This window comes from Calypte anna, chromosome 1 (assembly GCF_003957555.1).
Source record: "Calypte anna isolate BGI_N300 chromosome 1, bCalAnn1_v1.p, whole genome shotgun sequence".
In the NCBI taxonomy this organism is placed as follows: domain Eukaryota; kingdom Metazoa; phylum Chordata; class Aves; order Apodiformes; family Trochilidae; genus Calypte; species Calypte anna.
Window position 1 is genome coordinate 26,492,501 of NC_044244.1, and position 71,555 is coordinate 26,564,055.

A 71,555-nucleotide genomic window follows, 5' to 3' on the forward strand; every position below is an offset into this window, starting at 1 on the left:
GTTCTAGGCAAAATATAAACACAAGATAGCAAGTAGCCCCTGCTTCAAAGAGCTTCCACTAAAAATAAGCACAGGAAGAGAGAAGGTGGGTACCACCTGGGAGTCAATTTCTTGAGCAAGATTGGCAGACACCTTACCACATCAGACAAGGAAGAATAGATCAAAACCAATTTTGTCAGACATCTGTTGTCATGTTTCTCTCTCATCAGAGCAGCAGCTCTGATGTTATAGTGCTGTAATGCTAGAGAAAACCCTAAGATTTCTAACAAACCATCTAATGCCATAATGCATTCAGTGATGAGACTATGATCCACAGTCTCCTGGGAACCTTCCATCCTGGTAAACTGACCTGGGGCCACCGGGGTTATTGGGCAGTGATGTTAGCCCTCATTGGTGATCAAATAATGACTACTTCACTCAAAACTTGTCTAGTTATAAATACAGGAATTAATTATTTCAACAAATGTGAACAAACTAGATCATAGGAATATCCAAACTTGGAGAGACCTCAGGAAGTCTATAGCCCAACCTTCTGCTCAAAGTAGGGTCATCTGTGGCTGTAGCAGGAGGAGCTTTTCTTGCTCCTGGGGCTCGACGAGCTGCTGGCTTCTCCATTGCCTCACACAACAGTGAGCTTCTCTCTATGGGTGTGTGTCCCACCTTTATTGGCCCCCTGGTAATAGGGGCCTGTCCTAACCAGGCACAGGTGGACTCACACCCACTCATTGGCAACTCGAGGCACCTGGTTGCCTTGCCTCTCTACATGTGGCCTCAGACCAGATTGCTCAAGTTTCTTGACAAATTCAAGTTGTTTCTTGACAGGCTCCATGACTGAGATAGCATGGCCTTTTTAAGCAGTCTCTTCCAGTGCCTGACTTCTTTTTATCCAGTCAGAACCTCTCTTGTTTCAGTTTATGTTCCTTGTCTTTCATCTTCCTGCCATGCACTGCTTTGAAGAGTCTGCCTCCATCTTCTTGATACCTCCCCCTCAGGTACTGGCAGGATTCTGTTAGGTGCTCCCAAAGCCATCTCTCCTCCAGACTGAGGAATCCCCTTCCCCTGGCTCCTCCTCACAGACCAGGTGCTCCTGCTACTGAGTGTCCTACTGGCCTCCTGCTGAATTCATGCTACTTGATCAGGGTTCTTATATTGGGGGCCCAACACTAGACATGGTATCTAAATGTGGTCCTACAAGTGCTGAGTAAGCCTACGTTAGACTTCATAGAGAATTTGTATCATAAAGGTTGTAAAATGTTTTCACATATGTTTACTGATTTACAAAATAAATCAGTGGGTCCAATGCCATGACTTGGAACTGAGTTTGTCCTGAACCCTGAGGTTATACTCACAATGTGGCAGTATATGTCATAGACTGTGAAGCTTCTCTCTTCTGCAAGGACAAATGCCTGATTTGTAGAGCTGTGTGTGAACCCTAGATTAAAATCATGTGGTGTGGGTCCTGAGAGGAAGGTTGCTGCTGCAGAACATCATCCAGCACAGGCTGCTCCTGTGCTGCTCACTGCCTTGGGTGAGCACTACAATCTGAGATAGATGCTGCAGCAAACCATCTGAGTCAAGACAGTTTAGTGCTGATATATTCCATTTTCATGATAGGAAGCATCTGCAATTGAAGCTGTACTTTACCAGGACTGTTAAAAGGCAAATAAAGTTGAAGAGAAGTATCATAACTTCTGCATTTTAATAATATTGTCCTGGCTGGAAGTTTGTGCAGAGAGAAGAAACGGTTTGGATTGCAACTGTGATTCTCTGTAATAGGAATCTCTAAAATAACCTTTATGTAAGTGATACTACATTTCTGAGGTTAAAGGATAACGCTGCAAAATGAGGGCCCTAAAATTAGGTGTAACATTTAATGAATAATGGATTTCTGGAAATTATTAAAGAGTATCTGTGGAATGCAGAGCTTCAACTCCTTATATTTAGGCAGGACAAGAAAAGAGGCTGCCTTTAGTTCTTCAAAAAGCTTATATTTTTGAGTGACACTCCAGAAATCAAATAAAAAGTGAGTAACCACATCCTTTATTAACATTTCCACCACAATATTATTTGCTGTGGTTATCAGTGGTCTATAAAAAGAACCCAGGAAAATGAACATATTCATAGTCCATTGCCTGGCCCTTTGCAAATATAATAATCCAGTTATGGCTTTATCTCTCTAAGTATTGCTGGCTAACTTGAGATTTTCTGTCACTTATGGCAACAGCTCTGCATTTCAGTTCTGATCTGGACTTCCTACTGTATTGTGCATGTAGCCAATATACGCATTTGGTTAAATTTCATCTGAGCAGCAACTAAATATCCATGTAAAAAAAAATCCAGAAAAAGTGAATGAACTTCAGTTGTAACCCAAGTACATGGATGGCTAATTCATGGAAGAGCATTTTAGGCTAATTTCAGAATAACCATTCTATGCTCCATTATTTTTTGGCAATCAGGCCAGAGGAAAGTGTAAGCAGGTTTCCTGCCACAATCGCTTTTTCCAGGAAAAGGAAAGCTGGTGAGAAGGGCTGTTAAGCAAGACTGAACAAGCTCTCTTCTGATTACCACTACTGGTGCTGGAGTTCATGGTCTAGAAAAGTGCTAATGTGTTTTGTTTTCCACTTGACTGTGAATTTAGTTTCCAAAATTCTCCTGACAGTACCTGGCCACATTAGCTACATAGTATAGCTTAATTTCATGGTCCACTAAGCATCATAAAGGCAAGAAAATGGCCTTCATAGAGAAAAAAATGTTTTTATACATATGTGTATGCATATATACATAAAGAAATCCTGGTATTTCTAGCATTTGTTATGCATATTTTTAATTATCTAGCCAGCTAGGAACTTCACAGCTCTCACTCCACTGCACAGCATGAGCATGTGTTTATGGGATGAAGGAGGATACAGATGGCTGGTGGCTGTTTTCTGTGCATATGTCTCTGAAGGCAGAGGTGCAGCGGAGATAAAATGACCCATTAGCATTGTAGGTCACACACAGCATCCCCACTCCATCCTACTGAGTACAGATGCAGAGGCAAGCTTGTCATTAGACTACTTTCAGTCACCATTCATCCTACCAACAGCAATGTTGAAAGTAAATTTTAACTGAATGTGATACATGCATAGAAGACTGCAAAAGGAGGAAGAGAAATGTTTTGATGTTTTTGAAATGACAAATGTAACAGATACTGTATTTTAGTCAAGATATTTACCTAAGATTGATCCAAACCCAATCCCTGACTGGACAAAGTAGAAGAGAAGCAGCAGAAAGAACACTGATACTGCCATAATTAAGACCAAGAACCGAGGCAATAATAGTGTTCAAATAAAAATTCCTTCTGGGCAGCAGGGCTGCCACTCTCTGGCATCAAGGTTACTGGGGATGGATGCAGCCTAGTTCTGCACAGCATCCGTGCTTCTGACATCACTGCATACTGGCAGTCAGAAACTGGTGTCTGATTTGGAGAGGAAAGGAGAGAAGCATATGAGAGGGAAAAGTGCAGACATATTTCTGAAGATGGAAGGGGAAACTTGATCCATCATACTTAGGAATGCAAGATTTGTTTGGCAGAAAGAGAAAGTATCACAGCAATTGTGCAGATCAGCAGGGTACCCTGCCTCGTGTAGGTTTCTCAGAGGTTAGACAGGCCAAGGAGAGCAATCAGATGGCAAGAACATATTCCCTGGCAACAACATGAAGAATGCAAGTAGAGTTTCAGTGACTCTCATTGACAAGACCAGAAGAGCACAGAATTGCTGCAACTCATTACCTGAAGACTCATTCCAGTCATCTGACAAATTCAGCCTTTTAACCCTACCACAAGACACCTTTTCAATAGATGAAAAGAAGAAATCAACAAATTCAACAGCAAGACTGAGATCTGTCTATGCACAAACGAAGAAAGATTTCTGTGTGATGGGGAGAACTCAAGATTCATGATTGAGCCAGGTGGAAGCACGTTAGGGCTGCATTCCCACCCAACACTCTTGCAGGACACAAGATTTAACATTGGCTATAATTCATGAAATCGGACATTTGCAATAAGGGTCTGATAAAATGGAACAGGAAGTGAACCCAGAATTTTCAGATTACATTAACAAGAACATTATTTATTGTATCCTGTTCAGTAAGTCAGGGACAAGCTCACAACTGAAATTAGAGGTTCTTCAAACCACCTTCTTCCTTCCTTCCTTCCTTCCTTCCTTCCTTCCTTCCTTCCTTCCTTCCTTCCTTCCTTCCCTTCCCTTCCCTTCCCTTCCCTTCCCTTCCCTCCCCTTCCCTTCCCTTCCCTTCCCTTCCCTTCCCTTCCCTTCCCTTCCCTTCCCTTCCCTTCCCTTCCCTTCCCTTCCCTTCCCTTCCCAAAATGATGGTGTGTTGGTGACTGTTCTATGGCACATGTGAATTGCCAGAGATTACAACCATGAATTTCAGTGAAAAGAGCAGGTCCTCAGTATCTCTGAAACATGTGTCCATGGTAGTTGCCTTTATCTTAAAACATGGATCCCACATCAGTGATGTCATGAGAGTGGCTTTGAAAGAAGAAAGGTGTAATACAGTCCGCAGCAGTTGTCTGATGCTGTATTAGAAGCAGAAAGTGACTTTGCAATTTTTTTGTTCCTTCTGTGATGTTAGCACCAGGGCATATTCTTTGTCTCTGCTCTTCCAGCCATGAATTATGACAAGAACAACAGAAAATTGTATCATTTCCAAATCTGTTGCTAAATAATTGATCGTTTTGCTGCCACCACGAGGAGACCTTTAGAAACAATGCTTGCATGGCAGTGAGTTTTGGGGCTGTGGGAGATCTAGGAAATGTGTTAATTAAAATTACTAATTTTAAAAATTCATTTTGGCAGTTGAAGATAAATAAATGCATGAGAGATTTGTTTCCTGAGTTCCCCTGGTCTGAAATTATAGATGACAGTCCTTCTGTAGAGGATGAGAGAATTCATTTAGATTAAATTATCCTTTCATTTCCTCTTCTAAAACATCAGAAAACCTCTCTAACTGACATTTTTGCCTTTGTGTCAGGGATAGCATTAAAAATAATTTTCTGTGATTGTCTCTTCGACAGGCAGAGAACTCATTTTAATCGATATATCGTAAGCTGCTATTACAGCTATTTGCTATCTTAATTCAGTCTGCCCTTCATAATTATGTGGGTTTTTTCCTGGTTTTGGTGGTGGTTTTTTTTTAAAAAAAAAAAAAAAAAAAAAGCTCTGGATGGTGGCAGATTTCTACCACCTAGTGGAAAAAGTCTGTATTGTCTCCTGAAAAGCTTCGTTCAGATTTCTCCCTGGAGTCTGTTTTAAACCTCCCCATTGTAAGCTCCCTTTTGCCAGCTCTCCTTACTGAAGATGCTGTCTTTTTTCCATGCTCTGGTAAATGCACCCAGGTGTACACAGCTCCCCTTGAAGGTTGCAGAAGGTTACAAATTCCACAAACCATATGTCTCAATGTACAGGAACTGTATGTCTGTGTGGGTTGGTTTTTTTTTTAATTCAGTGATTTATGATGTGAAAGGAAAATCAAAAAGCTTAAAAAATGGAGCAAGATCTGCCAATGAACATCTCTTGTTTACCTCCAGCCCATCTGCTTTGTGAGAAGCCTTGATCTCCATTCAAGTGTGTGTTCCAGTGCAAACTATGCCAAAGCCCACCGTATCTGTTCATCCTGTGTCAGGATGCTCTGCACTTTGGGTGCCAAGATTGAAAGAGACTGAAATGCCAAATAGAGTTAGGGAGAAACTTCCAGAAAGGAGAACTTCAAAGAAAGGCAAATGCAAGTGGTGCCATTGTTACTTCTTCATTGAGACTTTCCTGACACACCTGACATCCTCTCCTTTCCCACCTGTTCCAAAGGGAACAAGTGATGGCATGACAAGAAACGTCTTTGCAGATCCAACTCTGAATGTGACAGAGGCAAGACCAACATGGTAAGGAAGCACATCTTTGATACAGTCCATGTGGAATGCTGACACTGAGGAAAACCCTGTGCCTGTTGAACACAGTAAGAATTTTCTTGTGTTTTTCCCTGAAAAAAGCACCACTATCTAGTTATCATTAGATGCCTCAAAATGCTTCTCTGAATCAGGCAAGTGCTACTCTCTCCAGTTCACACCTGGAAATATATAGCCCAGGGAAATTAAGGTGTAGATTTACAAAAGGCTGTCATCATGACAGTCACTTTTAGAAGGTACTGGAATTAAGTGTAACAGATCCTGTTACAGATCCTGAATGGTCCTCCTCCTGTTTGGTTATCTTCCTAATCCTTTGGACTGAGTACCAGGAAACAGCTTTTTTCCAGCACCTTTTTTTCCAGCTGCCACTTTATTCATCTGTGCTCAAAACTGAGACCTTCAACACTCCATCCAATTTGCCATGTAACATTGGAAGCATGAAGACACATCCTTGCAGCAGAAAATTTCCCTGAACATCCAAATACCCTCTCCTGGCAACGCTGATCAGTTGGCATCTAGTTCACAGCTATGATCTGCCAGGATTCAGAAATGAGCTGTTTGCATGTCTCCCCTCCAGTGCCCAATCTGCTCTTTTTTTTTTTTTTTTTTTGAGCACATCTGATGAATCATGGCCTACACAGGATAAAAAAGGCAGTGGCAGTGTTAATGTCCCTTCTCCCTTCTAATGTTTTAGACAGTTTCTCAGTTACCATGGCAGGCTTCAGGAGATTTTAGTTATTGCTTGCTGTTTCCCAGGTGAGGGCTGTAGCTCTAAATTAACAGGGAATTTAAATGTAACTCTCAGTGCCACTTGTTAAAGTTGTACCATTTACATGGAATGGTAAAGGAAAGGTTTTGAGAAAGGAAAGTAAACCTATCAGTAATCAGGAATTTCATATAAAGTTTATGGTTTTGCAGAAAGAACAAGAAAATAGAGTGCATGAGTAGCTAGCAATAAATTAACAGCAGGTGAGACATATAGTCTGTGATATTTATAAAAGAATTCCCCAAAGAGGCAGATTAATTAGAAATGAGAAACCCTATAGCTTTTTCTGAAACCTTGCCAAAAACTAGAAGTTAGCTATACAACAATTTGTTGGCAAATACCCTAAGATGCTTCATTTTCTGCCAAGATGGATATCTAAGTTGAGTGTAAATACCATTTTAAAATCCTTATATAACCGAATAAGTGCTTTAAGGAGACAAGAGTTTGCCTTGAAACATCTTAAGCTGCAACATGGTACAATCACTCAGCACAGAGAAATTAGTCAGATAGCAGCTATCTTGTGAGGACCAACCTCAGACCAGAGGTCCCCTCAAAAGAAATCTGTATACAGAGCAGACTGCAGTGTCTCAGTGATGAGCAGACCCAGTATTTAAATGCAGTATTAAATGGAGTATTTAAATGGAGTATTTAAATGGAGTATTTAAATGGAGTATTTAAATGCTCTTAGCAAGGGCAGAAAGAGGAGTTTCCTGGTTACTTTGGCAGATACTGCATAATAACATCATACTGGGACAACTAGTGTAGCTCCTTGTGTAGGATTACAGAAGTTCAAACTACAAATCCCAGGTTCTTGTGGAACGGGAAATGTAGATAATGGAGGACTTCTTTTTTTTTTAAAGAAATGGCTTCATCTTTACCAGCCCTGCTGGTACCTTATTTGGGAAGGGTCTTTAAGAGGCAGAAGAAAATCTCCATCACAAAATGAGTGGATAGATTGTCCCTTGCATTTTAATAACTTCCAAGAAGACCTGCATCTCCCCTAAATCAATGTATACACCTAACCCTTCTCAAAGTAATGACTTCAGCGTGTGCCTCCATGTCCATGATTCTCTAATAGGCTTAGCAGTAAGTTCTCCATCAGTGTATGGATGGCCCTTCCAGTAACTGGCAAAATGTCATTTTATCACAGAGTTGAAGGAAGAAAAAATGATGCTGAACAGACTAGTGAAATCCATGTTAACCACCACTCAGAAGATGCTACTGCAGCTCCCAGGCTTGGCAAATAGGGCAACCAGGCTGGTGAAAGGACTCGAGCACAGATCCTATGAGGAGAGGCTGAGGGAGCTGGGGCTGTTCAGCCTGGAGAAGAGGAGGCTCAGGGGAGACCTCATCGCTCTCTACAACTCCCTGAAAGGAGGGTGTAGCCAGGTGGGGGTTGGGCTCTTTTCCCAGGCAACTCTCGGCAAGACAAGAGGGCACAGTCTTAAGTTGTGCTGGGGGAGGTTTAGGTTGGATTTTAGAAAGAATTTCTTTACGGAGAGGGTGATCAGGCATTGGAATGGGCTGCCCAGGGAAGTAGTGGATTCTCCATCCCTGGAGATATTTAAAAAGAGACTGAATGTGGCACTTAGTGTCATGGTCTAGCAACCACAACAGTGGATCAAGGGTTAGACTCAATGATCTCTGAGGTCCCTTCCAATCCAGCCAATTCTATGATTCTGTGATTGTGTAAAAGTTATGTGTAGACTACAATGGGTAGAGTGGCCTGGATGTACTGTTGTAGTGCAAGACAAAGTACCTTTCCAGATCGAGGATCGAGTCAGTAGTGACTGGACTGAAAATACTAATTTTTCACTGTTCCATTCACATTTCTCTCATTTTTTAAGTTAATGTTTTTGATCAGCTGCACTTCTGCCAAACTTCCTTGCTCTTTCTCCATATGTAAGCCTGGCAAGCAACCAACTCAACCATTTCCATCAAAATAGCAACTAGAAACTCATTAAAAAGGCATTACCGCTGCCCCTGAAGAAAAAAAAAAAAAAAAAAAAAAAAAAAAAAAAAAAAAGAGAATCACTGAAGAAAATCAGGCTTTTCTGACAGCCTGCGCAGCAGTGCCCTTCAGGATTCAGCACAGCGAGGCCCCTCACCTTCACCCCCGACAGCCCCCCCACCTGTGTCCATGCCTTCCCGCCAGCTCCACTCCGAACCCGAATCATTCTGCCGCAGACACGGCCGTATCCCCCGCACCTCCCCTCCCGCTGTTTCGAGTCGCACCGCGCCTGCCGGGGCGGTGCCGGGGACCCACTTCTTCCTCCTCATTCTCTTCCTCCTCCTCTGTTCCCCTTCCCGGGGGGGGGGGAGGAGGCCGGCTGCAGGGGTCCCGGCGGCCACCAGGGGTCACCCTCGGCCGCAGCGGAGCCGCGGGGCGGCCTCACCCCGGGGGTTCCCGTGCGGGGTGCGGGGTCAGCAGCGCCGTGTGAGAGGTGAGGAGGGGGTGCTGGGCAGCGCCTGGCACGCAGCCTCTGGAAACCAAACTGCGATTTACGGTGACATCCGCCTTCTGGTTGACTCCAGCCAGGTTGTCGCGGCCAGCGGGTTTTGACTACTGCAGACGGGTTCTGGTGTTGGCAACAAAAAATTCCTACCGTTCTCAGGGCCTGGTCGGGCACTGTGAACATAGAAATAGGAAGAGGACATGTTTACCTGACAGGAAAAGTCCAAACAGACCCGTGATTTCCCTGCCATCAGATGAGGTCCTCGAATACGGACCTGAAAGCACCGGCTAAGGCTGGAGATGGGATGCTTTTATGGGATGCTTTCTCTTTTAGGTCTTATCTTGATGTCTTATGACAACGGTTCCTCGAGGAGGTCCTCAGTGAGTCACACAGTATTTATTTATAGGTGCTGAATCAGCCCAGCAGGTTTCATTCACTCCCTCTGCATTTTGGCCACCTGACCCAACTTGAAGCCGATGGCTCAGGATCCTCCCGATGCTGTGGGGCTGTTTTGTGAAGCTGAACGCAGTGCAAGACTTCTAAATGCTAGGACTCGGGGAGCTCTTTTTTAGTCACTTGACTGCATCCACTTACAATATTTGTGTCAAACAAGAAGTGCAACACAAGAGCTGTTTCTGATCAAAGTAGCAGCTCAGGCAAACCAAGCTGAACAAAGTCTTACAGGTGAGCATGTACAAGAAGCACTTCTAAGGGAGCTTTCCTCAGCTCCACAATAGGGTGGCTGCCTTTTTAGTTGTTTTTAAAAAAAAAAAAAAAAAAAAACAACAACAACAACAACAACAAAAACCCCATACTTCAACAGAAATTCCATTAAATTTTTATCATTAAATTCTGTTTTTCTTATTACTGCTTTACAGGGAGCATACTCTTCCTCTATTATCTAGTTATTTAAGCTTGCTCCAGGATACAAAGTCAGTCAGTCACTAATACACAAAAGAGAAATAGAGTCCATGTCACACCATCTGTTGAAAAATTAATAAAAATATTGGTTTTACCACCTACATATCTACCCATATGATTTTGAGCATATGGGGAGAGGTCTTCTGAAGAAAATGCTTCAAACTGATCTCAGAAAAAAATTAAAGCACTAGTGGAAGTTGATGAGTTAACCACAAGCTTTTGCTGAGGAGCAAAAGGTGTCTGTGAATTTCAAAATTTATTGTCACCTTATAGACAAGCTGCATTTTCCAAAGTCAGTTATGTGATGAAGAAGATATTAAGATTAAATGAGCACTCCAGAACTTGAAAATCAAACCTGTAATTATTAATAGATTTTTTAATTGGCAGGCAATCAATTTTTAAGTTGTCCTTTCACCTTTGTGTGTAATGCAGTTTGCCTCACAGTGATAAATTAACAGCATCACTGTGCTGTGACTGTTTCTACTGGAAAGTTCTCATCCCCATTCAAGGGGTTTGCAGGTTGATAGGTGAATTATGGGCAGCATTTCAATTGCTGAAGTGTGGCTCAGAAACCAGAGAAAGGTTGGGAAGCAGAGTCTATAAAAACCTTTTCTTGAATTTTCAGATTAATCTGCTTCACAAATAAGACCAAATTCTTGGCCATAGGGTTACTATTTCTTACATATCCCAGAGGAAGTGACAGTACATTCATCCCATCTGTCCTTCGATCTAAATCTCAGTAGTGTTGTTAAGCTGTCAGGAAAAAAAAAGAAGAGTTACATGTAGTGGACCAAATGTGATTTTTCTTAATTGAAGAGAACAGTTCCCTTAATCCCAGTAGCTCTGGGCTGCGATCTAAGGTTTGGATCTGATTTTCATTAGTCATCAACATCTTCACAGACAAATTATAATAGCAGCATCTAAGAAGATCAAGTAAAGCATCTTTTCAGATGGATGATTTTACATTTCAAGTCAAAACATAAATCCAATTTTTAATTTTTATTTGCCATTTGTTTTATCTAGATGTTGCTTAATCAGAGTTCTAATTGGAACTGGTTGCATTTCTTTGTCAAAACTCTATCGAGACAGGTGATATTAATACAAGAACTTAGAATTTTGGATCTGAAAATGTGTATCTAGAGGCAATATAATGTGTCATTTTACAAGATTGTATTTTTATAGAATGAAAATAAATACTGAATCTTCAAAGACTTCAAAACCCCATGAAACGTGATTTTGTTTTTCAGATAATTCTGATTCTGGCAATACTCCTCCTGCTTTGCTCAACATTGTTCTACTCTGCTCATTTTGCAAATGCCTTGACACCACATTTAGGGTTCCTGAACAGTTTGGATTGTGTGAAACACACAGCACATCACCTTTGAGAGCACATGGTCTAACAGAACTTGTGACAATCCTTTTGCCACTTAGAATTTTCTCTTCTCTTTTTCCAAATCCACAGTGAATACGAAATCATTACTTTTTTTCACCTGTGATTTGCATTGTATTGTTACCAGTGAACTATGCACACGAACTGGATTAAGGATAAATGTATTAAAATTCCAAGTATCTCAGTGGGTAAAAAAACCTTTCCTAAGCATACAATTGCATTGCAGAGCTAATGTAAAATAAAATAACTGAAAAATTGGAAGGTAACAATAGGCTTAAATTTCAGAAGTGAAAAAATCATTTAGACTTCAAGAAAAATGGTTAGTTAAGCACTAGAAGTGGCCACTTGTGGAAGCTCCATCATTTAAATATTTTACTGTGTGAATGGACAAGCATTTGTCAGTTAAAGTAAAGCTGATGCTCTTGTCAGGCAAAGGGTTGGATTTGATTGCCTCTCAAAACCTCCCTTTACTCACTGTGCATCATTGGCAACTGAAGAAGCCCACTGTCTGGATTTACCTAACCTCTGCCTGCTTCAGAGACAGGGCTCTGTAAAGAATGTTTTGTTCTGAGTTCCTACATGCTGCTCATAGATATTGAGCTGTTTCCCTCTAGAGGAGCACAAGACTGAGTACAAACTGATATTCTTATGATAAAATGACCCCAAGGAAGGCAAGAAAATGCCAGCACTCTCTGACCTTCCATTATTTATTACTGTGTAGTCTCTCCACATGTAGTTTTACATGGTCAGATCCAGTCTGGTGGGTCTTGGGTTAACAAGAACATGGAGTCCTGTGAATATCTGGAACAAAGGAGTGAATTTCTCAGCAAGCTTACTAGGGAGAAAAAAGTGTTTTGTCTATTGGTATTACCTAATGAACTAAAGATTCAGTCAACACTTCTAGGGCTGGCAGACTGGCACCATGATGTCTTTGACTGAAGCTGAAGTTAGCTTCTCAGTTAAATCTTTTAAGTGTTTCTCTTTGCTTATTCGCACCTCTCTAATATTGTCCCAATTTATTCAGCAGAAGATTTTCTGAAGTCAGGTTGTTATTTCAGTAATGATAGGAGTTACAGCTGTTGAGAGAGTGTGAATGGCATGTTGTTACATCTGAACCATTTGCATATAGTTTTTTTTTACAGTGGTCTCAGAGAAATAGTGAAAAGCAATTGTCTGTTGATAGATACCTCTACAGCCTGCAAACCAGAGAAAAAGGAAAGAAGCAGTAGTACTGAGGACAATGACTGTGACTACTGTAAGAAATCAAGAAGACAACAGAAGACTGTCAGATAACCTTCCTTCTCTTCTTTCTTGTGATACAAGTCATTGCAAAGGGCCCTGATATGTGCAGTTATGCAAGATTAGAAATCTTAACAATTTCTAGAGGAGGCATTGCAATATCCACACACAGCACAGTAGTTACAGAGCTGGAGCTTGGAGTTTACTAGTCACTTAGCTGTTTATTCAAGATAAATATTATAGAGCTCTGGAATAAGCTGAAATTCACTTCAGGGTCAAGTATGTAGAAAATTTTAAGAGTCGGGTATTGGTTTGTTTGAGACTCTTTCACAGTAGATTATACAGAACTGTTCCACTGAGGTAAATGTGACTTGAATCTGTTTAGGGGGGGTACCCCAGAAAGGGTTTGTGGAGTGGTTGTGGCACTCTGCTGCCACGGCAGCCCTCCCAGCCTTTGCTCTGGTCTCAAGGAAAGCCATTCTAACTCTGAATGGATATTGGTATTTTGAGCTGAGAAGCCATAAGCAGCCCTGGGCAGTGCTGTCCTGTGTCCCCCTTGTACACAAGTGGCTCCAACACCAGATGTGTTTGAAGCAGTGCTAAGAGGATGTGCCTAAGGAGTTCCTCAGACCCTTGTACTTTCTGAGTCACTGATCTTAATCATTGATTTGGGCCAGTGAAGAAGCAATTAAATGTTAGAAGGCTGATTCAGGGCCTCAGCCCCATGTGATACTGAGCACACTTGCACTTTGCTATGCCCCAGGTGGTCATAAATCTGTGGCAGCCGAGGGCATTTAGCACCTTGCAGGATCAAAGCCTGGAGTAAAAACTCCCCACAAAGCTTCTAATCAAGAATAGGGACAGAAACAGTGGATTCATTATGAATACTGCTTGAATAATTAGATCAAGAGTAACAGAGGACAAGATCAGCTAGATGAGGAAGCTTTTGTTTATTTGGGGCCTGCTGCTGTAGCCCAGATTTTATTTACAGCCTCCTGTCAGAAAAAGTCTTTTGACTATTTGTTTTTAGGGGATCACAGACTGCTCTGATAGCTGCAATTGTAACACGGGATGTGACAAATCCATGTGTTTAAGATGCACAGAGTGGCAAATACTGGAGTTGTCTGTCCCTGGCTAAGAAGTAGGGATGAGTGTCAGTGCAAGACAGGAGCTTGAAAGCAGTTACAGTAGCTACAAGATGAGTGGGAGAGATGAGAATTCTGTCACTAAAAAGCAACTGATAGCTCAGAGAAGAACAGAGAAACTACATTGCAAATGTCATGGTTTTACGATACTTTTTTTCTTCATTATTTAACAGCATTTACAGAAAGATATTTGGATTGTGCTTTTAGGGTTCCTTTCCTATCCTGTGCTTAGTTTTATCATTCTCTGTTATATATTAAAGTCATATTTTACATAACTATTTGCGATGTCCAGATGAGATAATTACAAAAGCAGGTGGGAGATAGCAGCAGGAGTAATAAACTCTTAAGACAGTCTTCATGTGAATGACTTGTCAGTAGTATATCAGGAAAAGAAAAATCAAGTTGTAGAAAGAAGGTGATGTGAAACACAGACATAAGACGAAGCACTCCTAATAGCAGGAATAGAATTGGTGGGCAAAACCAAGTAGAGCGATACCAAGAAAGATTCCTGGATCTAGTTCTGCACTCTGCTGTAAAAAATGATGTAGTCATAACAGCAAGGACTATCATTCATTCTGGAAAAGGAGACTGCAATGCAAGTCTTCAGCTTTGATTTCTTTTCTGTAAAATTTTCCAGTGGAGATAAGAAAGCATTTGATGAGAAAGAGAGCTCGAAGTAAAAAAGAAAATGTTGGACATGCTCCATAGTGTCAGCTGCCATTGCACTGTTGTGATGAGAGCAGCCAGTTTGTTTCTTGATCATGAAGGTGGCCTCTTAATCTATGTACTAGTGGAAGGTTTTGAATTCAAAAATTATGAAGCTTCCCAGCAGTCCCTTATGTGATCACACTTTTGGGTGTCAGTGTTCACAAATGTGTGAGGTCAGAGTGAGGTGTCAGCTTCTGCTCCATTTTAAAAACATGAAAGGTTCAGCCCAGATTTCACCTGGTCCTTCTCTGATAGTGGCTGACAGCAACTATAGGGAAGAGTACAAGAACATATAGTATTTTCCCCACATCACTTTATGAAAACACTTGGTCTTCAGCCAAAAACCGCAAGCAAATACTGAGTAGAATGTACTAGAATTGCTATGAGATGGGTATTACCAGACTGAGTACTTTAAACCCATTTGCCACATAAGATAACAAGACACTCACTTCCAGCCAGTACAAATCTGGGCTGAATATAGCATGCAGTGAAAGGGTTTGCTTTCATTCAAGTTTGCTTTTTCACAAAAGGAGTGGTAAGTCAGTCTGCTCAGGTGCACAGAAAGGAAAACCAACAAACTCCATGGTAGAACTGGATTTATTTATAAGTTACGGAATCTGAAGTTATCTTAAAGTAAAAATAATACAGAAGCAAGCACAAAACTTGTTCCAAAGAAACAGGACAATGACTAAGTGAACAAGGTCATGCTGGAATCATGTGAATAGAAATCACTATTTTCTGTGATTATTCACTTACATTTAAAGTAAAAGTAAGCCCCTAGCCCTGCAACTTACAATGCACAGAAAATCTGAAACTCTTGCCCAAAATTGCTGACAATCCATTGTTTACTGTAAATCATATGGGCTTGATTTTCAAAATCTATATACACAAAACAGGATAAAATATAATTTTCTAATATCCTTTATTCAGCTGGATTTTCCAATGTTCCTGTGACCATATCAGAATGTTTACATAACCTGTGTACCATATGTGAAAACATAAGTGCATCAATAAGCTGAATTTCTTTCCAAAGAAGGTCTATTCTCCAGGGATTTTCAGCTCAGCACGGGTAAAGAGGTTCTCGTGAAGATCAGGAGGCTGTGTGAAGAGGTATTTCCCCTTTTCCTTAATTCCTGGTTGACGAAGATGCTTTAATATCATATTGTTCATTTTCTTAAGCTCTTCTATGTTCTTCTTTTCATACGTTAGTCTGCTTGATATTTGGTCCATCTTGTTTCTAGTTTGAACTTGAAAAGGAAATTGTACTGCATTAAGTTGGCAACATTTAAGTCAAGACCATCACTACCCTCTTCTGCATTCCTGTGAGAGTTTGTAGGGAATTATCATGAGTAAAAATATTAATCATGGAAACAACTGCAGAACCTAATGATACGAAGTGATGCATCTGGAGGAGTGACCTACTTACTACTTCCTTCAGTTGCTTATTTTCTGTTTTATTCAGTTCAGTGCAGTATGATAAAATCAAAGACGGCTGAGGCTAATTTTGCTGTTTCTAGGAGTGCATCCATGACACTAGTGTCCACAGGAAAATGTTTTATTTAGGGGTCCAAGACCCTATTTCTGGGCAGTAAAAACCTGTATTTTTTTAAAAGTGCACTTACTACAATACGCAGCAGACTACACCAACATCACTGGATTTCTTAAAGCATTTAGATTAATGGAAAATTTTTGCAAATATTGGCATTTGGAAGCTAGTTTCCTCTGGAAAACCAATATGCAGTATCTGTCATGTATATTTCTGGAGCTATTTTTGTTTTGTCCTTCTGCAGTTAACTAAATTTACCCATGGGTTTTGAAGGTTAAGTTTAACAGTGCCAATGCTAAACGAATCTAAATTTATGGATTGCAAACACAGCCTCAGATTATGTAATCTGAAACACTGCTGGAAATTGATTTTGAAAACCACAGGGCTCCACCAACCTGAGCTCAAGCAAACTCCTTTAATCCCTGTAAGCAGCTGTTTCACTATTACATTACCATTTTGCCCTGTAAGGGTATATTACTCATTTTAATATGCCAGGGTTGTACTTTTAGCATCTCCCCATTAAATAAATCCAGATTTCAAGTATGAGATATTTTTATTTGGGTATTACAATCATACCACTTAATATTTCCTTTGTGTTCTTCACTTGTCTGGTGCCTGTCCTTTAAGTGCATGTGGGCAAATTCAGTGCAGGGTTAGGACTTCCCGTTCAGAAAGGAAAACGAGGATTTTTTTATGCTCAAGCATCTTCCTTACTATAGGGTAAAAGAAATCTTGATTTCACATGAATTCCAATTCTTTCAAAATGGACTTGTAAGTTAAAACAATTCACCACCACTGTTCAGTACCATTAGTCCAGAAAAGCCCGAGATGGAAGAGCTCCATAAAGCAGGGTCACTGTAGCCACATGTTTAGCTAAGCCAGTCCAAGCAGCCCAGCTGAAGCAGAACAGTAATTACATCTAATGACTCAGTGCTATGTGCCAAATTTGATCTACCTTATCTGATTTTTTGTTTCTAAAATTTGTCATTTTCTTAGTTCAAAACCAATTTCTAGTCAGTACTTCGCTGGCAACTTTCACTTTTTTCTTCAGGTAGCTTGATTTAAGAGTTAGCCTGGGTGTAATTCCAGTTGCAATGGAATGTCACCAATACTGAGTGTTATCCAGAAGGGAATGGAAGGCATGTTGCCAAAGTATCTCACTGCCACACAGTCATCTTTCAAATTTAACTTAATTTTCAGTCACCATTTTTAGCAACACATATAACCCTGCTGAGCTATGTTCTTCACAGTTGTTGAAGCTTACAAAATGTTTGAACTAAGAACAAAATTGTGCCTTTTAGTGCAGAGTAGAAGCCTGTGGTTTTGCACCCAGGACCAAGACCCACTGCCCATAACCAAGCAAAGCCTTTGACCATGCAAACAGAGCAGGAGCATGTCCCAAGGTAGCACAAGGCATTTCAGCCAAGTTCTTATTCCAATTGTCCCTACATTTTTAAGAACCACTCTTTAGTTTACTTACTTATTAAGAATATTACGAATGAAACAAGTGCCAAACTGATGATCAAAGTAAGAATAAAAGTGGTGAAGAACAAACGCTGGTTTCTTCCATTGCTCCCTGTTGTGTCTTCTCCAGTACCACCAGTGTTCTCTTCCTCATCTATTATGAGATGACAAATCATTGAGTGATAAAGTTTGTTAAGGCTGGCTAGGATGAACATGACAAAACACTCCTGACTCCAAGAAATGATGTAAAATACATCATAATTTTGGCCAACAGATTTTATTTCCTTTGATATTGCATGAGAAGGGAAGAAACAAACTTTAAGAGCCCAGCTTGAATTTGGGAGTATAAAAACTAATACATCTGTTATAGCTGTTGGAACATATTCAACAAAAATGCTTCTGCCATTGGAATACACTGTTTTGTTGATGTTGACCTGCTTTACAGCTCAGTCTTACATATACAAAGGTTGCAATGGAATTTTCATCAGAAAGCTGTCTAAGCACCTGAATGGACTCAACCGTTTTAAGAAAGAAGAGAGAAAATTCACATTTAAAACCTAGGTGCAGATTCATCCTACACACTCATCCTCCAGATTTGCTGCTTTTTCAGTTTGATGATAGAATTATTTATTTCCCAAATTAAGCATCTGAGTTCAGATCCAATGCTGTATAGGATGAATGTAGATATTAATTTTTTATATTAAAACAAATGTTTTCAATCTTCCTCTTCTTTAGTTTTGTTCGTTTCATTCCAATAAAAAATGAGATGCATACCCTCCCAAATTCTCAAAAAAGGATTAGACTCTCACATGGGCTACATATGTCATTCTTCTGGCATATGAAGAATGAGGGGGAAAAGGACAAATAGTTGCTATGTTACCCTAAAATGAACACAACAAGCCAGTTCACTATTTTTTGAAGAATATGTTGCATTTAGGGGAAGTTAGTAGTTTCTCTTACATAAACAGTTGTCATCAAAAGAGAGGTGGCAATGAGCCCTAAAGGTAACTAGGAAAGTCAAGTGAGTACCATGAGGAAATGCATGTGAATAAAAAAAAAAAATCATATTTGAGCCAGACTTGGTTAGTCTCAAATTTGCACATTATTTTACCTACTTACTAAGGTTTGGGTTTTGTTTTATGTTTTTGAGGGAGCAGGGAACTACTGTAATTTCATTTCAGTGTCAGTCATACATATTAAATTACATACTAATTACTGTAGTTTGTCCTCCTATAGTTGCTGTCTTGCCATTCTGAAAGGGGGAGTAGGCTGTGAATCTGTGAAAAATATCTTTCTAGATCATGTTCTTGTTTTAGCTGGCAGAAATCTCTGAGGTCTTTGCAACTGAGCCTGCAGTGATAAAACTGCAGAAAGGCTGCATATACCATTCAGCACTTTAATAATGAACCAACTTGGGGCTGACCAATTCACTGAGCTAGCAGGAGATCTCTCAGAATATCTCTACTTTTCTTTATTGTATTTAACATGACCCTGCCCATGGGTAGGATGTAACATTTAATATTTGGGGTTGGGGGTTTATTTTTATTCCCCCTTAGCATTCTTGACAAACGCAGCATATATTAGATGCTGGCACCAATATTTCTTCCTAATCAGAATAATGATGGGGAGAGCCTGCTACTGCTATTTCTCAAGCATACTATGCTATCAATAGAGGTCTCAAAAGTGGTCTGTGCTTGCTCTGCCTAATGAATGCTTCTTACTATTTCAGCTGGCTCGACGTGTCAGCTGCAGTGCTGTGAGGAATCAGTGAACACAGATCCCTGCCAAGCTGCAAACAGTGGGGCCATTTGATCAGCAAAACCATAAAGAAATTGCTGCGTGGCTGCTACCAAAGCAATTTAAAGGTACACACATTTTAAATAGCTTAATGGTTGCCAATTGGTTTGATTATGAGAGGCCATATTAAGCTACTGAACAAAAAGATGGCTGTGTACTGCAACACTCTCAAAAAATAATTTTTAAACCAAATTGGGCATCTGCTATGCTACTGATAGGTAGCAAGGCTTTAATATTTATCAGAAGTTGAAAAATTTTCTGGCAGAAGAAGCAGAATTTTATACTGTTGACTAAGGCAGCTAAGGACTGTGAAAAAATAAGTTTTTTTAATTTATCTGATAGGACAAAACATCTACAGAATCTCCAAGAGAAAAAAAAAAAGAATAACCCTAGAATACACCAAAGCACTTCACAAATTCATGCATAAAATACACACTAGGATACTTTTATTTACTGCTGAAATGTAGGGAGGAGCATGCATGTGATTATCCCACAGAACCCTGTCTATTTACCTGGAAAGTAAACAATACTGTCCAATAAAAATTATGAAAGAAAGCAAGAGAGCCACACTGCAAAGTGTTTCTTTGGCACTAAAACTGATTTATCCCACTGGCTCGTTTTGTACTTGTAGAATTGACAATATCAAGACCGTCTCCATATGAAAATCAAGTAGCTTATGTCTAACACCTTTGTCTTAAATATAGAAACCACTACCACTCCAGTTAGTTGCACTAGGAAAAGCTACAAAACTCTGGAACAGAAGTAATGGAAAGATATTTAAGCCTTATAACTAGAAGCAGGATTAAGTTGTGGCTATTTGAAATTCATTTAAACATAGCTGTTCTTCTATAGCTTTTCTTGAGTCAAGTTTGCCATTCTAGTAAGGGAAATAAAAGCAGATTGAAATATTGTTGTGTGGAATGCTGCTGAAGAACTCCAGGCTTTAAGATGTTTTCAGGTCACAAAGAACTCAAACAGACTGCAGTTATAAATCAGTGAAAATATTTTTGTTGCCATAAGAAATCAAAGATAAAAGCTGTATAAAACCAACTCAAGTGTGAGAGTCTGTATCTGAAACTCTAAGTAAAGAGTCTGTAAATTTAAATGCATAAAAGTCTCACGGGATATTTCAGGCATCTGGTTTAAGTCCTGAGGAGATCTGTCTTACAAGAATGAACAGAAATTCTCCTGTGTTTCTATTGCCACATCTGAATTCTCATACTTGTGAAGAGTCACAATTCTATTCATGTAGTAGGAGTATATTGACCCTTACTAGAGACATTATCCTGCAAGGGATCACCTCATGGATCCCAGTGAAAATGAAAGATAAGTTCAGGCTTAACTGTGAATCCCTAATGCAAGGATTTTCAAGTGTCTGCTAACAGAAATACTCAGCAGGAGCAGCTAAACTATTAATTTGTATAAATTATGCCATTTTCAATCTTTTCCTTATGTTTTTCAGTATAGAGCCTGACATATACATATTGGCCTATTGGGCTGCTGAAGTCAGTGCAACACGATGTGGTCATGTGTTTTTTCAAATGTCACACACAACTCTTTTTTGATGGCCCATTTTGTGTAGGAAACCACAAAGCATCACCTATCGTACATACCTTGTGCATGTTGGGATTCATCTGGACAAACATTTAGTTTGTTTAGGTTGTTTAAGGAATCAACAACATAAAGCTTTCCTTCTTCGTGAGTATCAGGAAGGTTAATTTCCAAGGAAGGCCTCTCCATTGTATCTAAAAGAAATAATAATTAGAAAAGTAAATTAAAACACAGATATGGGAGATAACTGATAATAATGTCCGCTTCTGTGGAAATGCTGAGCAGCTTTAGCAGCCTTTAAAATAAAAGGGTTTGAAGGACCAGCACACTTAATATATCTTGAAGGTGAAAGTAAATTGCAGTTGTTTATTCTTGGGGATCTTTGGTGATTATAAGATTTCATTTCTACATTGTGTGTGTGCACATGTGTATACTTACACATAGGTGTGTGTGTGTGTGTGTGTGTGTGTGTGTGTGTGTGTGTGTGTGGAAAAAGAGGAAAACAAAAACCTATTTGACCAGCATGAGCATTGATTTGAACATTAGTTATTTAGCTGCATAACCCCTTTGATTTGTTGAGTACTTGATAAAATGATGAGTGATATCCTGGCCAAAATGAAAGATAGACCTTGATGATCACTACAAGGAAGGATGTCACTCAGGGCCTCTGCTTTCAGCATCAAATAATTCAGACATCACAGAATCACGGAATTGTCATGGTTAGAAAAGACTGTCCAACTGTCAACATGCCCCTCCCCATCACAAAAAAAACAAAAACCAAAAAACAACAAAACCCCAAAACAAACTAACAAAACAAACAAAAAAGAAACAAACAAACAAAAAATAAACCAAACATGCCCATTAGAGCATGTCCTGATGTCCTGAGGTGCCTCATCTACATAGTTTTTAAATATGTCCAAGGATGATGACTCCACCATCTCCCTGAGCAGCCCATTCCAGCTCCTGGCAGCTCTCTCAGATAAGGGAAAGAAACTAGGTACAGATATAGAAGATAAGCAGCTAGAATATGGGCCTGATTATACACCTTAGAATATCATTTTGAAGTTGTTATTTGTGAAACATGGATTAAAAATAATCTTCTAATGTGGTTCTACTCCACATAGATGCTAGTTTTGGACAAATTAAAGCCTGGTGGCAAATCCTATTCTTCAGACTGGTACTCCTTGATTTAAGAAAAGCACTGGATGAGACCCAGTCAACAAAAACAGCTTCTCTGAAGAGTCTGGGTGCATGAACTCATTGAATTATTGTTTGTATGAATAGAGTTATGAAGGAAGATTGTATATAGAACAGAAGTAATACCAAAGCAGGCTCCTCTATGAATTACACATTATTCCTTAACAGTCTTCTGGTTTTCTTTATGCTATCCTGACTACAAAAGTGTCTTCTAGAAGCAAACTACAATTCTGGCCATAAGGAAATTGAGGTGGTCTAAGCAGGCATCTTAGACTACACTGATCACTGCAAGTGTGCTCTGCAATCATTGAAGAAAAAACACTTCAGGTAACATCCCTCTTATTCTAAAATACATCTTTTTGCCAAATAAATATTCATTGAGTTTCACTAAGTCAGAAGACTAAGTGCTTAAATTCCTCCTGGCAATGGGGCTCATTTTCCTTATAGTGGGAATTGAGGGGCCTACCTGTGTACTTTTATATTTCTATTTAACAGAGTGCAAGTCAAGATTACAGATTTTTTTTCTCTCTCTGTTCAGAATTGTTGCTGCAGAATCAAAGATGAGGTTAAAAATCTGGCACAGAAGAGATTACCTTACGTGACGAGTGGTTTTGAGGCGTGCAGCAGTGATTTCAGGACAGGTGGCTGTGTCCACTCTCTTTCCCCTAGAATGTGGTGTGACCCCAGGGGACGTGGTCTGCAAGCCACGTCCCCCCCAACACTGGTGCTGCTGTCTCCCCACAAATACTCCCCCAGCAAACTGCAAGCATTACAAAGCCCTGCGATTCAACAGCGTGCTGAAAGTTACCACCTCGTGCAGAAGCTCTTGGTTATTTTTAGCTTCCCAAGTGCAGCTGCTCTCATGGGTATTTTGATTAGTACCTCCAGGAAACTTGAGGGAAGACTCTGCTTAACAACTTGAGCTGTAAAGTGAGTACCTTTGATTCATTAATATTATATTTCTGCTTTCATTATTACTTATTTAAAACCGATTTCTTCACTGTGCAGGCAACTTTAGTGGTGATAAAAATAATTATTACTAATTCCATGAAGTCTACACTACTTTTGCTTGTTTCCATTGACATGCCAAACAACCAAGAGAGAATACAGACACGGGTGTCACTGACCAGGAGTATTAATTTCCCAACAATCTAATCTAAACTTTATGAGTTTTGGAGTTACTGTCCTGTACTTTAACCTTTCAACTTCTAAATTTCTCCTTAAGTTGTTGTGGTCATTTATTATGAGAACACCCTTAAAATTCTTCACAGAAAAAGGAAAACAACCAAGTCTAAAAGGAAATTAAACTTGGAGAATGAAATTTTACTTACAACACAAATGCCAGCATGGAAGAAATCAGCCAGTGAAAATCACCCGAAGAAAACTCCTCTCTCTACTTTTAGACCTATAGGAAACTGTCAGCTCCTGCGGGACCCATGAAGACAGCTACGAAACAGACTGTCACTTCCAATCTATATTTAGAGTTCATCTTGGCTCAGTATTACTGACTTCCCAATATTGATCTGTTTAAAAAGAAAACAGCACATATATATTATATCGGAATCACTGTGATAATATCCTACCATGGAAAATGAGGTTTGTTACTGATGATGAATATTTCACAAAGCTTTTGGTTTATGCTGCCTCTTTAGCTCATTTCTATGCAGGAGAGTCATATCTACAGCACTGTAGCTATGAGTAACCAGCTTGCTATGCAGAAGAGTCATATCTATAGTATTGCAGTTATGAGTACTTTAAAGGCATAGACTAAAAAAACCCAGGGTTTTCTCTTTTCCTGCACATCCTACAAATTCAAGTGAGACAATATTATGGGATGGACTACTTGGTCTGCCATCCTCAGATGTTTAAATTAATTCTGATGAAGTGCTTGGGAGTCCTGGTAATTGCTCCTTTGCAGACAGTCCTCCTGATCACTACTTTTTTGCTGCTGACATTGCAGAATGCAGTGGCACAGCACACTGTAAAGACAGGCAGCTGACACTGACATGAAGGGACCATGGCTCCAAAAACCAAATCCTCTCTGAAGCCATTCTGTATGTCTAAAAATTTTGTAGCCGTTTAAACTGAAAATAAATGTATTTTTCTTTCAGGAGGCAAGAGAGGATACACCATCTGACACACAGTTTCCCACCACAAGCTGACAGGCTCTGCCACTGCTCAGTAGCTGAGCCAGAAATGCAGATGTAACAACTTTGTTCTCTCTCTGCAGGAGTCTCCAGAAGTCCTCCCTCCAAACACGGATACATGCACAAGCCACGAAAAAAAAAAAAAAAAAAAAAAAATTAAAATCTCATCTCTGTCCCTGAAAGATTTCTGACACCATCCTAACTGGAAGACAAAGATTCTCTGGCCTCTCCTGTCCTAAGATGAAAAAGGTTTACAAACCCATCAGATGTCTGTAGGGCAGGAAAAGAAGCACATCTTGCCTTCAAACAGCCTTGGGAGCCTTCCTGGTCTCTGTGTTTGGCAGCTACCACCGTGTAAAGGGGAAAAAGGCAACCACATGCTTGGCCCCCTGCCAGGAGGTACTGTAGAAAGGAATCTGGCAGAACACTGGCAAGACAGGAAGCTATGGAAAGTGCTATTTTACACCAGCAAAACATGCCAAAGGAGACTACCCAGAGCCATGAGAAAGACCAGCAGGCTTGTGGCAACAGTTTAGGTCGAAGGGGGGAAACATGTTGGGCTGAGCAAACGGGCAGACAGCATCACCAATTTCAAAGGTCAGAAGTTTCCGTGACAAACACTGATAACACACACCAGTAATAAATAGCACAGGTTGCCACAAAGAAGCCTGGTTGTAGGTTAAATAGTTTCAACAAGTTACTATGTAATACATCTGAGAATAAAAGAATAAAGCTAGCAGATATTCTAATTAGCAAGCCTGGTTGTAGCCAGGTGAGTTCAGTCTCTTCTCCCAGGTAACAAGAAATAGAACAAAAGGAAACACTCAGGCCATGCTAGGGGAAGTTTGGACTGGGTATTAAGAAAAATCTTTCCAGAAAGGGTTGTCAGGCACTGGAAGAGGCTGCCCAGAGAAGTGGCAGAATCACCAACCCTGAAAATATTTAAAAGACATGGTGCTTAGGGACACTGTTTAGTGGTGGAGTTACCAGTGTGCTATGTTATCGGTTGGACGCAATTTTAAAGCTTTTCCCCAACCAAAATGATTCTTGTAATTTTCTGGAGAAGGTTCTACTATAATCTGAAAACTTAAAAAACAACCTGAACCTCTGCCTTATCATAGCTTTTGCAGGGTAGGGGGTGGAGTTGTTTTGGGGGATGAAACGTGTACGGCCTCTGCTGATAAACATTCTTAAAGCTGTAGGTCAGGTTATTTTAACAAGTACTTTTACACAAACCATTTATGTTTTTGTGCCTTCATTCCATACACCCCATAATCCCTGAGACAGACAGGTCACAGGTACTGTCCTCTAGAGCCAGAAAACGAGGGGAGCAGCTTTCAGCATGAAAAAAACCAGAGTAGCTGGAAGCGCTCCAGTAAGATAAGGGACAAGTTGGCTTGCAGTGACAGAACTAGGACACATTTAGACCATTACAGAAGTGATGACAAACCAACAGGAGTTGGCTGCTGTGCAAAACAGGTAAATAAGAGGTACCTCCAAACCAAAGCAATGTACAGGCTCATCTGGCTTCTCCTACCCAACCACCTGTCTGAATGGGCAAATAAACAAATGTATGTTTCAACCTTTAGGGTTTGCTAGCATTTCAGATTTACATTCAGACAGGAATCACTTTCACACAGAAATCAAGTAGTGAGAAACATCTTTATTCCAAAAATTAAACATCCAATTTCAGAACATGAAGATGATTTTACACTGAGGCAAGTATTCCTGTCATTTCTTACTTCATTGTTAAGTGAAGGTAATTGAACTTCATAGTCTCCTTCAGGATTAAGTCATACTATGTAGAATTTTCTTTGTTCAATTGCCACAGAAGAGTTTAAAAAGTTGCTAAAATAATTTCACACTAACAAGTTCATCTTTTCAAAACATTTGGTCAATGAATTAATTTAATTTACCTTTATATAAAGAATCCAATCTGACACACTGCATTTGACTACAGTTACCCACCCCATTCAACAGTTCAGTTACTATATACTCAACTTTTGGAGCAAGGTGCATCTAACTTAAGTGTTACAATGTATAACTGCACCTGATCTTACAACAACTATATACAGTTTATATGCAACTAAACAACAACATGCATTATATTTACAGACTTTATACAACATCCCTGTGCACAAGTGCAAACTGTGGCTAAAGATATTAAAAATTTAAATATTACAAATCGATTTTATTTATGAAAATTGAACCCCTCCTGGAAAAGGAGGTCTAGAAAAATTCTCCCACATCTGCTCTTTTATCACGACATTTACTTCTAGCCTTTGTCCGGGCCTTGAATGCTGCAGAGTTGTACAAGTGCTAGAAAATAAAAGGAAAAATTAACCACTGATGTTAAACAGGCTTATGCCCTTAAGTGATTTTTTTCTTATGTTAAACAGCTAAAAATATCTTTATTAATCTCTGAAGTAAACCGGTAGGCCTTCTAAAATATATATACTAAATATAAAAAAATTATTCTATATCTTTGCACCGAAGGCTGATTAATTTTAATATTTAGACATTTAAAAAAGAGTTGGACTGTATAAGAAAGGCTGACCTAGGAACAGTGCTGGAAACTGGTCTTAACATCATACAGACAAAATGCAAATGAAGTTTGCCTCCTGCATTAAGCTTGGTAGTGGCATTCCACAAGTTGTTCATACATGTGATGAGTACATTTACAGTCAACAGAAAAAGGTCACACTCCTGGTGTCCATTTCACACTGGAGAGTTCAAGACACAACCTTTATACAGACTCAGCTTCTACTGTTTCCTGTAGGTTGCTACCCAAAAACCTATAGCTCTAAGAGCATGAATCTGTTAGCAATCACCAACCACAGCCTTCAGACCCCTCTAGGAGAAAAGGCACCTGCTATGTAGAAAATATACTTTAAGAGCTCAAAGACACATGCAAAGCCTTGGCTTTATCCAGTGACAACAGAGGGCACTCTTAGAACTAAAGAGTGTAACAGAAGGTGACAGCTTCTGAAGTGCATGTTTGGAATACCATTGTATTCAGGAGAAAAAAAAAAAAAAAAGCCAAAACATTAAGGTGCAATAACCTACCCTTTCAAAGCGGGATATCTTCATTGTTTTAAGAGTTGCAGCATCTAGCATTACTGGTGGACCAAGCTCAAACACATTCCGAAGAAAGTCATTTGACTAAACAAGAAACACATTAGAACAATCAATCAGTTTCTCCTCTAATGAGCAAGTCTCCAGAGATGTCTACTGTTAAGTATTCCAGTAAGAAACAGGACAAATTTGAAAAATTATAGTATCTTCTTCCTTTCATCAGAATAAGGCTAAGAACTAAACTGGACCTCTTAAGAAGAGAGAATTTTTTTATTCTTTTTTTTTTTTTGTCCCAGCATATTAGATACTATTCAGTTAAAACCTCTACACAGCAGTAGGCAGCTGGACACAGATCTGTATCATTTCACAACACACTGATTTCTAAACATCTGAATATCAAAGTACTATTTGAAACATGCAAAAAAGTTGTTACATATTTGGGCTCCCCTCAGTCAAATAAAAATGCAATTTGAACTAGACTGAAACATTTTAACCCCACGACTAACAAAGCTATTTCAGAGCCCATATTCCTAAACTCCAGTTCCTGCTTCTACTACTTACCCACACAGATGACTACTGCACAAGCAGTTCCTAGAACAGAGATAAATACTATCTCTTCCCTTCTGGAAGGCTGTCATCATTAGGCTGCAAGCAGCATTCTTAATTTTTTCCTCCAGTTTTGCCTTCCTTTTTAAAGGCTTGAGCATGAAGGGTGGAGGCATGAAGCTTTATAGGAAGCAGATGACTACATGACTCAGCTGAAAGAGACCATAAGGATTCAGGAGGAATCCTGATGCTAAGAAGATATTCTGCTTGAATCTCTTGCTTCTTGGAGAATTCTTCTAATTGCTAACCCAGGACAATCAGGCTACAATTCAAAAGCAGCTTATCCAGACAGTTTTAGCTCACTGTAGTTCATTTTTAAGTCCTGTCTTTCACATTTCTGATCCATTTTTCTTTGTAACAGAAGCCCATCATTTCACTATGTTCTACTGATGGCTTTATAAATCAGCTGAATTACTAACAAAGAAACCAGACAGGAACAGTCTGAGCACGTATCAAACAGCAGCTCACCTGTAAATGATATTGCATCCCTGACCCCAGAATCTCCTTGAAGGTATCATAAGTTTGTTTTTTAACCCAGCAGTCAATATACATGCGCTCAGGTCCAAACTTAACCATCTCTGTAGGAAAGTCACGTTCCTATTCAAAGTTAAAGCAAACAATATATATAATTTTAACAGTCCTTTGTATTAGGAATTGTACCTGTGAACTTTGATTATCTTTATTAACAAATCTGGCACACCAAAACCTTCCAAATAATAAAGATCTGCACACAGTAAATATTTTACTTTTTCATAAACGAATGCACACCTAAATGTTGAATCTCATGTAACACTTTAAGCTGACATTTTCCAAGTCAGATAGCACTTTGAAGACAACATTTAACTTTCATATTTAAAATAACTTTAATAATTGATTTATCTCCTGAAAAACCAGTTCTCTGTGCAGGAGTCATCTTTTAGTCAGCTTATAAGCCTCATTTAGTCCCCACCTTTCAAGTGTGACAAGCTACATCTATGACAATGGAATGTAAAAAGTGCTTAGTAAGGGACTCCAATTCTTCTGCTAACAGAGTCTGAAAGGTGACTTCAAGGCCTTCTCCTTATCCTGAGATTTTAAACTACTGTGTCAACTAATATTTCATTGGTGTTATCCATACAATAATATAAAAATATCAGATAATGTAATTATCTGACAAGTAAAAAAAAAAAATCTATCTTGAGATGTGCAAGAGAAAGTAACAGAAGTTAGACATTTGTCTTAGAGGCTTTACTTAGAAGTTATGTCACTGATCAAGTATTTTTAGAATCCTGCTTTGCGTGTCGTTCTCTTAATCTGGATATGGAAATCCAGAAGATTATAGCACAACAAATAGGACAGCTCCTCTCTATTAAAGAAGTGCCACTTGGAGACATATCTTAGTAAGCTGCTTTTTGTTTATTATACATAGCAGCTCAACACGAGATTTTAGTATGAACATTTTCAGAGTTAAGGACACCAATTTGGGTGTCCTATGAAGTTTTCTATGAAAAAAATCTGCTCATGTTATAAAAAGCACTTAGTATTTACAGTGAAATGTTTAACCTTCTTTAAACAAAGAAATATGCTGCAATATGGAAGTCATGTTTGGAGCAAAATAAAGCTTGACTTTCTTTGTTCTATGTTCTGAAAAAAGCACTTATTTTGTGTAAGTGATCAGAATCTGAAATCTGATTTAAAGTATTTTTTCTCTCTTCCTTTCAGTTAAAGGAAATTCTATTAATAGTAAAGCTATTTTAATTAAGTCGTATACTACTTAAGTTAAAATCCAAATATTCAAAGTAAGTCAAGAGAATCACCTCAACAGCTCGTAGAACATCTCTGAAGACAGATCGCTGCTTTCTTTTATCTACTTTGGCTCTGTGTTTGTTGCCATCAGTAGCCAGAGCTCTTAGTTTCTCTGTTAGAAGTTCCATATCTTCATAAAAGAAATCCTAGGTAAAAAAAGGTTTTTTAATTTTTTTTTTTTAGTTTCTGGCATTAACTTCTTCCCCTGCAAACAGGAAAATGGATCTCTCCAAATTCTGGGCAGATAGACCTTAACCTCTTACTTTGTTATTTAGACAGAGAGGTGGCACTAACTTCCTGAGTTCCATGTGCAACATTTAAGCCAGTAAGAACAAAGTCACAGCACCCAGTTTACCCAGGGAGGACACTATCAAACTGTATTCCAGTGGTATTCAGAGGCACATTAAGCAGTACAGCTCCTCCTTCAGTGCATGCATATATATACCTGTCAATCTGTCCTGCTCCAGAATTCCAAGTGACTCAAACTGCCTAACTCATCTGCTGAACCTGGCTGCCACTCCTGTTGACAAGCTGAGAGCACTTTCAGGTTATAAGCACAGAATTCATGCTGTTGGAGATGGATTGTGAGACACTGTTAGACTGACAGTATGGAATATTTAGTCATAAATCTTGCATGGGGTGGAAAATTAAAGAGCAGTTTTTAAAAATGCTTAACAAAACACTCCAATTCATAGCTGTTTAACAGGAAATATTTTCTCCTCTACATTTGTTATTTCAGTGGTAGTTTAATTATTAAGAATGTATGCAAACTTATATAAAAAGAAGTTTTTGTGCTTTTTTTTTTAATTTGAATGTTTTGTCATGTCAGCTGACTAGGCTGAGTTTGCTTTTGAAAGAAACTGGTCAAAGGGAAAACATACTGAGCATTTTCAATCTGCACTTAAGGATCCAAAGAACAGATTTTGTAATGATTCAAGGGGAGTATCCTCAGTGGAACAGAATAGGTTTTCCGTGATTATAGCCTCATTCATTAATGCATTTTGTTTACTTACAATCAGCTTGAACAAATAAAGCATCTCGTTCCAGTCTCTTCTTGGGTTCAAAGTTGGCTTCCACAGCCAATAGACTCCAATCCCTGTTTGCAATTATCTCAATATATAATTCCAGATTATGCATTGTTAGTGTGTCAAGTATCCTGACTCAATTGGAGTTTTCTCACTTTGGACAGTGGCACAGAGCCACTCAGGCAGCATTCCCACATTGCACTATGGGTAAATGGAGATTATTTTCTTCAGTGCTATCAAGAAATAGTTCAGGAATTGATAACACACACTGAAGAATGTAAAGCCAACTTTAGCTGTGTGTGAGAATACTGAGAAGCCTGCACCTAATTCAACTCAAAGGCAAACCCCAAGAAATCTCACCAAATATGGCAACATGAATTTCTGTGCAGAATGTCCAAATCCTTTCAAAATTTTCCCTCCTTACATTGACTGACTAGTCTCCAACTGAGTAAACCAGTTACAGATTCTGTAAAACCATCATGCAATACTAGCCATAATTCTCAAGGTACCAAACAAGGATACTGAAATAACAAAATTTCAGCTGTGAGCACAGAATCACTGAAACTTGTCTGCATTAATACCTAATAAGCATTCCCACTACAGTGAACATACACTGTTTTATCCTGGAAGCTCTGGTGTTGGATTTAGCTTTTAAACCTTGTAACTCTACATTTCTAGTTGCTCTTCCATACTGATTGAGTTTTATTGTATTGGTCCTACTTTGCAGTGTGGAGATTTGTCTAAAAATTATAATTAAATTGCTGTAAGACATTGCTTTACTCACATGGGGGCAGACTCACTGCAAAGAACATAACCCAGTGCCACTTTTAGGGATCCAGGGTGCTATGCAATTTGGGGTAAAGTATATGTTTTGTTATCATCTCAATGTTAGAAAATTTAGTTGGTGACATCTACTTACAGCATCTGTTTCACGTGCCAGTTCAAACAGAAGGGCTAGTGTTTCTCCAGCAGCTATTCTCATGTTGAGATCATCACAAGATAGCAGACTTGGAAGTTTATGCAAGTGCCTAAGGAATAAGTCACATCTCATTAGGTTGTAAATTTTGTTGACACTGCTTCATTGTATAAGAAAAAAAAAACAGTCACTGCAAATTTTGTTTTCCAAGAAAAATACTCACAGTTCAATTTTTTTCTTCACTTCATTCATTGGACAAATGGTCAACAGAAGTGTCCATGCTAAGAGAGCACTGATGTGGAGCACAGTATTATGGGTACTTGAAACACCATTAGTGTCTCTATCTCGTTGATAAGCCTTTGTGAAGATATTTTCCAGGCATTCCATAGTACAGTACAGTTCCTGAATACAGGAAAAAAGATCATGGACGTGGCTTAAGAGTCACACATTTTCATACTGTCTATTTATTTTGAAGGTATGTTAAGTATTATTTATCCTCACCGTAATGTCATCAGTGACAATGAAACAGCAAATGCCTAAGCAGGTTGCACACTAGAACAAAAGGAAAAGAAGTGTCAGCATTTGATATTAATTTGAGACTGAGACCATAGCAGATCAAAAGTCTTCAACCCTGTTTAATTCAGATACTTTGTAACAGTCAGCTCTTACTGTATTCTCAGAATGCTTTTACAACAAATGATATTCATAAGCCCTCTTTTTTCCTGTGGTATTATTTAATATGATTTGCAAAACCATTCCAAAAAGATACATGTAGCATTCCTTTCACCTAATTATTTTAAATCCCTGTAGGATTCACTAGCAGACATTATGCTGGTAAACAAAAATGAACATCTGATATCAACACAGCTGTGGGAAATATTTTTTCCTCTGTGCACTATTACAATTAAATTGCATGAGGACACTGACTGCTCTCTAAGCACCATCCAACTTTTACTCTTCCCTGTCCCTATAGTCTACCCAGTCTCCTCCGACAAAGAATAAGAAAAACACATTTGCAAGTCATGTTTGCACTAACCAGACAGGACTAAAAACTACACTTAAACAGCCCAAGCTTTAGTAGTTTTTGTTTGTAGAAACGAATGCTGTTGAACTACTACTACCTCCTCTTCCAGCTGAGAGCATCCATAGCAACACAGCTTGAGTAAAATATGAGAAATAGACAGGATAAAGGCAAGTTGGAGAATGTTAATTAAAACTCTTAAGTTTATAAAAAAAAACCTACAAAGAGCTTTAGACTGTTCAGTCAGTATTTTGAGCTTATCACTGATGTATAGATGAGATGACTGGGTGAAACTTTTGGCAATACAAATGTATCCCACACATAGTTCTGTATCTGCTATTGGTAATTTTATCATATATAAATACATTAGCATAACTAGCAGTTCTCTGCTATAAAAAAGTTAAAATTAATATGGGAAGGATGTATCAGTCAGTGGGAAAACTTGTTTTCCTATATGACCTCAGCATCAGTCCTCAGAACTGCAGTAAGGAGGACTGCAATAAAGCTGAGTTAAGACACTGGACAAACTATTCCATGTAACAGCTCTTTAAGAAGTTCCTGGGTTGGAAAATTACCTTCAAGCTTTAGGTGGAACTTTTTTAAGCCAATGAAAAGAGCTATGGATCATTCAGAGCATACATCAACACGCGTTTACAGTAGTGTAGTAACCTTTTGTTCTGGATTACACAACAGTGAGCTGGTTAAACTGCCCTCTGCCCTTGCCTGACAAATAAACATTTTATACTTACAGCCTGTCTGGCTTGGGTACTGGCTGTTCCATCACAGACAATCTTCTTCAGAACTGGACCAAGGGTCTTAAAAACCTCTTCACTCTCAATTCCTGAGCCCATCTGCACACACAGAAGACATGCCAGTCCAGCAGCAGCACACTGCTCATCACTCTTACCTAGAGATTAACACACCATGATGAGTTATCACCTTGTGCATGGCTTCTTTCCTTTAAAAATAATTAGTCAGAAAACTTCTGAGTGGAAATTCATAAATCAACAGATAGAAGACAATTTCAGTGAATCTTATAGGTCAGTTAAAATACAGCATCTAAATTCAAAAAAGGAACGTAGTTCTAACTAAATTAAGCACTCTGTAAAGTACCAGACAAGCCTCACCATCTTAATTCCTTTTAAACACTAAGCTACTTCCTGGGGATTATTGCTTTCTAATAGTAAGCATGTAATTACCTTTCTTTATGCAGCGTTCAATGCTATCAGTTAGTGTCATCCTCCTTTCCATGATAAATTCATAGAGTATTTTAGAAGAAAAAGCACTTTTCAGACTTTCAAGAGCTGCTTGTCTTGTCTTTGCACTGTTAGAAGAGAGAAGGAAGAGGGCCTGAAATCAGTACACACCAGTTAATGCTCAGCCTTTGTTTATATGGTAGCTTGCGTTTCTCTGAACCCAAAAGAAGAGGAACCCCAGCACTACCATGCACTATGAAATCCTAGGAGTTCCCTCCTTCCTCAAGGACAAGGAAACTTACACTGTAGATAGAGTTCACAGTAATACAACAAGCTAGAAATAAGGTCACTCTAATTCAACCTATTAGGATAGTCTGTCATTCATCCAGCAACTTGGTAGGGGAAGAAAGGTCTTTTCAGATACAGAAGTAAGTCCTCCTCAGCATGAAGCTGTCATTTCAGGAGGCATATCAAAGATTTTGATGCGTGTTTCCCTTACTATATCAGAGGAAGCCAGAAAACAACATACAAATGCATTTCTTCAAAGCATACTATACCTCTTGTCCAATGTAAGGTCTATAAATCCCTTCAATTTGTATTCTAAGTCTTCTTGAGTGGCTTCTTCATCAACTTCAGGCCCTAATCCAGAGGAAATAATTTATTTCTGCTGATACACATTTTATTAGCAGACTGTAATATACAACATTTAACAGTTTTAATGCTAAGAAAGCTGTTTAACATGAACAATAACTACAGAACTGTTCAGCAGTACAGCAACAGTATGGTGTCAGGCCTACAACATCACAGCGCCCCTCAAAACTGATCTATTGATACCTCTGTGCTATTTCTGTACCTAATTCCTACATGTGACAAATTATTGAGGAAGCTAATCAGGTTTTAAGTAAATTTCCTATAACTGATGCCCATCAGCCAATCCTGTCAGCAGCACAATTTCATTCAGCCCTAGAATCCAGCAGGGTGTTCACCACCAATGCAGTGCGTGCTAAGCTGCCTGCCCTATTTGGCATCATTTCAGATGTCTCTGCATCAGCAGCTCAATTAAGGGCAGGAAGTATTCACAGGGGGGGCTCCTTGCCTTATCCCCCTGTAACAGGCTTTTTCAGGTCCCCTTTTCCTAACAAAATGACATTAGAGCAGCCCAGGTAGCAGAAACAAATTTCAAATCTAGATCAAAAGAGGCAAATGTGACTCTTTCCACCCTAAGCTCTTTGTGCAGTTCTTGCCACCTCAAATACATGTTATGAAGATCAATCTTTTGTAAGGCACCTCAAAATTCCTACTGTCTTCAGAAGGTAGCATTGTATAATTTTAATAGAAGAAGTACAATAGTTTCATGAAAGGCTCATGAAACATGGGATTATATGCTTGCACAATAACCACTAGATTAATGATCTTAAGAGTGTTTAACAGAATGCAATTATTTTGCTACTGCTACTTACAGTCTAGTACTTCAACTTTTAGGTAAGCTCAGTATTATATTTTCAAGAAGATGAATAGGTATAAATGAGAGGACTTACCATCCTCAGTGAAGCTAGCAGGATCACTGAAGCCACTGCAGTGGCTCATAGTTTCAATTGAAGCATCTTCATCACTAAAAGGCTGCACATTTCTGGGCTGACCACCTTAAGGAAAAAGAAATACAATAGTCTGGTCACTTCATATACAAAAGGAAGATTCTAACACCAAAAGCAGATTTTCATCCTCCCAACAGATTCACTCTCCCTGATCCAGACACAGAGAGAACATTTCCTTACCTCACTTCTCCCTTTACTCCCACCCATTTTTAAGACTTCGTTGACTCTGTTCTAGAAGATCATTTGTGAATAGTGGGGAAGAGCTCACCTAGTTTTCAAAATATTCTCATAATTAGTAGCTCCAGATTTAGGATGATCTTTGTACCATCAGCTTCACGTTATGCAATGTCCTGTGACTGTGCTTTAAAAATAGCTCTATATTAATTTAACCGCTAGGACAAGCTCCCTAAAAATATTGCCACAATCTTTATTTTTCAGTTTTGAGGGACTTCAAGCCAACAAAGTTATAGATTCAGGTAAACATACATTACCCAGTTCAATGTGGGATTTACAGAATTAAGTGTAGTATGTGCAACATCAGCAATGTCCAACCCTATTTTAGTACAAAATTACAAATAAAAGCCACAACAGTAAATGCTTCCAACAAGGGAACAGTTTTCCCTGTCAGCACCCAGAAGACCAGTTTGGTAACATTAACTTTTTTGAAGAAAGCAGTATTTTTTTTCACCAGTTCTCATCTCTACAGCTTTTCATATCTTCTTGTTACAGCATTGAGCTGAAGGCATTTAACCTACTGATACTGTCATTTCTGCTGCTGTTCTATCCCAGCACCTAATTTGCATTTACTAAAGCAGATCAATTAAAGAATAGTTTTACTGTTATTTCTCCAACACCTCCCAAATGCCATTTAAAGAACTAGTAATTCTGCTCTTCCACCTATTTTTTTGTGGTACAACCTATTCTAATTTTTTTAATAAGGCAATGCACAGTTATTGCCAGCTTCAGGCATGCTTCCTGACTACCAAGATCTCCAAAAAGTGTTTTTAACTCAACAGAATCAACTTTGACTTAACCACTATTCCAGTGCTTTCTAGTAAACTTAAATCCCCATTTTAGGACTTTCAGCTCTTAGCTGAAAACTATTTACTTGCACCACTGGACTTTTACGTTTCCTATAGCTACTAAGAACAAAACATTAGCCAATATCCAGGACAAAGAACTTGGAAGCTCAGAGCTTTGGCACGACCACTTTCTTGCTTTTAGTAATGTCAAGCAGGGAAGCTCAAAGGCAGTAGTGGCATGAATGACTGCCAGCCCTTCACAAATTAAAATAAAAGGAGCTGCAGAAAGACCCCACGGGATTGCTCACTTCCTGAGTATTTGATACCGGAGAGACAGATTCCGCTCACAGCTACAGTAGCCTCAAGCGCAATGTCTCACCACCCCACAAAACCTCCATTCTACCATGCATCACACCTCAGCCACACACATTCTGGATCCCTACTAAGATCGCTTCTTTCCTAATACCCTTTTTAAGGCTAAGAAGATGGGTTTCTAAAAAAAATATCGCAGCCTTTCAGATCACAACGCGCAGATCTAATCCACGCCAACCACCAAAAACACCAGAGTGACAGCAGCAGCCGGCTTCCCCGCCCCGGAAGGGCCCACGCCGTCGGCGGTGGAGCAGGGCCAGACACCGCAGCCTGTGCCTGCCGGGGACGCGCCCCGGCGCCTTTAACAAGGCCCCGGCTGCCTCTGCCGCCCCAGGGTCAGCCGGGCGGCACCGCCACCGCGGCGGACTGGGGGCCCCCGGCGGGGCCGGCGCCGGCCGCTGCCCTCAGGGCGCTGCTGTCCGCCGGCGGCGCCACGCACGGCCACTGCCACCTCCCCGGGGCCGCCCGCGCCCCCGGGCGCATGCGCGCAGGCGGAGGGAGGTGGCGGTTTCGGGGTCGCCCCCTTGACAGCCCCGCGGCGCCGCTCGGCCCGCGCTCGGCTCCAGGCGCGGCTCCCGTCCCGTCCCGTCCCGCCCAGCGGAAAGCTCCGCGGCCGCAGATGCCGGTCCTGCCGCTACCCTTGGAGCCCCGCGGGGTGCCGGGGCGCAACCGCCCTGAGCGGTCGTGCCGGCTGCGGCCTCTCTAAGCCGGCAAAGGCCGCCCCCGCGGCGCCTTGGGAAACGTCGGGCGAGATCCGCGCCCCTCGAGGCCGCCCGCTCCGAGCCGCCGCCCGCGCTCACCGGCTCCGCGCTGGTGGTTGCTCCCCCGCTTCTTAGGCTTGGGCATGGTCGCAGCGGCGCTCAGCTCGGCTCGGCTCCCGCGGCCCCTCTCCGGGTCTCGGTCTCTCTTCTCCCCCCGGCCCGGGAATCAGCGATAATCAGCCGATGGAAGAGCAGGATCGCTTTTTACTCCAACGCTTCTGCGAGGCCGATTTCCCGGTCCGGGGCAGCGGGGGTGATTGGCGAACGCAGGCAGAGGACGAATCGGCGGCGAAGGCAGAAATCCCCGTGGAGGCCCGCGAGCGGAGTCGATGCATCTTTCTCCTCTCAGACACCCGGGGCGAAAGGCGCAGAGGTGGGGCCGCCGCCGATTTTATAGCCCGCCTGGCGGCGGGGGCGGGGCCACGCGCCGCGCCGTCGCCGCGACCAATGGGCGGGCGGTGCGACGGCTCGCGGGTGACTCAGGCGCGTGAGCCTGTGACGCAGCCGCGCAGCCGCCCACCCGTGGCGCTGTAACGTCATAGGAGATTCGCGCGCCGCGGTGCACGCCGGGAGAGGCGGCTTTGGCTGTCAGCCCGCGGGGGAGGGGGAGGCGGTGTCGGTCCGGCCCGGCTTGACCCGCTGGCGCCGGGCCGTGGCATTGGGCCGCCACCGGGGGCTGGCAGCGGCCAGCGAGGCCCCCGCTGTGGGGCTGGCGGCGGGGGCCAGCGAGGGGTGACGGGCTGGTGGGTTAAGGCGTCCCCGCCCTGGCGCTCCTCACCGGCGGGACCTTCTGTGGGCGCCTGAGAATCCCGCATGGGCGGCCGGGCGCCAGCAGCGGGGCGAGCGGGCTCGGCGCAGGGTGCCGGGGAGAGATCCCAGGCGGGGCGGACAAAGGAGCAGCGCCTTGTGCCCACGCAGTTTGCTGCTGTATGTGGGTGTTGTGAACCGGGCTGTGTGTCGGTGGCGGCGAAAACGGGTCGGTTCTGACAGAGGAAGTAATTGTCGGTGGACGGGGACGCCTTTAGCGCTGCTTTCCGTGTCCATATTAAAGGAAGTGGCAAATGGGTTCGACTCTGCCTTCTCTTTAGACCCTTGTAAATACAGCAAAGCTTGGTTCCTTCTTCAAAACATACTTTTTCTCTCTTTTTTTTTTTTTTTTTTGGTCACATTTTTGTTAATAACAGCTTTTAGACTACGCCATGGTGCTATTTTTAATCCAAATTTGATGTTTGGTGTTTTTCCTGATTTCTGCTGAGCTTGAAATAAATAGAGGATAGTGTTACTTTCCAGAGACTGGATTATAATGTTTCTGGAATGCAGATAATGTTTGTGAAGTCTGGCTGATGGGCTGTAACAGTACTGCAGCATTTGAGGGAGGGAAGGCAGTTTTGTGGAACATGCTGAAAAGTTACATAAAGCAGAACAATGGCTGCACTGTGTATATTCCCTTTGCATACAAACAGTGTTTACACGGAGTTCCAGAAAGGTAAACTTTGATAACAAATCTATTCCAATGCTACATGAAAAATAAAGCAAGTAGGGTTGAGTGACCCATTTGTGGGCGTTGAATAGGGAAACACTGGTGGTGTCTGTTTCTGGAAGATGACAGCTGCTGGAAGTTGTGGTACCTGGGGTGCTGGTAGAGCTCAGTGTTTTGCGTTGCTGTGCAGTGTGAGCCTCCTGGTGAAAATCCCTCGAGCACAGAAAAGTCAAATTGCTGGAGGGTTGTAGCCAACTCTTTTAGTATCCTATTTAAGAAGTGCAGAAAAGAGACAAAAGTCAGTACATACTGCCTGTGTACAGGAGTGTTTCAGGCACTCGTTTCAGCATGAAATGTTAGAGCAGGAGACAGCTTTCCAGGTGAGCAGGTGGGGGAGTTGGAGCTAAATAAGGTGAAACTGTACCCTTGGGTGTACAAGGCTATATTAGACCAAGGAAGCAGTGCTGGGTAAGCTACAGCAACTACTAGCAGCCAAGAAAACTTGGACAATGTACGTGTTTGGGGTGGGAGATGCCAATAACATGTTGGTGTGGTCAGTCACATCCTAACCACTTCCTTTCTGCTGGCCCTTGTAATGTCTAGATTAATCTCGGAGGGGCAGGCTGACTGGCCTGGAGTGAAATCCTCACCTTTGTGCTGTTAGCTCTGCCTCACAGCAGTGCTGCCTGAGGCTGGTGGCAAGGACTGGGTTTAATGCTGAACTCCTTTTTGGATGTGACAGTAGGAACAGCACACAGAAGTGTGTGTGTGTAGATATGAGTATCTCACTGGAAGAATGAAGTGTCGTAGCCTTTGTATGTTTGAAGATGGTCTCACTGGGACAGATGGAGGTAAAGCCCTGCAGAGGGAGGGGAGAGAATGTTGGAGCTGGGGTGGGAAAAGCAGCCCCTAAGGTACAGAATGGTATTGCCAGACTTAGTTTGGCCAGATTGCCAAGCTAAGTTATAAAATGTGACAAAACCAAAGAGCTCACAGCTGCCTTGAATATGCGACCATTTTAAACTTTACTTGGGCTTCTGAAATACAGAGTCCTCAGGTAACTGAGATTCCCTACTTATCTGATCAGCAGGTCAGCGGGGTCACACAAGAGGAGCTGCATACAGCTGCTTAGCTTTGCCATCTGTGTGTCACAGAACAGACTCTTTGTCTCAATTGCTGACTTGTTACCCACTATCCTGATTTATGCCATTGGCAGGAGTGCATGGCACCAGCAGGCTGGCTCACAACAGCTTTCTAACAAAAATCTCTGGCTAAAAGGAGAGTCATGTGGTGTTGGCAGTCTGTATATCCATTGTCTGACTTGTGCTGGAGCTGCTGGTGTCTGGGTGTCACAGTCCCCCTGGTACCAACAATACAAACAGTAGGTGAGAGGTGGCATCCCTTGGAGAAACGTGTTTTATGAAGTGGCAAAGCAAGTTGGGAGGAGTGGGTGACACCAAGGCAGGCATGGCAGTGGCTTCATTACCAAGGAGGAGCAGACCCACAACACCCAAACAAGAAGGACAAAGCAGGTCTGGTGATGGTTACAAGTGATCCAAGTGACTACACTTGGTTATGATCCAAGTGACTACAGTGACAAGGAGGTTTGAGGTCAAGGCAGAAAGCCAAGTCAGCAAGTCAGGATCAGAAGTGTCTTCAGTGACAGTCACCAGGGCCAGACAGCTACTAGTCTGATGGTCACCAGAGAAACCCACAGCAATAGGAAGGACTGGAGATGAGCCCAGGTGGATCAGAGTCTGGGACAGTATGTACATGGCCAGGCACAGGTGTCTGTGTAACATAGCTCAGGCAAGGACTGAGGGAGAATGCTTTGATCCAAGTGCAGCTCCTGAGCTAAAGTAATCAGTCCTCTCACAGCTGCTCATGCAGCACTCTGATCCAGGGCTACTTGCCTGCACCACTCCATGGCAGAACTGCTTTTAAAACATGGCAGCTTAATGCTGCCAGAGGCCCCAAGAAAAGGTCTAATGAACTTCAGCACAGCTAAGGGATATAGGTATGTGACTGACTCAGTATTATGTGGTTTAGTAAGTGTTTGTATGGCAGAGTTTACTTTACAGACATATAAACCATCATCATTTATGGAAGTTGGAGGCATGGCCAGGCATACTCTATTGACACCATTAAATGCTGTAAAGTCAGAAATGAGGGAATCACATGGATCCTTGTTTCAGGTGGCTGAAACCTCCTCCTCTTGTCACATGCTGCTTCTATTGTCTTTGCAAACAAAAGCCTTTGGATATTTCTTTTTCTTTCTGCTGTTACTTAGGATATGACTCTAGACGAAGAAGGAAACCCAGGCTCATGCTGGTTGCCTTGTATTGCCTGGTCAGCTTTCCCACTATAGCAAAAAAATCTCAGAACCAAGAAAAGAGTCCAAAGCTGGAAGATGGGCCATGCTAAGGCAGACCCTGGACAAAGACTCTGAAATGCCTGTGTTTCTAGTGACCTGTCAGGACTGTCAGGCCTTCAGAGTTTGAAACTGTTAGCTCCTCACTCTGCAACACTTAATGCTCCAGTTGCTGTCACCATTGATGTGTAGCCCAAAATACATCTGCCTGTAATGAATTACAGTCACAACCTTCCTCTGTTCCAGCTGTAGCTGCTGCAGTGCTGTGCTTGGTTGGGACTTGCAGGCTTATAGGTAAAGGCAACTCAAAATTCAAATAGAAATATAGAGAGGGAAAGCCAAGAGCTGCAGCTTTTTTCCCTTTGAATGCTAGAACATGTATAGGAGGCCTAAACAGTTCCTGCCATAATATTTCAGGTTGCAGGAAAAGTTGTACAGCATCCAGGTTGGCAGTCCTTTTGGTTTTCTTACATTTGCCTCCTATCTTCTTATTTATATTTTGGAAGCCTGACCAGTTGTGATCTAAGTACACTGAAGAACCCCAAGTCCATAACAAAATTAAATGTGACTGCAGGCTTGCTATTGGAAGAGCCTGAGGGAGTTTTGGCCTTAGCTGAAGAAGTAGCTTCAGTCACTGAGGGAAGCTCCTGGTGACTACAGCTGACTGAAGTCCAGAGCTGTAAGATGATGCCAAAGCAGCCCTGTGTGTTCCTGTGATTTCCACAGCCTTGTGTGTGTGGGCACACAGAGGATGTTCTGAAGGGAAAAGAAAGCAGTCAGGGAAAAAGTTCAATTATTTATGGTGAATGGATGGATTTAGCAAGCTGAGACAGAGGCATGACCATGCAAATCAGCAAAATGGTTAATGGTTAAAAGATACCATCCTCTCACAGCCCTTGTGATGTTTCTATTATATACACAGTGCTAGCAGCATATATTGCACTTTGCTCATAAAAAGAAAGATGGCTCATGCTCATTCAAATTTACAGTCCTCTTTAAATTAACAATTGATGCAGTATAATATATGGTGACTTTAGAACCATAGAATCACTTTGACTGCTATGCAGCTGAGCACATCCTCAGTCACATGCTACCCTGACTTTTCGCTGCAGGGGGGTTCAGCTGCATTCATACTCTACTTATTTTGGATGATTTAATCTATATTATACTGATACTTACCTCCTTTCCTTGAGGCAGATCCTTCACTCCATATGTATGATTTGTTCATGCTTAACTTTTTTGGACCTCAGAAGGAATTTTTCCTGGAAAGTCATGAAGAAGCAATGCATACTTAAGCTGTCTGGTACATAAACCATTATTAATTTCATACCTGAATTTGGCTGCTTGAACTTCAACTGTCACTGTCTATAGCAACTGACCACAAACATATCCCTAACAATAACAGCATTATAGAGCAACCGTGCCCCATGGAAAAAGAAAGATAAGACTCTGTCAAATGTAAAGCCCTTGCAAACATTTTGCCATAGCTAACAACATTTTACTGGAATAAGCAAAAAGTAGTAACAAAAAATGTGTGGGTGTCTGTATTTGTCTAGTTTATTGTTTCTTTTGGGGCTTTAGTGAACAAATATCTTCAAGTAATGAACATCAGTGCTTTTGTAAAACTGTGTTGTAAAAGCAAGTATTTCATGCTCTTAAGGCTTTTATGCTGTCAGTTTGTGTCTTGCTTCACTTGTTTCTCTGCCTGTTTTGCAAAATTTTGGGTTTCCTAATAGTGACCACTGAGTTGATGGTAAATACTACTGAAGGAAACCAGCAGTTTTCTGCTATTCCAAAATGGGGTGAGGGGGTGGGTGTTTTGTGGGGGGTTTTTTTGATGGTTTTTGGTTGGTTGGTTGGTTGGTTTTAAATCTAGGTTCAAGTTTAAATCTTAATGACTTCCATCCTCTCAAATTAATTTCTAAGTACCAGGGTTGGGTAGAATTAGAAGACTGTGACACACCCTTTCTCCTAGCATGTGCTACAATAATCAGTAGTACACATCTTGTTCCCCTTAGCAAACAAATTTCTATTGCATTAGGATGCTGTTGACCCAATATTGATTAGCCAATATTCAGTGTTATTTGTGGCTAAACCAGCTAGTTCTCTGTTTCTGCCCCATTATTTTCAGGCGATGTGTACAGAGGCTCGTTGCACTGAAAATTAGGATGGATTAAATAGCAGGAAACAACACTACAAATCTCATTTCTGTCAGTGCTTTAGCCCAAATTACTCCATGCTCACATTTCCCTGTCTTTTTCTAGCTGTTTGCCAGGCACTTGGCTGGGCTCTGCTGCCTCATTTGGTGAGACACAGCTGCAATCCATAGTCCATGTTTGTATTTGCTGGGGCATTTTTAACTGTGTGTCCCAGTTGGGGCTGGCCCATGGGCAATGATTTTCCATCATTGCAGCAGTCATGAAGTGGAAGGACACTAATTTGGCCTAACTTGCCATCAGTTGTATCCACTGCCACATGTGCCACGTGTGCCAGTGACAACTGGAAGCATGTTCCTAGTGTTTCTGTTCCTTCTGAACACTACCTTGCCATGTATTTCCCCATCCCTTGGGAGAGTGGAGCCTTCCTTGCCTTGGGAAGCACAAGCATTGTGCTCATTTTGCCAGGTTATACAACTCAAGGGTAGCTCAGATGCTCAGTGCTGCAGATGTTCTTGGTTGGTTTTGGAAAGGGCTTTTGCTGTCCTTCCCCTGGACGCAGATGAACAACGAGAAGGCAGCACCACCTTCCAATAATTCTTTGCCAAGACACACATCATTTTGCAAGAGGTCCCTTTTGATGAAGTTATAAAGGATTAGTCCTGTTTGTCTTCAGTAGCAGAAGTCCAAATAAAACAGCGTAGCACAAAAGAGCAGAAGGGACCTTTTTTTATCTGCCAGTACAAATATTTGCTCTCCCAGGTAGGTTCATCACATAACCTCTTAAATGAACTCATTCAGCTGCAATTTAATTCTAGTCAAGTTCCAATTCCCTCATCTGCATATGGAAGGGTGTTGCCAAAGATTGGCCTTCAGCTTATCAGAGCAATTAATTTGTGACCAGCATTTATCAGCTTGTCCTGCTGATAAACCTCACCTTCACCTCTCCTGTGCTGTTTACACTTCTGGGAGCAGCTGGTTCCCTTCTCAGCCTTTGTTTTTGAAGGTGCCATGCAAATTCCTTGGTGCAATAGTCTTCCTATGTTAGCTTGAACTATTTGAATAAAACATCTAAGTCAGAACTTAGGTAGGCTGAATGACTAGAGATGTCCTTCTTTTTCCATTGACTACAGGAGTCTCTGGTCACTGTGCTCCTAATTTATGCATTTTTGTTAAGTACCTGCAGTTGGGCAGCATGAATCCAGGCTTTAATGCTGTTGGGTTTTATCTCCTTGCCAGTCTTAAAGTCTTTCTTTGCACTGTTTCCCTTGGGAATTTGTCTTTCTTGAACATAGATGGCCAGTATTCCAGATGATAAACATTCTCATCACTGTTATCAATAGCTCTCCTGCTTCTCTGCCAGTTGGAAATACCCTGTCTGAAATAGTTTGCCAATATGTTTACTTTAAACAGGTCTGAATTCAGTACTGTATTTCCTTCCTCCCCATGATTTTCAGTTCATCAACTCCTTAGTTTGGACCTGAAATTCATGTTAGTCCTAAAGTCCATGTTTTTTTCACCATGGATTATTAAATTATACTTTATTTCTGTCAGCCTAGACCTTATAGTCAGTTCTCCTAGGCAACATTTAAAACCTCTTTGTCGCCTCCAACATTACATTAAAATTTTGAATTTCATTAACACCCTTTTGTTTCTGGTGGCCTGGTCATTAGTGGCAGCATTAGGCTGCTTGCTCCCAAGAACAAGAAATTCCTGTTGGAAGTCCACATTTTGTGTTGAATAGTCACCCACTTGTTGCTTATACATTTGCCAAGCTGCCCAAATAATGAATGTTGAAAGATGTCATTTCTTAATAATAAATTTGTTTTTCAAATGGAAGGAAATGTAACAATAAAGCTGTTATCAGCTCTCATGTAATTGCAGCTCTATTTCCATTCCATCAGTGGAAAGTGCTGCTTATTTGAAAGATGATTATTTGATTGCTGCTTGAATGCTGCTTATTTGAAAGGTGATTTCTCACTGCAAGTTGCACTGCAGCTTCTGGGACCTGCTGAGTCCTATTCTCCATTATCTGAATAAGATACAGAATTCATTCTTCTCTATACACTGAAAACTGTGGTTCACTCTTGGAGAGAAAAGGGTTTCAGTTGCTGGATTTCAGCGAGACAGGGAGAGGAGTGGCAGAGGTAATTTCCAAAGGAGGGAGAGGTGATCTTTTTTCTGGTGTCAAGAGAGCCAATAGCTACATGGCTTTTATTCTACCTAAGTTAAAGCAAGGGAATACCAGGCTGTACACCATGTGGTAACTTAAGGTCAAAGTCCTGGCACAACCCAGATACTTCTTAATCTCTGCCTTTGTTTACCCCACAGAATGACTCCACTTTCCCTCCCCATGTCACTCTATTCACCATCTCCATGTCCTCCCTCTCTCCAGAGCTTATGCTTCACCTGTATTTGGGTATACTGTGTCCCTTTTTTCCTTGTCCCATGGCCACCATGATTCCCCTCTTTCTCATCCTTCTCCCCTTCTCTTTCACAGACTGAGACACTTTGGACTTACACTGAAAAGAGCTGAAATCTCCACAATGCTGGAAGATTTTATCAACTTATTTTCTGAGAGGTGGGCAGTTCCAACTATTATTGGGAGCGCTGGACACTAGCTAGAGGCTCCAACTATTACTGGGCCGGCTGACTGGCTCAAAATCCATCAGCTTCTGCCCAAGGATGTCTGTAACATTCCTGTAGTGTTCTGGAAGTGAATGCAATGTTGTGCAGTTACCATATTACAGGAAAACATAAATAAGCAGAACAGGGTATGAAGCTTTCTGTGGACCCTGGCTCCCAAAGGTGAGGACCTACTCCTGGATGCAAAAGCTGTGTTACAGTTTTAAGCACTTGCATGCAAAATTAACAGAATCAAATTGCTGATGTTAAGTAGTCACCACCTGCTCAGTAAGCAACTATACAGAGAGGCTTTTGTACTGCCAGAAGAAACACAAGTGTCCAGCAGGAGTCAGAGAGCCCTTTCTGGCAGAACAAGAATCATTTTCAAATGAAAATAGAAAAAAGAGGATGTGAAAGGAGCAGAAATAGAATGCAAACCCATATAGAAAACTCTCGTGCAATCTCTGGGGTGCAGAGGATGTACAGGGCAATAATGTTTATATTTTCCAGTTGTTGTCAGTGCTGGCCAAAAAGAATGACTCATTCAAATATGCTTAAGAGCTGCACTTGGAAAATAAAAATCTGGGCAGACAGGTACTGCCATGGAAATGTACACAACAGTTTGTTTAAATAGTGTCTTTCACAACCAGCTTCTCGGTGACACGTGACAAGCTATAATACTGCAGCCACATCAGTACCTATTCTGTCCCAGCTCTGTCACCTTCTTATGGGTGCGTGCTCAGAACCCTGGTCACGCTGACCTGCCCAGCTGCTGCACAGCTCTCATCTGCTCTCAGGCACGTTTCAGCCCTGAGGATGTGGCAGTACAAACTCTTAGTCTTGCTGGGCACCTGCTCTTCTTGTACTTCCAAGGTTTTACTATGGCATGCAAGCAATTTTTGCAGGTTGTTTAAGAAAAGCAGAGTTTTAACACAAGGAGCATTGCGTAAAACCCCATCCACAGAGAAGCCATTGGAAAATACACGTGTGCTGTCAGAAATACCTAACCTCATTTTGGGTGAGGTCTGTGGGTAAAAGCATGCTGTCTTCCTGATCTTTAAGCAGCTTGCTTGCTCATATAAAAGAGGAAAATACGGAAAAGAAAGCCTGCCAGACTGTCGTTGTGCACTGAGAACACAGACACAGCATCTCCAGCACGCAGTGTGTCTGCAGGCTCAGAGATTCCCCTGCAGCCACCCCGCAGTCCCATGTCCTCTCTGATGGCTGTCCCTGCAGGCAGCAGCTGGGAGGCATTGCCTCCCCATCCCTGAGGGGGTTTGCAATGCCCCGGAATGGGAGCTGTCGTGAATATTGCAGCAGAGACGCAGTGGAAGAGACGCAGTGGAAATACCCCCTCAGCCGCGGTGCCGGGTGAGCTGGCTGGTTGGAGGCGATCATCACGCGGTGCAGTGCAGGCCACATTCCTCTGCCTTGAGGTCAGCATCCCAAACCAGTCCGACTGATGCCAGCACCTCGCCACACCTGCAAGTAACGTCAGTAAAAGCCAAATCCTCAACTCCAAGAAGCTGGCATCAAAGCCCTCTTCAGTCTTTTGTTACTTTTTTGGCAGCCCCGGCCATCAAACATCTCCATGGGGAGGGGGATGGGCCAAGGCCAGGCTGGGACATCAGCCTGGATGTGGCTGGAGGTCAGGATCAGGCCCTGACATCTGGCAGCTCCACTCCACTAAGTCTGAAATTTCTAGGGCAGAGTCAAGAGGCTCAGGATGGAGAACAGTGTGAGCAAGGCTTTAATGGAGAAGGTAAGATACTGCAAGATACGACCCAGTAACATGAAGGACTGCATTGTGTGTGGTATCACTGCTGTGGTGAGCTCTACCTTGATTGATCAAGCTACAAGAAAGGGCACAGTAATTCTCCTGGGTGGTTCATCATTTGTGTGGGTTTTGGTGTCAGTTATTGGGGCTTTTTTTGAGATCTCGAGAAAGCTCTCTTTTGTCTGATGACAACAATGAGATCTAGGCACTATTCCAGCCTATATAGTGCATCTGCATCTAAACTGGGGCATTTCAGAGGGCACCTCATTTTTAAAGGAGGCTCTCAAGATAGCTCTGTGCTGCAACTTGAAAAGGCACCCAGCCTGCAGCAGGGAGAGGGTTGGAGCTTACAAGCCTTCAAGTGTCCTTTCCTCCTCCTGCAGGGCAAAGCCTAAGGAGCAAAAAAGCCATAGCAGGCCTGGCTTGGGTGCTGCTGCCCAGGATCTTCATGCTTCTGTGTGGTACCACACTGCTGTGTGCCCTTTTTTGCCAGAATTATGAAAAGCTCTTCTGAGGACAGTGAGACACTATTTCCCTCCTCCTGCATCACAGAATTTGTCTGTTCATAATTGTACCTAAGATATATATGGAGGGATGAGGCATACCCTACAGATAACATACGGTACAGCTGCATGTACCATCCCTTTCCTTTTTTATTTGTAAACAGCTCAGGAGGAGTAGAATAACATGTTGAAAATGTAAACCTGGCTGCATTTTTTAATGCAGTTGCATTGAGAAATGAGGAAACAAGACAGATTTACATATTAGACTATTATAGACCCATGTAGGATGAATACTCACTGAAGCTTGTAATAACATTTTTGACACAGGTAGTAATAGGACATAATTACATTTGAAGTGTTTAAGAGAAGGCACTTCTCATACAGGCTAACCACAGGAATAATTAGAGATGCAAAGTCCATTTTCCTCATGTGCTCTCAGACACAGAATATATTAAACTATGTACAAACCCAGAGGTTGTGATCTTTTGTTCTGCAAATTAACTAACCTCATAATTACAGGTTTTTGTATAACTTAAGGCAGTTCCTTTTGATCTGGACTTCTTCTAGTTTAGGTTTCTTTACATCAAAAATATTCACTGACCTGGTTTGCACAGGGGATGTCTCTGAGCAGTATTAGTGAGACTTTTTTTTGCAGTAGAGCTCATTACACCTTGAGGGCTGTGGATCTTTAATTTTCAGAAGGCAAAATCGCTTGTATGTCTCTACTATGGTTGAAGTGGCTTGTAGCTACAAAACTCATGTATTCCTTCTGGCAGTATCAGCCTTTCTAAGTCAAACAAGCCCCATAAAACCTCAGAACATCACTTGTTTCCAGTAGTCACAACTAATTTATCACATACGAAAGGAGTGCGACACAGGACAGATTTATTTCCGTAAACATGATTTACTTTACTGTCTCATTAAACCAAGCAATCAGCCAAAGCTTTAGGCATGACAGAATTTTCTGTGAGGGTACATTGACTCTGAAAGCAGATGTTTCTCCAGGAGAGGAGTTAGTGTCCATTCACAAAGGCAGCAAGACAACTCACATTCCCAAATTCAACAAAAATCATAACCAGGGGCTGTCTGTCTTTTCTCACCACTCGAATTCCCTTTCAGGAGAGCACATAGGCAGCAACCTTTGTCTCCTAACCTTTCATGTGCCTAGGGTTGCCCCAGCTGTGCTAAAAGCCATGGATGTATCAGAGCATCTGTTCCAGGCAGAGTGCCCCAGTGCTGACGCTGCCATCACTGCCCTGCAGAGCCCAGGGCAGCACCAGGAGTTTTTGCAAAGGCCCTCGACTTCACTGCTCCTTCTGCTCTGCAGCACACAAACACTGCCTCCAGCAATGAAGCTCATTTCCCCTGTGTGCTCTTTATTCTGGGCAATAAATAAACAAAACACATATTATTGCAGGTGCAAGAGCTTGTAACTGAAGATGTGGTTATTATACATTTATCATGCATGACACATCCTGACTGTAACACAAGCATCCATGTCAATAGGTTTAGCAGCTGTATTGCCCTGAAGACTGGTCCATATTTAGAAGGGTAAATAAGATTCTTTTTTACCTCAGTGGTTGCTGGCAAAGCTCATAATAGGTCTAATAATGCTTGTGTCCTTTGGGAAATATGTATGCTAATTTGCCTGTGTAAACACTCAGGAGAACCTAAGGTTGTGCTCTGCCTGGCTCTTTGTGTTAACTTCACATGTTTTATAAAAACAGTTCAATAAAAAGCTTAATGCCAGTGCCTCTTCTCACTGAATCAATGCCATGAGTCAAAGTCCAGCAGCCCCAAAACATATCTATGATGTTTATGATTTCTCCACAGAAATCCACAGCAGTCCTACTCTGCTCCTCAGTAAAATGCTTTTTGGTGCACACCATGGAGATCAAATTAATTAAGGCTACTTTTGTCTTTTTTGGTCCTGGTATCCTGGGAAAGTCATGTCTTCTGACAGTTTTATTTCTTGGCATCTGGTCTTTGCAACTTAGGCATTGAAAAACTGGCCTTCAAATCCCGGGAAGGGAGCCCATAGTACCTTCCCCGTTCCACAGCTTTATTAATCTCTTTGCAGTGTCTACAACTGTGAAGACTGTTTTTCTTGCTTTTTAAAAACAATTTTCAAATGTCGATTGGTACCATCTTATCACTGATTGCTGCTCAGCATGAAATGTGATTTATGAATGGAGGGCACGAAAGTGGTTTCCATTGCTGCCATCTTCTGGTGCGGTTAATGAACTCCACATGGCAATAACAAAGGCACATTAACTGTGAAGAGGAATTAAACAAACTAAAATAGCATGTAAATCTTCCTGAAGGCGGTTGTTAGATGCCAGCAAAGCATCATAAATGGTAATACATACCAGAAGGATCATTGCCAGCTGAAAACTGCTTCCTGCAAATGTCTTGCCCTTTGTTGTAGTACCAATGTAACACCCTTGATGATGCTAGAAAACACAAAGGGAAAAAAAAAAGAAGAAAAAAAAACACAAGCAAAAAAAAAAAAAGTATTTATCTGGTTTTGGGGAAGCATTTGATATAGCAGTCAATTTTATGGCTTTGCTGAAGTAATTTCCCTGCTGTTTGTATGGATCTTTCAAGTGGGAAAAAAAAGAGAAGAACATTTTGGGTTTTAAGCAGGTGCATGTGAAACAATGGAAAGTACCCAGGAAAGTTCAAGGAGAGGTGCTAAGTTAGAAGGAAATTTGCTTTCTGCAGCTGATAGCTGACAATGTCTCTGTAGTTACTGTACTTTGATAACTGTGGTAAATGAAAGAAAAATTAATACATTTCCTGCAGTTCAGTAAAGGCAAAGTAAAAATTGCCTTAACTCGAGAACAAATAAATAAATATCTTATAAAAATATCTTTTCTGCACACTATAACACATTTCAGAGCAAAATAATAGCCTTTGTTGTGCTCTGCACAGTGAGCAACTTCATGAGATGCACAGCTAAATCCAGTGGGAGCCCACCATACCACTACAAAATACATTGAATTTCTGCCCTCATTTTGTCAACAAAAGCACAGTATTCTGTCTGTATCCCATTCATTTGTGCTGAATTTCAGATTCTTCGGAGTTCTGTGATTGCACTGGCTTGCTCATGAGCTCAAATTAATTTTTAATGAATTAAGAATAAAAAAAAAGAGCTCAATATTTCCTGAAATCCCACCTATATCCTTACTGCAAGCTTCCCTAATCCTCATCCATTCATGGGGCTGCCGTTCTGGGGATGCTGGAGCACTCTTAGCTTTTTGATCTCTTCCCCAATCGCTGCTCCATTCTTCATCCATCCAGCTGGCTCCAGAGGCTCCCTTTGGAGTCCCTTTCCCTGACTAAGCAGTGCTGCCATAGAACTGCTTTGTACCCCAGCTCGCTGCCCTTCCTCCACAGATGTTACCATTTCAATGGGCACACACAGTCCCTCAGCAAAGCTAAAATACTGCTCTGCCAAGTTCCTCTTGGCCAAGATACTTCCTGATGCTGATTTTTTTTTTTTTAAAGAGCTTTTGCCAACTATGTACCTTTCCCACCCCAAGGACAGAATGTCTTTGGTTTACCCTGGCTGGCAGCCTGCCCACATGATGGCATCCAGGTTTCTGGAGTTCAGCATGGTTTCCATATGATCAGATTAAATTAGTCGGGGATAATAAATGATTTGGCAGGGCACAGCTCTCTCTGGAGCTTAGCCATTTGTGCTCATCAAATATTTTGCATACAAGATATGCAAAACCCAGAAATGTAAAACCTAACTTTAGATAGAACTACTTTTCTTGCATGGTAAAGTAATAGTATTAAATAAAAAGTTCCATATGAACACCTACCCCATGCAATAAACTAAGTCATTTTTACTTCTGTTCTTTTAATCCCACTATCATTTACTCTTGTGAGATACACCTGGCTCTTATGAAATTGGTCAAAAATAGCCATGATTAGAATTTGGACTTACTTAGTGTAGGGTATCACCTCTGTTTAGAATAAGATAGCCAAAGATGCCCTTCTCTGATGTTCTTATGGCTTTCCTAGTTCATGTGTTACATATGAAGGTGTGTAAAAGAAAAAGAATTAACACTCATTAGAGACAAGTGCCACCTAATGAGGAATTCATTGTGCCCTATGGTGGCAGGCAGGTGCCTGGTATGATTCAAAGCTGCTTACAGCAAGGAACAGCAGATTTACTGCTGTCTCATAGAACGGGTGAGAACAAAGGTTCACAGAAGACAATATGAACTATTTATGGTTTATTTGTCTTTTCATAATGAGGATATATGGCAGACGTACCTGTGGGAAAACTTCCCTTACATTTGGCAGAAGCAGATGCCTGGAAGCATTTGCAGGCAGATCACAGCCTGAATGAAGCATTTCAGTGAGCTGTGTGTGTGCATGGGGAGCAGGAGGGAAGCTGGAAGCTCACAGATTCATGTGTAGCTAAGAGCACTTTCCCAAATTCTTTCTCTGCACTTACACTGCTCAGCAGTTTTATCATTGACCCCAGAAGGGAAATGGGAGATTGAGAGGCTCTGTGGGCTCGCCTATCCTTGAAGGTATTTCTTACTAATGGGGCAGATGATGCTTTAGACTCTTTCATGCCTCTCCTTCCACCTAAATTAAGGACCAGGGAGGCCATGTTTTCCAGCCCAGTGGCTTTCTCAGGCACAGGTATGTTACACATGCAAGAGTTAATTCCAAGAACTCATTCTGTGGACAAAATCTGGTTCCTCACAGATCGTTTCACATGTTCCTCTCACATCCTCCCACACACGATCATCCCAGTTGCCTCATCATCTCTGCACCCACTCTCATGTAATACTGGCCAGATCTCCTCTGGCTCCCTTACCCTTTTCCTCATTTCTTTCAGCTGTACATCATGTTTTCGCTAATTCCTCACTGCAGTGCTTCATTTTCCTCTTATGTTGGCAGCTCAAGAAACAACATATGCTCTGATGGGGTCAGAGCTAGGTGTGTGCAGCCTGGTTGCCAGAGTGCACGTGCTGTCCATGCAGCAGAGCGATGCCTCTTGCAGTGGAGGAGGGCAGAGCTACCCTTTCCTCTCCTCATTTGGGGTACTCCCTCAGTACTCTCTGCTCTACCCTAACCAGTCACTGGCACTTTGTGATTCTTGTAGGAGTTAAGTATCTTTGAGACTGCTAATTTTTTTTTTTTTTCTTTTTAAATAGCCTGACAGCTTCAAGAGGTCTTGTGGGATGGGGAGGCAGACAGGAGGACAGGCAGCCACTACAAGTGCACTGCTCCAGTTCCTTAGAAAACCAAGCTAAAAGTGAATGGCATTGAAAAATGGATCCTAAGGAGCTGGACTCATTACTGTTGCCTTTTGTCTGTTTACCAGGCTTCTCATCTCTCATCCTGAATTTAGATCGCAAGGTCCATGGGACAATGAATGTAATTTTACTCTCTGTATTCTCCATTGCAGTAATAAAACAGTAATAATAGATAGAAATGCACAAGAGTTGACTAGATTCATTCTCTGTGGCAATTAACTCTCACAAAATTGTTTTAAAAGCCTCAACATATGGAGCCAGTGAACTCAAACTTCAATATGATTGAAGATGCTGAAAAGTGCCCCTTGACCTCTTCCCCAGCTGCTCTTTCTCATCCACCTGATATACTTTTTTTTTTCTTTCTTTCTTTCTTTTTTTTTTTTTTTTTTTTTTTTTTTTTTTTTTTTTTTTTGCCAGTGTGACCTTCTAGCACTCAGTATGCCAGGTCTCCATCTTAAATCCGTTGTCATGGAGATTTGGGCCAGTGCTCCCTGGGGACAGTGTGCCTCTCTCAGCCACTGGAGTGACAAGCCCTGAGCAGAACTGCACCCCAAGGAATGCAGTCCCCGGCAAGGTCTGCCTGCCACAGGGCTTGTCAAGTCTGCTGGCACTGCTGGGTGTCACAGGGTGAATGTAACACAATGAAACAAGCTCTGGATTCTTAAAAACACCAGGGTTTGTCCAGGCTTCCCTGCAAATCTGCAAGCTTATCACAGGGGGTCACCCACTGGCTGGCTGCACTGATGCAGCATTAAGAGTTATGAAATGATAAAGCAAGATTTAATAATGATTTAATAACATCTGTGGGGTGGGCTGAAGCAAGGTGTAGTAATAAAAATTTGGCTTGACATTCAGTGCCAAGAGCAGGATATGAGGGACATCACAAAACAATGAATCAGCTTACTGGAGTTAAACTTTCTTCCTTAATTTGAACAGTAGGATAGGTGATTGATATTTGTGCATATTACAAGAGGACCAGAAAGATGGAGGTTAGCTCACACAGGAAGAAAAGGCAATATTAAACATCTAACCAAGATGAATAAATAAAAAACCCTAGAAACAGATAGGAGTAAGGCTGTTCTCAGGGGTTTGAAATACAGCAATATTTATGACTACTGTCCTGCGGGATATATGTCAAATTTCCACATCTCAGGTGTCTAGTCAAATAAAAATTAAAATTTTCTCTTTTTCAAAAGAGGGAGGCAAGAGCTATGAAACCGGATTCCCATTTACACTCTTGTGTTCCTGTGTTGAAGATCTTGCCTGCTCCTTCCACATCAAAACACTCCTCAAATCCACAAAACTGTTGTTTGGCTCTGTCTGTGATTCAGCCCCCAGGTGATGAAGAATATTGCTGAGTTTTAGCATCTGCTAAATCAGCAGCCAGCTGGAACCGGGGAGTTTCACAGAAGCTCTGTTTCTGTTTTTATGCACTTTGGATACCTGCTGTTACCCTTAGTCTGAACCCAATAAATGTGATGTTTGGCAAGGGGACATAAGTAGATAAAAAAGGACAAGAAAATAAAGGGGTCAACATCTCAGCCATCTAACATTAGTCAGCATTGGGCCTTGTAAGGTTAGGCCTTCCTGAAACAGAGACACTTTGAATGCAAAAGCTGCCCCGGGGTTATTTGGAACCCCATGAGCAAAGTCACTTCTACTGCACATGACCTCAGCAGGGTGGTGACTCTGCGCGTAGTGCTGGGAGACACGAAGTCTCATCTGGCTGTTAATTACAGAGGGCTGGGAGAGATGTTTTGCTGACAGTGAACAAAAGCGACTTCTCAAGAGGCTTTCCAGGTGTGCTTAACTTTCACAACATAGGCTGCATGCAGGCAGACTGCCTGCCCGGCGGGCAGGGCTCCATGCAGCAGAGAGAGGTGAAGGTGAGGGCTGGGGAAGCCAAGGAGAGCAAGCTTGAAAGCGGTGCTGTGAGCTCTGGGTTGGGCCTGGCAGCCATGGCTGCTTCTGCTTTCTGCACCCACCTGCAAGGCCAGCTGGTGCCTGCTGGGTGCAGGCAGAAGGAGGAGGGTCCTGGCACATCCCCAGGGGTATCGAGTGGGAGGAAGGCTCCATGTTTCTGTCACTTGGCAAGTCTAGTGATTTAACAGAGCCTAGGGGAAAGAAGAGTTTTCATCAGGCCAATGCGAGGGCTCAAGAGAGCATGGGGCTGCCCAGGGGCACTGGTGTGGTGTGGCCACCCAGCTACCTGCTCTCCCCCCAGCCTGTCTGCCTGCCAGTCTCTGCTCAGCACCCAGCCAGCACTGTGGGATCCAAGGGCTTTCAGCTTTGACTGGTGAGATGTTGGGTGCTTCATCTCCAGGGCTGCAGCTTGAGCTGCACCTTCTGGCTTCCCCGGGTGTCTCTGGTGCCCTCCTGGGCCAGGAGCACAGCATAACTTCGCTGTGGGTTCTTCTACTTGACTCTGCTTTTGCTTTGCCCCATCTGAAGATATATAAGGGCTGATACTTCAGGCTGCACCGACATCTGTGGCCTTATTGCTGTGCTGGCTCTCCTCGTGTATTGCTTGCAATGTCCCCAAGCGAGTCACTGTCACCGGGTGCGTGGGGCCAGGGCTGGGGGGGGTGTGAGGCTCTCTCGTCTTCTCGCCTCTTGTCTGAAGCAGGGGATGCTCTGTCTCTCTCTCTGTGTCTCTCTGTCTCTCTCTCTCTCGCTGTGTGGTTGCTGGGATAAAGCCGTCTCCTGCCTGAGGCTACACACAGGAAAGTGCTGAGGTTTCTCACAGACATTAGGAATTAAACACACAGACTTTGAGGCATGGCTGCTGCCTATACGCGTGTGCTGAGCTCTGTCAGCCTCTGGGGGATGGCAGATCACAGCCACTGACACAAAATTCTTTTCCCCGGCTGGCTTAAACTCTGTGGAGCTGCTTGGTCTGAGGGCTGCTCGGCATTCCAAGCTGCACAGAGAAGCAACCGCGTCTGTTACAGTGTAAAAGTTGTGCTGGTAGGAGCCCTACCAAAAATGCAACACCCAAAGAGAACCTGAGCCCCAGTGGGCTCCGGTGGGACAGGCAGGGACGGATGTGCAGTGGTGGAGGAAGGAAGGAAAGGCACAGCCAGAGGGGCAGCGAGGTGGTGAGAGGAAACCATGGGAGCTGTTGGTGTGTGTGTAAGTTAAAAAGGGATTTGGAGCTGTAAGCAAAGCAAGTATCAGGAAAAGGAACTGAAAGGAACTCCTGAGTCAGTTAACAACCCCCATGACCCCCAAATATGTAATGGTTTATAATGTTATCCATTGGAAAAGCTGCCATGTTATACCTGAAAAACCTTCTTAAGCATCAATATCAATGCCATTTGAGTGGCTGATATTCTTTCAGGACCTTATTCTCACATAAGTGTTAATCACGTGCTTATGCAAGAAGCAAGCACTTGGATACTCAGGCTAGTACAGCTTGTACTGCATCCTAGTTTAAATTCCAAGTAAGTCATGAAACAGAGTCACTGCAACCTGTGTCTTAAAGAGAACAAAATATCAATCCTATCTCCAGGTCCTTTCTGGTATTGCTACAGTGCAGCAGATTTAAAATACCACTGTCAACAACTATTAACAGATCTATTTCAACAAACAAAGAAACATCCTAAAAGCTATTGCATTAAGGTGCTAGTCCAGAAGTGACTAGAGCCAGCTGCTTGTCTTGGCATTTATTTTTATCCTATTTAGCCTTGGGGTAATCATTCAGGCCAAGACTGATTAAAGCACAGGCCATGTAGGACCAGGAGCTCTGATAATTCTCTGAAGGTGGGAGGGTGGGTGGCAATGTGGGAGCAAGCAGGGACATAATAACCACTGGCTGATCTCATAATGACTGTGAGATCCCTCCCAAGCTGGTGGTGGCACAGCACAGATACCAGTGGGACTGGACTGGGAAAGAGCTCTTGAGACCAACACATACATGAAGTGACAGCCTGTGCCATCACTGAATCAATGGCTCCAACAGGACAAAACGTTGTTCATTTTTAGAGACTGCTTGGGGAAAGCCTGCCTGATGAGTATGCTCTGTTTCCTGACCCGTAATGTTAATGGCATAGGAGTGGGGTGTGCTGACAAAGCTGCTCTGCAGAGAACTGCCCTAACTGAGGAGATGCCTCTGAAACTCGCTGCCTGGTTTGTTTGGTAGGATGTGTGATCTCTCGGATCCCCACTACCTGCTTCACAATGGCACCCTGTCCCTGTATATACTCTGCCTTCTACAGCCTGCCAGACCCTCTGCACTTCCATCCGCCTCCTTGGCCCCCTTCCAGGAAGCCTCTCCTTCCCCTTTTGTTGTGAGCCAGCTCTGGTGTTGTCTCTCTGAGTTAAAATAGTTCAGGGGCCATGGACTCAGGCAGCAAGACTGAATCACACACCTTTTTCATCACCTTTTTTGAAACGTGTGTTTTGGCACCAAGTTCCCAGGTGCCAGTTCTCCTGAACTCACTGATTTGTAGAAGTCCCAGCCATGTCAGTCACGCTTTTGGGTCACTCTTTTCTAATGATTTAAAACTTTTCTCTTGTAGAATTCTGTACAAGTGGCATGAAAACCTTCTTTCCTCTTCCTTGCTTGCTCATTATTTTTTCCTGTTGCTTCCACCCACTAACGCTTTAATCTTGGCTGCTTTTCTAATCCAACCTTTTCTTTTCACCTTTGTAGGTTACACACTCTCTGCATGGATGTGAGGGTTTTTTCTATCTTTTCTATCTGTCTCCGCATTGCAATTGGAGACAGCTTCACTGAAATAAAGGTTTAATATAAAGGAAATTGCCTTGCATTATACTGAGAATGCACTTGGGCTTCGATAACACCGCAGACCAACAGGGAGCAGTACCACACTGCATGCTGCTCCTTGCAGACACAGCACACACATTGTCTTTCTGTGGGCAAAAAATAATCTTCCAGCTCCAAAAGAGGAAATTAAGTTGATTGTCCCTAGCTGAACATCTGTTTCATGAGCATGTGTTAGCATCCTTACCTAAATGAATTTGGTTTGTGCACAAATAAGAGACAGCAGGTGGAAAAATGGCTTCTTTGGTAAAGCCACTACAAACGCTTTTTACCTGTTCAGTCAAAACCCTCACAATAACAATTACCTACCCTGTGTTTTCATGGCTACAGAGCCTCAACAAATAGCTGTGTGTCTTCAGATCAGATGCACACATGCTGACTGCAAATGAGATTTAAAATTATCTCTTCTAAATAGTTAATATAGCATAAATGAAGTGTAAAGAAAAAGAATTTTTTAAGCAGAAGAGATAAAATGGTGTCTTACTTACACACAGCACTTGCAGTCAGCCTGAATGCTTCTCCTTTAGCACAGTACACTAATTCCACTCAAGGCTTGCCATTTCTTATCTCCCAACTCAGATAATAGGGCTGCCTCAAAATTAGAGGTGCTGCAAGCCCATGTTTTGTCATTTACATTACAGGGTGCTGTGGATCAGGGTCTTTGGCTGCTGTGAAATGGAACGGACCCACTGAAAAGCAAAGAAAACCTGTCATGTAAACCAAGACACTGCTCTCTGTTTATGGTCACACTATAACCTGCTTGTCATGGCCAGATGATTTAGTTTTCCATCTTACAGGGTATCAGTTTCCCTTGACAACAAGAGCAAAGAGCTCAGTGAGTTTTTGTGTGAGTTACCTAGAATCTAACTCCCAATAATTTATTTTTTTTTTAAATGCATCTTCCAAACTCCAAAGGCCCCATTTTACAAGGGCCTGTAGTGACAGGGTAGGAGGGAACAGTTCCAAACTGAGAGGGTAGATTTAGGTTAGACATTAGGAATAAATTCTTTGTATGAGGGTGGTGAAACACTGGCACAGGTTGCCCAGGGAGGCTGTGGATGCCCTTGGAAGTGTTCAAGGCCAGGTTGTATGAGACTTTGAGCAACCTGGTCCAGTGGAAGGTGTCCCTACCCATGGCAAGGGGGGTTGGAACTAGATGAACTTTAACGTCCCTTCCAACCCAAATAATTGTATAATTCTATGGCTCTAAATTGCCTATAAATTCCCTGCAGAGATATATAGAAATACCAGTTTTTTTGGTTTTTTTTTTAAAAGAAACACTCATTATTCCTGGGGCAAGTGGGGAGCCCTGTGGGAGGAGGGCAGTGAGGCTGGCACATCCCACTGCCTCCTGGGCAGAGCCCTGAGCTGCAGCAGCTCGCGGGTGCAGGTCCCTAAAGGCCCTGTGGTACTGCCATGCAGCTGGGGGTGATGATCCAGTGGGTTCCTCCCATTCCTCTGCAGGAAAGAGGCTGTAGAAAACTCTGATAAAGCACCCTGTTCTTGCCAAGCAGATGTCATGCACAGGGCACTGTATGTTACTGTATATCTGTGGAAATTGTCTCACAGCTGTGAAATATTTTTTTGGTACAAAGGTTTCTACCTTTGAAGGAGGAGACCTTCCACCATTGCTCTGCCAGCAGCTGGTGTGTTTGGGTTCTATACAGATGCTGAAGTTCAGCCCTCCCCTTGTACAGCTCACTGCTGTCTCTGATCACATCCATAGAGGGTCTTGGGGGGCCTGTGGTGGGGTGCAGCCATGCAGTTACCATCACAGTCAAAGCAAGATGCAGGAACCAAGTATTGAGCAGTCATAAATTTGTGGCTTCAGGGCTGGTTTTGACAGAAGCTGAAATGCCCCTCCTTTGTGTGAAGTCAGTCCTAATTAAATGGCTGCTCTGAAATGAGTCTCTATTGCTACTTTTAAACAACTACAAGGAACCCAGCCTTTCTCAGGTATTTCCTTCATTTTTAGGTTGTGCTAAGAAGATGCTGTTAAAAACCTCATAATAGAGAAAGAGCATGAGGATTCCTACCAGCACTCGCAGATATTTGCAAACAACATTATCTCCCTAAAATTGTTTTGTTCTGTTTCCTTCCTGGCTGCTGGGTGACAACATTGGTAACAACAGGCATAAGACAAAGGAGAAGGAAGTGAGAGTTCAGGTCTTCAGATATGAGATCATCCCCAAGGAGAAACTGCCTTTATTTTTGTATTCTGGCTTCCTTTACTCCTGTAACTTATCTTCAGCTGCCCATTTGCCCTGTGCACTGCCTGGAGCAGAAAGAAGCCATACAGAAGAGTTACTGTTGTCTCACCCCAGCATTCCTCTTGGGTTCCCAGACCTTTCCTACCATTTCTTGCCCTAGTGTGCAACATAGACTATAGTCAGCAACACCTGCCTAAAAGAGGGACTAAAGGAGGGAAACAAAAGCATTTCAGAAAAATAAACCCCAAACAGTTAGGCACTTCTGTGTTGGCAAATATAGGAAGGTTGTTTATCTCACTGATTGTAGATATTGCAGTTGCAAGCAGCAATGATGGTGAGAAACTCCAGTGAGCATCAGCCAGAGATACCAAAAGGGGAGAAGGAGGGGGGGGACAAAATCTACAGGTAAAATTATTATGGGGTGTTCTGATGCCTGAAAAACCTAACACAAACAAAAGCCAGGCCTGTTGCTCAAACCTCTCTCCCCCTCTGAGCAAACCCATGGGATTTGGCAGGGAAACCCCCCAAAGATGAGGCAAGACCATGTTGTTTCTGGGAAGGAGAAGTGCCATGAAAGCTCCTGTCAGCACCAAGGATATCTTTGATGCTGACAAAGTATGTAATGAGAAGATTGTCAGAACACAAAAGTAGTATTAAAAGGCCCTGAAAGCCTTTTAAAAGCCTTTGTACACATTCTAAAAAGTCTTGTGCCTTTTATCTTCAGAGCTGTCAAATCAACACTTCAAAAGATGCAGTTGTGGAGTAGGAGTAGATAAAAATGCTAGTTAAAACTCATTCTGTTTTCTGTTAATTTGTGCTTAATTTCTGCCTTATTCAATGTGTCCAGATTATGTTTTCATGCTTTTCTTCCCCGACACTGAGTGTAATGTTACCCTTACAAAAAGTCTGGTGTCATTTTTTTTCTATCAAAAAGAACTACACCATTTGGAAATGATCAGAATAATGAGCAGAAACCTGCATTAAAGCTGTGGCAGTTCTTGTCACCTTGTCCTTTACCTTAATGCTGAAGCATTTGTGCCCACTCTGATGCTGAGCTCCTCTTTTGCCAGCAGGCAGGAGCTGGCACTGTGGTTTGCTGTGCCCACATGAGTCAGCCCTTCCTCTGTCCCCTTGACTTTCAACCCCACAACCCTCCAGAAAGACTCCCTATGCCTTGCCACCTACTCATTCCTCACTAACAGGGCATTGAGTTTCCAGATGAGATGCAGGTGCTGGCAAGTGACACTTTTAAGGCGTAGTTAGGTTTTCTTCCTTACCTGTTTTGCTTTCAGTGCCTCGTAACCAGATACTGGCTTTTTAAAGCAGGGTACAGGCCATGCACAGAGCTACAAAAAACCCCTGCCTTTAGTGTCCTTCAGAGTGGGTGTGGTTTCTCTCCCTACACATACAGAACACAGGAGGAAAGGCGATGAGGTGTCTTCTCTCCATCCCTTGCCCTACAAGCTCCTTGGCTGCATGATGTGACTCTTTCCTCTCTGAGCAGGCCTACGTCCCCTCACCACACTCTGTTCACAGGGTGTCTGGATGCTCCGTGCTTTTCCCTGAGCCAAGCAGCAGTGAACTGAGCTGTCTGCATTTGCACTGGGGCTCAGTCTAATCAGACAAGGAAGTTTGCAGATCAGAATAGATGGTATGGGAAATTAAGGTGTTAATGAGCTGAGAGAACCAGGTGAACTGACAGAATTCCCAGAAAACAGTGAGCCAGGTCACGCTGTGCTTGCAAAGGTGACTGCAGATGAAAGTAGCAGAGCACTGTGCCAGCACAGATTCACAGATTCAGGGAATCACAGAATTGGCTGGGTTGGAAAGGACCTCTGAGATCATCAAGTCCAATCCTTGATCCATTACTGCTGTGGTTACCAGACCATGGCACTGAGTGCCACATCAGTCTCTTCTTAAAAACCTCCAGGGACGGAGAATCCACCACCTCCCTGGGCAGCCCATTCCAGTGTCTGATTACCCTCTCTGTACCTAACTTACCTAACTTACTTAACCTACCTCTGTACCTCTCTTTACCTAACCTAAACCTCCTCTGACAGAGCTTAAGTCCATGCCCTCTTGTCTTACTGGTAGCTGCCTGGGAGAAGAGACCAACCCCCCCTGGCTACCCCCTTCTTTCAGGGAGTTGTAGAGAGTGATGAGGTCTCCCCTGAGCCTCCTCTTCTCCAGAAGAGGACCACCTTCTGCCTCCCTGGTCGAACACCTGGGACCCCTCAACAGCATGGATGCAGGAGAAGCCACTGCTGTGGTGAGACAGCCACAGGCTGGGAAGATGCCTGTGGCCTCAAAAGTATGGGCTAATGCTTTCTGTTATTTGGCTTTCTGTTCCTGCAGAGAAGGAGGACCCCAGGATGTGCCTTGTTGCCAGCAGCCCCAGGGGCAGCCCCAGTCTGTGCTGTACCCCCAGGAAGCCCTGCCAGGCTGCCCTGCAGTGTCTGGTTGCTGATGACAAATCACTCTCATCTCCTTCCCTGTTTACAGGATTTCCCTCAAAAACTGTAAAGCCACTAGGCAGTCTTCCAGGGCAGAGGGTGACTGCAGGAGCAATACAAATGAATAAGGCATGCTGAAAAGCAGTGATGTACCAAACTGAAATATTATCTCTTTTTTTTTTTTCCTTAAATAATTATATTTTACTCTATGATTGCTTGTAAGAAATTCTTCCTTTTACACTGCTTAACCTTTGACTCCAGCCCAGTAGTCCTTCAGGGATATGATTCTTGACTCCTGTGTAGACTGTGTCTGCAGCACTGGTATCTCCCACCTGAAGCTTTGTGATGTGGAGTTCCTGAATTAACGAAACACTGAATTTGCTAATTATGGCCTCTTTCAAGGCACGTCACTTGCCCTACATCCCGAGTAGCCTGGATAAAAGAAGGAAGTAGTGTCTTCTCTTGCAAGATATTTTTATTGGAGACAAAATATGTGAAACTAAAATGAGCGTGTCACAGGAAGGGGATGAATTCTGCAGTATTCTGGACTTCTTGCATGAATCATTTCTTGTGTCTGTGTGTTCCTCTTTTGATGGCTTGGCAGAGCAGAAGTAATGAGTCGCATGCATTTAAAGCCTCTCTGAATTCTGCTCTTGGTTTCCATCAGCATTATGGTTTGTGCAGCAAAGTTGTTCAAGTGACAGTGGCTTACATGGAGGATTAGATTTTACCTTTGCTTTTAAGATTTCTCAAATGGTCTGTCTGGTACAGGGTAATATTCATGTCAGAAAAAAAACGTAGGGATTATGATCACTTGGTTTGTTCTGCCAGCACTGCCTGTGGTATTGAAATGATGCTGCAAACATGTAAACATACTGTGAAGACTTGTCTGTGTGACTCTGTGATGAGGGTTAAAATATCTCATTTTACAAAGAAACTGGTCCACCTGGAAGAGCAGAGCAGACAGGAGCAAGATTGTTAAGGATAGTATAGTAGATTATTAGATCGTTTTCATGTTCTGTGAGCCACAAAAACTCTCCTGTGCTCCAGAGGGATCCTGGACTGTGTATAAATCAGTCTGTGCTCAATCTTCCACCCATCATACAGTACTAATCACAAAACCCATGATTGTCATGTGTTACATTAGACTTATCCCCTTCACTATTTTAAAAGAGCTGCTCACAAGCTTTCCAGCACTATAGTCCTCTGCTGAAAAAGCAGGTCAGCTTAGACCAAAAGGTTCTACAGGGAAAGGTCTTATTTTAACAATAACTTAATTTTCCATTTGGCATATAACATTTTGCCTTCCTCTTTGGAAACAATTTTTTTTTTAATAGTAATGTATTTCAGTAATTAAACCAGTTACCAGTTCTCAGCTGGAATGCAAAATGGCCAGTTAATGACCAACTAGGATTTTTCAAATGGGCAACAAGTGAAGTTTTCAATAATCAATTGTCAGTTTCTATATTTATTGTAATTTCTTTAATTCTGATTCAAGATAAAAAGACGATAACAAAATATATCTGACCAAATCTATTGTTTAAAAAAAATCTTTCATTTTCTCTCCTGCAAGAAAAAAAATTGCATAATGCCATAGCTGTTACAAGCTGAAATCACCAGCTTTTTCTAGTCCTTCTGTTGTGTTGGTGAGAAGATACATGGAGGGAATACCATGCAAATTAACTGCTATTATATAAAATATAATATGATAGAATGAAAAGGCTTTTATTTGCCTGCTGAATCCTCTAACAAGAACCTGTTCCAAGTTATTATTTTGCTACAGTGACACAGCTGTCTCTGGGATTAAATGGCTGCAAGGTGAGCATGAGGAGTTAAGTGACAACCTAAAAGGCAGATGGATGGTCAGTCAGCCCTTGTGATTCTTTCTTTATGGTCTCTGTGCTTTGATCCCTCTCTGTGAAACAAGTAGCAATTCTCCATTTCATGGGGAGTTTATGCTGTACTTGGGAATTTCAGAGCAGTAACACAGACTTGCTGGGCTCTTCCTGGCAGCAGCTATTTGTGCAGTCACTGCACAGCACATGACACACTGGGAAACTCCTCTGAGACTGCTGACTCTTGAGACATCTTGGGTTTGCTGTCACCACTCATGGCAGTTACAGTATTTTCCACTTTCTGTATAGCTGTCAAATTCTAAAAATGTGCTATAAATAGGCATTCATTCTAAAGAAGCCCACTTCTTCGGGTGTGTAATCTATGAAAGGTGTATAGCTCTCTTTAAACATCAGATGCCTGAAAACACAAGCAATTTAGCACATGGCCACTGCTCCAGAGGAACCAATTCCAGGTGCTGCATCTTCCACTGTGCTGCCTGGGAACCACAGAGACTCCGACCCCCACCCCCCGAGAAAAGAAAGAGAGGACTCAAAGTTAGGCTTGGCTCTGAGACAGCCCTGTGCAAAGCTTCTTGCACTCTGTGTGGAGATGCCCCTGCCAGGGACACGGATGTGCCCAACATTTGATGCTGCAAGGGACAAGAGCTGGCTTGGGAAGCTGCTGGTGACCACTGGCAGTGCCAGGCAGAGCTGGCCAGAGACTCAGTGGGGGAATGGCCAATATGACAGCCTGATGCACTCCAGAGAGGGATTTGGCTTAAAAAATGGTTTTTACTCCCTTTTACTGGTGTGGATGTGGAGCCTAGGACCTGACAAAGTCCTCCACATGGGACATGTGGGTTACAGAAAAAAAGATCAATTATGTTCAAGAAAAAAATGTGCCTCCAGCTTACAGAAATGCAGGCACTGGTCTGCTACCTGAGGCATTTATGGGTAAGCTTAGACCATGAAACTTAGCTTTATGCCACCACACTTTTTTCAACAGCCATGCTTCTTACCTGGTCAGTATTCCAGACTGAAGCTTCTATAACCAACCACAGAGAATCTAATTCAGCTGTACAGATTTTTACCAGCTCAGCAAGGATTTCAGAGGTTTCTTAGGCATTATCAAGCTGGGATGCTATTTTTTTAAGGAAAAAAGAAAAAAAGTCTGTTTTTAAGGCCATTACATTTCAATCTCTACACATGTTTCAAATTAATTTCCTTCTCTTGCAGAAGTAGGTGATGTCCTAATAATACCTCCAATGCTCAGAGAAACCAGCAAACCCACTGCTGCCAGCAGTGACTGGGGATATAAGGAGTCTGAATATGTGCAAGAAGCCTGAATCAAACGAAGTGAGAGGCCAGAACTCTGGATGCTAGTGCTAAAAATGCTTTTTTTTTTTTTTGCTGGAGCTCCCATGGCTCTACTTCCTCGTGAAGCAAGAATGCAATGTTCAGAGGAAGAAAAATCTTCAAAAGAGGCAGAGGTAGACAGTAGATCCAAAACTGAAAAGAAAACAGCACAGAAAAGGAAAAGCTGGCGTAAAATCTATTTCCAACAGAAGGGTTTCACAAGCAGTCATCCAGGCTGCCCCTTCCTCTCTTGTTTTCCTGACTTGCTTTTAGCCTCCGAGAGCCTGATTTGCAAGCCAGCAGTCTGCAAAAGGCTGTGTGGAGCACCTAACTTGCATGTCTGATTGCTGGAAATGCCAAATTTCCAGGGTAGTGACAGTAATTGAGCATTTAACTGAGCCCTGCTGTTGCACATGAATGTCTGAGTGCCATCCTGGGCAGATGTCAGGGTTTTTCCTCATGTGTGTGTGTATCATCTCACATCTCCAACCATATCAGGCTGCACAATAGGATTACTATATGACTGGCTCTTTAAAAGGGCTTGACCAGCTAAAGTCTAACCTCTGCCTCCCTGCCTGTAGGCATTGAGAGCAGAAGGGTTATTTTTGGAATGGCCTTAGCACACTCTTTTATTGTAAATGAAGATTTAAAGCAAGGATGTTTAGTTGGCACAAACTTCTAGCAGACCTTACTTTGTTCTCTTGCTAACACAGAAATCTTTTGAGTGGCCAGCCCAGTTATAATATGCAGTCTTTATAATATGCAGGCACCATGCAAAAATTGGAACAGCTGGAGGAATGTCTACAAGGTTTAATACCATACCATGTCTCTTTTATTTGGAGGTAGCTTGGTGTTTCTTTACAGAATTGCCTCATGCCAGAGATCTGTAACCTCATGAGTTTTGTGTAGGAAAGATTTCCAACTTAAATGCAAAGTAGATCTGAGTCAAGTCAGAAAAAATGTTTGTCTAAAAAGCCTAGAAATGCAACCATGCTTTCATAGAATAGAGCAGAATGGCACAATGACTGGAAAGTAGCAAAGAACTTCCTTGCAGAGATAAGTTAGGTATAAGTTACATGCAAGTTACATGTAAGACTTTCTGTATTTCAATGAAGTAAAAAATGGGGAGAGACAATAAGAAAGAATTCCTTATTCCCACTGGGTAATTATGAGTTTGCATTCAAATTCCTTTGCTCCTGTTGAGCAATACCTCTGTTTGGAAAAGGAAGATACTATTCAACATCCAGTTAGTAACAAGGGCAAAGAGTGGTCTCATGTGAACACAAATGGATGGGTATTGGAAATAGGGTATTGGAAATAGGAAAACGTTTTCAGTATAATATCCTAAAAACAGCTGCTGCAAACAGATCCATAGTGAGCAAAAATGGCATGCAGGTGCAGCATGTACTTGTAAGGTACACTTGGGATTCCTGTGTGATAGTGCCAGGATCTTTCCCCCTTGCCAGGTACCTACGGTGTATGTTGATTTACTGCCACTATATTTGAGTAGTTTAGCACATTTAATTCAAAGATCTCAAAAAAAACCCAAAAAAACAAACAAAAAAAGCAACTTAGTGCTTCAGAATGCCTTTCATCAGCTCAATGAGTAGAGCTGGCTCATGGCTCAGTGTGGATGCTGGAACTTGTGAGGAGAATGTTGTCAGCCTCCCTTCACAGGCTTAGCAACAGTTAAGTGCCTTAATGACTTTCAAGTAATTCTGGAGAACTACTTTTCTTAAAAGGGCGTAGGTTTGCACTAGATTTTTTTACGGATTTTAAGACTTCAGCATGTAACAGTTAGACCTTCACACTGCAGCTACACTGACCTTCCAGTCTGTCACCACCCACAGGTGGGTCAGGCAAAACAACAGATTACAGGTTACAACCAGCAAAACTTAACAAAGCAATGGGTAGTGAAAGTATCAATTTAGGAAGAGAGAGAGAGAGAGAGAGAAGGCTGAAGAAGAGGTAGGAAAGCTTTCAGTGATGGATCCAGTGATGATCTTGGTAGAAAGTTCAGGTCCTTGGATGGGCAGATGATGTGCATCCAGCATTTTGACTGTGCCTCTTTTATACCGCCTGACCTCACCTTTTTTGGGGGGGCTTTGGCATATCTTGCAAAGCCAGGTGTTCACTTGGGCCCCTCCAGATGGAATGACACAGCAATAGCCTCATTTCTGAGCATACTCCCTCTCCAGTGTCTTCACCCGGCGCACACAGAAGATGTCACTCTGCCTCTGCAGGGTGCAGCTTTCCTGCCCCTGTCCCTTTTGGAATAAGGACAGTGTCCTCCTGTCAGGGTTTCCATCAGACAGAGCTCCCCTTGCAAGGACAGTGTTCAGCTGATGGGGATGGCCACTACAGGGGGTCTGCTCTTGTGAGAATAGGGCCCTGGGTGGTTCCCCGAATCAGGGTCTGTGCCTGAGAGAAGAGAGTCCAGATGGCTACTGAGTGAGGCCTCCACCTGAGCACCATGTCCATTTTGTCAGGGTGGCTGTTTTGAGACAATTATTCTTTTTTGGAATTCTACAAAGTCCCTGCTCTACGTAAATTCAATGACTTCCATAAACACAGAAGTGTAGAATTGGGCTCTCCTCGAAAACATGAGGGCAATGCATTAATGAAATACTTCAGGGAGGGAAAGATGTGGTTTCTGAGAATATTAAGAAAGTATTGGCTATATGCCAGCTGGAAAACTGTACAGATCCTATAAATGAATAAGCCAAACCTAGTTATAAATGGATGCTAAGTGCCCATGGAGGATGAGAGAATGCACCTACCTGATGCTCAAAGGAAAGAACTGGGACCTTGTACCTAGTACTGTCATTCATTTTTTATATTATGCCAGAACCTAACTTGAAGCAGAAAAGGTACTTGTGTATTTTGGCACTCCACAAATACATATGGAAGTATTCCTGATGCTTAGAGCCCAGGATCTAAATAGGATTAAAATGCAACAGAGGACAAGGAGTAGCAAGAATGTAATGATGCTGTTTGTGTTTGCTAATGTAATATCAAGACTTCCAAATATTTTTGATGAGAGCCTACTGAATCATTCAATAGTCATCCTACCTAGTCCAAGAAAATAGCCTATAAAGCAAGGATTTAGGAAACAAGCACAAACAGAATTTCTATCTAATTTTTAATGCTTCCATCTGACTTACATTTTCCTGTAATCTGAAAAGGGGAATCCAGGCAATTACATACAGGACAGTTTCTGGTCTGCACAGGGGTTTGTTCATCAGTGTGGGATGAAGAGCATTGCCAAGGAGTCACAAGATAATGCAAAAGAAAAAAAAATATTGGGAAGTTAGTATGCAGAAACAAATAGAAAAAATAATTTCCTTTTTGAAATGGGGTCTTTCCCCCAATAGTTCTTTTTTCATAAACAAATCATTCTATAAATAAATTCAGCTTCTTCACCTTCAAGTGTAGAAAAAAAGGCTATCATTAATCTTCTGACATTTGAGACACATTCAGAGAGCTTTCTAGAGAAGAGGACTTACTACTTTCTCTTTATGTTTGCTGGTTAATTTATTCCTTATTAGAAAATACTTGCCAAGTTGTACATATGGAAAACCTGATTAGGAGAGGATAAGCCTCTTTGAATTAAAATAGATGGCTGACCACTGTTTATACAAAAAGGCTCTTTAGAAAGATATAAATAGATTAAACTGATAAATAGATATAGTATTTTTGAAACTCAAAATTTGCTCTGCAAGAAAACATATTTGTCAAATTGTCTTAAAGCAAGAAGGAAAGCTGCATTGATAAATGAAGGCACTGTGCTGGACCAGGAACTTCACTTCATCATTTTTCTGGGAATTGGCCAGCAAAGACAAGAGTGTTACTCTGTAACAGCATGTCAGACTGCTTCTGCCCTTCTACTGTCAGTTTTGTCTAATGCAATTGCATTTATGCCTTTTTTTTCCCCTCCTCACTTATTTCTCTACAAAACCCTAAGTGCTAAGACAGAAGTTGCGGCTGGTAAGCTTCTGAGGCTGGAATAAACTGCTTGCTAATAAACAGGGACAAATATAATCAGAAATTTTCAGTTCCCTTATCTTACGAGGCCTTGTCAGATTTAGGCACAACAGCAAATGCAGCTGCCTGGCCTTCTATGCTCTTCTTAGATTGCATGACCTGCATTAAATTGCATTATGCTCAGTCTGAAGTGTCCTCACAAAAATTAGATGTGTGGTCCATGAGGCTGTTGAAGGAAAAAGAACAACCAGAAGATAACAACACATGTGCTTGATTTACAAATCTTGAGTAAAACCACAAATATTTGTCAATGGCACTCTCAAATCCCCAGGTCAACAGATTTCTTTCAAGTAAACATTTTGGATAGAGTGGGAAAGAGAAAAAATTATGCACTGGAAATTGATTGCAAAACATAAAAAGACTTGAAACTAGAAGCAGGGTGGCTGATGGTACAAACTCCAGGTGCCTCCCCTCAGAAAGCCTGCACCTGTAATGAACACCCACATTCTGCCTCCTCTCTTGTTGCCTGAAGAGACCTCTGGGGAGGGGGTAGTTCAAATTCGATGTCTGACCTTTCAGATGCTGGCTGATGACTGAAAACCAGTGAATATGCCCTGATTAAAGTTCTCAAATTAACCTCCTGGAGGTCAGGAGATGCCTCCAGATGTCAGATGGTACAACTTCCAGCTCCTTAATGCACCTGAATTCCCTTCATGCGAACAAGCAAAGGTACAATTAATAATGCAGAAAATAATGACTAAAAGATTATCAGGTATACCAGTGGCTCAAAATCTCTTGAACTCTACTTTAATGTTGATGGACTGAAATGGAATGACTTGAGTTCAGTGACTCAGAGTGGTATCTCTGTGAGCATTTACTTCATTAAAAGAAAAAGGCCATGTAGCAGGAATGGTAAGATGAAGCACTACACAGTGGGGTGCAGCTGCTCTCAGCCCCACAGCCCTTTCTGTTCATTCAGGTCAGGCCACTCTACCTATTGTAGTCTACACATAACTTTTACACGAGAGAAAGTATCTTTTCATAAAGCCTGCTAACTCCCACTAACCAGAA

General features: G+C 42.0%; 2 protein-coding genes across 4 annotated transcripts; both read right to left on the minus strand.

Annotated features, from left to right (window-relative positions):
• Positions 1-15,166: 15,166 nt before the first annotated feature.
• Positions 15,167-24,969, minus strand: LSMEM1 (leucine rich single-pass membrane protein 1). 3 transcript variants are annotated; one of them, XM_030469343.1, is made up of 5 exons: positions 24,549-24,969; positions 23,474-23,665; positions 21,008-21,139; positions 17,614-17,751; positions 15,167-15,834 (listed from the first exon to the last, which is right to left on the minus strand). In XM_030469343.1, exons 3-5 carry the CDS (start codon positions 21,132-21,134, stop codon positions 15,626-15,628), a joined length of 474 nt encoding a protein of 157 aa, XP_030325203.1. In that variant the 5' UTR covers positions 21,135-21,139; positions 23,474-23,665; positions 24,549-24,969; the 3' UTR covers positions 15,167-15,625. The 3 variants fall into 3 exon arrangements, with proteins under 3 accessions (XP_030325203.1, XP_008494379.1, XP_030325204.1); XM_008496157.2 differs by lacking the exon at positions 24,549-24,969 and having other exon boundaries at positions 23,474-24,501; XM_030469344.1 differs by lacking the exons at positions 23,474-23,665; positions 24,549-24,969 and adding an exon at positions 22,736-22,896.
• Positions 24,970-25,932: 963 nt separating this feature from the next.
• IFRD1 (interferon related developmental regulator 1) lies at positions 25,933-38,043 on the minus strand. Its single transcript, XM_030446201.1, has 12 exons — positions 37,703-38,043; positions 35,452-35,556; positions 34,471-34,552; positions 33,917-34,041; positions 33,467-33,624; positions 32,198-32,248; positions 31,920-32,098; positions 31,700-31,808; positions 29,767-29,901; positions 28,439-28,567; positions 27,356-27,451; positions 25,933-26,608 (listed from the first exon to the last, which is right to left on the minus strand). Exons 1-12 carry the CDS (start codon positions 37,746-37,748, stop codon positions 26,519-26,521), a joined length of 1,305 nt encoding a protein of 434 aa, XP_030302061.1. The 5' UTR covers positions 37,749-38,043; the 3' UTR covers positions 25,933-26,518.
• Positions 38,044-71,555: the final 33,512 nt, after the last annotated feature.

Bases quoted from the DNA above. Each gene is read 5' to 3' on its own strand.
- LSMEM1 (XM_030469343.1), bottom strand. From the start codon at position 21,134: ATGGAGAGGCCTTCCTTGGAAATTAACCTTCCTGATACTCACGAAGAA. The intron at 17,752-21,007 runs GTATGTACGATA...ATCTCATAATAG, and splicing joins TGAATCCCAACATGCACAAG to ATGAGGAAGAGAACACTGGT. The intron at 15,835-17,613 runs GTAAGTAAACTA...TTCCTTTTCAAG, and splicing joins ATTCGTAATATTCTTAATAA to TTCAAACTAGAAACAAGATG.
- IFRD1 (XM_030446201.1), bottom strand. From the start codon at position 37,748: ATGCCCAAGCCTAAGAAGCGGGGGAGCAACCACCAGCGCGGAGCCG. The intron at 33,625-33,916 runs GTAATTACATGC...GTTAATCTCTAG, and splicing joins TGAACGCTGCATAAAGAAAG to GTAAGAGTGATGAGCAGTGT. The intron at 26,609-27,355 runs GTAGGTTATTGC...TTTATTTTCTAG, and splicing joins AGATATCCCGCTTTGAAAGG to CACTTGTACAACTCTGCAGC.